Source organism: Elaeis guineensis, chromosome 9, assembly GCF_000442705.2.
Source record: "Elaeis guineensis isolate ETL-2024a chromosome 9, EG11, whole genome shotgun sequence".
NCBI classification, from domain to species: Eukaryota; Viridiplantae; Streptophyta; class Magnoliopsida; order Arecales; family Arecaceae; genus Elaeis; species Elaeis guineensis.
The window spans coordinates 42,876,309-42,948,397 of NC_026001.2; the positions used below are offsets into that span (position 1 = coordinate 42,876,309).

Consider the following 72,089-nt stretch of genomic DNA (forward strand, 5'->3'; position numbering starts at 1 on the left):
CTCTCGAAGACGATATCGCCATAGAATGAGATGGAGGCTCAGAAGATAGAGAGAATGCCATATGCCTTTGGAGTGGAAAGCCTTATGTATGCCATGGTGTTTGTAGGTTGGATATCGCCCATACAGTAAGCCAGGTCAGCAGGTTCATGGCGCAGCCTGGCAGGGAGCACTGGCGAGCACTGAAGGGATCTTCAAGTACTTGATGGGTATTGTTGGAGTCGGCATTTGTTATGAATAGCGAGAAGGTACTGAGGGACTCTTTAATACATCCAAGGAGGCTCGGGGCAGATAGGAGGGTTCGTGAATGTAGATTTCAGTAGAGATGTGGACACCCAATGGACGATGACAGATTTTATATTTACCCAGTTTGGAGATCCCGTTTCATAGAGATCGTGCTTGCAACCCATCACAGCCTTATCCACAATTGAGGTGGAGTAAATTGATGTTACAGAGGTAGCAAAAGAGGCCCTATGGTTGAAGGGCTTGGTGTTGGAGATGGGCCTCGCATAGGAGGTCGTCAAGGTGCACTGTGACAATCAGAGTGCACTATTACTTGCATAGAACTCTGTCTACCATGTGAGGATGAAGCACATCGATATCAGGTATCATCAAATCAGAGAGCTTGTGGAAAAAGGCAAAGTGGATTTGATGAAGGTTCACACCAAGGAGAATCTAGTAATACACTGACGAAGGTACTTCCATGGGACAGCTTTCGAAAATATATAATACTGATGTACTTGATAGATATGACAGAGTTGGTTGAGGCCTTGAGACACCAAGGTGGAGATTGTTGGGCCTCATGTGGTGCTCCCAAGGCTTAGGAGATCAAGGCTAAGGTCAAGATTCAAAGTCCATGAGATGGTCATGGGATTTTTAGGGCTAGTTTGGGTCCTAGGACGAAAGGCTGTCAGCCTTTCGGATCTTGAGGTCTAGAAATTTTGGACTTTGAGGGGCTAACTTATATTTAGACTAGGATTGAGTCCAAGATTATGAGATTGGATCAAGTCATGGGTGTACATGATCTTGGATGAGCGTAATTTTGTGTTAAGTTAGTTAGAGGAGTTTTTGGGTTGGATCACATTGACTCTGTATATAAATATACACTGTATTTGGACTCGATGAATAGAAGGAATACAAAATTATTTTCTTTCTAACCTTTCTCTCTCTTCCTTCCTCTCTCTCTTTGGTTTTCTCTATGTTCTAGCAGCAAGAAATCGTAGGATTTCTTGGCCGCCAACCCAAAAAGGAAAGAAAAGAGGTGCTAGAAACCAACGCCCCCTCTTTTGCATGCCTCCCTATTTGTGCGCCCCCTCTTGGCTGTCCAAGAGGAGTTTTAGATCTCATCTTTTGTTTTTTGGAGGCTTCATCAAGAGTACTTCTAGGTCTCAAAAGGTGGATTTCAGATCTGATGGAGAAGGGGTTCAAATCGTAGAAAAAAATTCTATCGACAGAATTTACAAGACTGCTGAAATTCTGAAGACTGTTTTTGTTTTGCTTGGTTGCTGGCCATCAAAGACCTCCACAATCTGATCCTTGCTGTTTTCTAATGTCCACAACCTGGGAAAGTTGCTCCAACAGAGTCAGACCTCTTGTTATGCTTAATCATCTTCGGGGCCTAGCTTAGGTTGATGACTTAGTTATCTTATTGTTGCCACCGATCTTTGAATCCTAGAAGTAAGCTACTTTTATCAATCTACAAGATAATAAAGAGGTCAGAGAACTTATCGGAGCTTTACTCCAACTAGGTCTCTAATGCTTAAGTTAGGGAGAATGTTTTAATGTGGGAACAAAGGAAGAATTAGAGAGATAGTGTTGTTCAGCTCTAATTTTTTTAACCATCTTTCATGGAGGGTCTATGAGTCTATTTATAGTAAAGAAATATGAAATTTCTGAAGATCGTATTCTAACAACCTAGGATTGTATTATAACCACCATAAATTCTATTGTTAATTATGTTATAATACCCAAGGATCATGCCATAACTATAGAGGAATATGTTGTAACCATCCGAACAAGTGGGGTGCTAGTTGTAACCTGCATCTCTAGCCGTTGTCTAACATGAGAGAGTCCTGATTTGCTTGGTGTTGAGCTGGATGGCTGTTTGGAAAACTCAACCTCGGAGGTCAATTATTTTTGCTCTTTTTGGCCTAATCGTCAAGTGGGGGAGTTGATTCAATTTGATCATGTCGATGAGCAGTTGGAATTGCCATGTCGGTCACGAGTTAGATAAATATAGTTACACCATATCGCCATGCTCATTTAATGCCAAATCACGTATGTTCAGTAGAATGATGGCATATCACCAATATTCATTCTGCGATCTTATTGGCAATTTTTTATGTACCATGATATATGGTCTAATTTTTTATATGAATTTATGGAAAAATTTTAGTTAAAGACATTTATCAATTACTTAGTTAAAACATAATGTTGATCAGAGCATTAATACGTAATATATCTATGTTTCTCCCAAATTTATAGTTCGTAATGACTGCCTTGTTCTTTTGGATTATTTAATTTTCTCAAGTCTAGACTTCAATCTCGAGCTACCAAGACCCATTGAAAGGTTCCCAAACCAGTATAACCTAGACATGCTCGGCTCGATTCACCGGAACAGGGCATTATATTAGAGTCCGTCATGTCAAGGCATGCTGGATGAAGCGCACACCATTTAGGTTGGGTGCTCGGATGGAGTCGCTCGTGTGGGACACACGGAGTTCGAGTCTCCTATTCCGCTGTCGAACGGTAGAATGTACCGCCATCGCCGCGATTAGTCCTCAAATTCCCATCCTCTCTCCATCACCCACCTACCAACCCTCCCCAAATCATAACCTCGAGCACGCCTGTCTTCTCTTCACCTCCCCTGCATTGATTTCTTCCTTTCTTTATTTTCAACATCATGACGACAAGGCCCACTTTTTTCTCTCCCCCACCTCCCTCCTCTCATGAACTCTTCCTCTTCAAGAAAAGTAAACAAGACCAAGTCTTACAAAATGACCCAAGACTTCTCCCATGCTCATTTCTATACCTTCTCGTCTTTCCCCTCCCTTTCTTGCCCCTCCCAAGCTAGGAGACAAAGGACGGGATGACAAGTTTTTTCTGCTTCAACTCCATCGTTTTCCTCCTCTTCTACGGCCTCGTCGCCACAAGACTTGCCTCTGCCGATCCCCCTGGTAAGTCGCACCTAGCCCATCATCTATTTCATGTTTGTTTATTGGACTCATCCAGCCGAAAGGACATGCTGCTACAATTCGTAAAACTAGCATCGAGAGTAGAATTGCAATTTAGAAACGAGGCGGCAGTTGTGAAGAGAACTCCCTGTTAGAGAATGTAGCTCACCCTGCTTGCTAACCAGGTTTTCTGAGCCTCTCCTGCGGTGGATCGACGAGTTACACCGACTCTTCCAATATTTCATGGATTCCGGATAGCTCCTATGTTACTACTGGCAATGCGACTGCTGCTGACTTCGTCGAAGGGAGTTCGGTGTCTCGGCTCCCCTTGCGTTTCTTCCCGGATTCTGGACAGGGTCGCCATTGTTATAGGTTGCCAACCAGAAATTTGTCTCTGATTCTAGTAAGGTCTCGCTTCGTTTACAAGAACTATGATGGAAAGGGCCGACCTCCGGCGTTCTCAGTGTCTATAGGGACGGCGACTGTGGCTTTGGTGAATCTCAGCCGACTCGACCCATGGGTGGAGGAGTTTGTGTGGAAGGTTAAGAAGGAAATCCTGTCATTCTGCTTGCTCTCGACCAATGGTGGTGGCTTCCCTGTTATCTCTTCTCTAGAAGTTCGCCCTCTTCCAGATGGAGCTTATGGGAGTAGTTTGGATGAATTTGCGAATAAGTTACTAAAGAAGCGTTTCAGGATAAATTGTGGTTATTCTGGCAATGGTTCACTGAGGTAATGATATCGCACTTCATGTTAATCTCTTGCACTGTTTTCGATCTACTACATTGTACTTGTTATGTTTGACCGCTTGATGTGCAAGGCAGGTATCCGTTTGATTATTATGATCGTGTGTGGACGTGGATCAGAATTTTTCACCATCACACTTGACAGCAGGGTTCCAAATCCCAATTCCTCTGAGTTCTTCAGGGATCAGGGAGAGCCCTCCTGTTTCCATTCTTCAGACAGCAAGGGTTCTGGCAAGAAGAAATGTGTTGTCTTACAACTTCCCACTTGATAAGCTTGGAGACTATTATGTGCTCCTGTATTTTGCCGGCATTATGCCTGTGTCTTCCTCATTTGATGTTCTGATTAATGACAATGTTGTCAGTTCGGATTATGGTGTGAAGCATGCAGAGGCTAGTTCAATTTTCTTTTCTGCAGAGAATGTTGATTACTTGAATATCACATTCCGGAATGTCAGCTTCTACCCACAAGTGAACGCCATTGAAATATATGAAATTCTTGATATACCCCTGGAATGCACAGGAACCACAGGTTTCAATAAGTGCTTTAGTAATTAATTTATGCTTTTTCTAAGTCTGTGTGACTGCATTGATTCTTAGCCATTCTATGCTTTTCCATGATGCAGTTTCCGCACTTCAGGTTATTCAGCAATCAACTGGCTTTAACTTTGGATGGGAAGATGATCCATGCTCTCCAACACAATGGAAGCATGTTGGTTGTGATGGAAGCCTTGTTACATCACTGTGAGCTTTGAAATTTCTTTAGATTCAAATATTAGACTTCTTGATAATTTTGGTAGTCCAACAATAATCCTGTTGCTAATATCCTTAGGGAGCTTTCTGATGTGGACTTGGGAGCAATAACTCCTACATTTGGAGATCTGCTAGACCTTAAAAAATTGTATGTTATTTGTTATATAATTCTGCATTTGGTTTTCGATATTCCCGTTCAATCTTCACAGTTTTGTATGATAGTGTGGAATATGTTTCAGAGATTTGCATAACACATCCCTTGCCGGAGAAATAACGAATTTGGCCAGTCTTCAGGAACTGGAAACCTTGTAAAGTTTACTCTTTCAGTTTCAGATATGTCTTTTATGTTTAGTGTTTTTTGTATGTCTTTAAACTTCTTCATTACACTTATGAATGCATATGATGTGGGACACATACTGCAGGAACCTGAGTTTCAATAAGCTTACATCATTTGGGTCCGATTTTGATACTATGATCAATCTTCAGATTCTGTAAGTTTGAGTTACCAAATGCAATTGGAGAAGTTGACTATAGAAATGGGTTGATTCTATCATTTTCAAATGCGGATCCCTGTTTTGCACCGAATTAAAACAAAATTCATGTCCTGAGTCCTGACAATACTTGGTTTTTGATGCTGTAGAATAATACATAACCTGAAGAGTTTTAATCAATAGTTTTTCTTGTAGATGTACTTTAACTAGTAATTAATGTTCATATGTTTGATTCATTATCAAGAAATTTTATTTTCCTTTCCTTTTTATAGTTTGTGCTAGAAATTTAAGGGTGCAATGAGTCAATGTGAGCTAATTATCACCCTGCTTGGGCTTGCCTCATCATGTTCCGAGTTTGGCTCAAGATTGAGCCTAGCTTGATTTAGGTTGATCAGTCTTGTCTCGTATAAGCTCTGAGACAAGCTCTTATTGAGAAATGATGGAGCTTTGATGTGATTTCACAGCCAGATCTTTACCCTGGAAATATACCACTAGATCACATCAAACACAAGGTGCCTTAAGAGGCCACTTGTAGAAACCTACTTGTCTTGCTAAACTGCTGTGATTTTTTTTTTTAAATTTCTAAATATTTTTTCAACTGTTTGTGATGATGATGGCCCCTATGGACTGGCTTCTATGCACACATTTGGTGATCATATCTGTTCATTTTTTGAGTTATCATCTTTTTCTGTTTAAAGATTTTATTGTATTGTCAATATGTTTAATTACATGATAATTAAGCAATTTTGTGTATTATTTTGTTAAAGGGGAACATTCTTTATTTTATAAAGCTAATTTAATAAGGTAGGTAATCCTATGCATTTTTTTTTAAGCATGATTTTACAAATATAAATTGTTACATAACTAGACATTGGTGTTATATCTCTTTGCGTCCTTTCCAAAGCAAGCTTTAATTCAGTTTTTATAATTGAAAATTGGCACACAAGTGCTAATAAGTTTGTTTGGTAATTACTATTGTGTATCTATCTACCTGTCACTTTGGTGGCTGTGTCATGTGTTGGTAGCTCAACCATGGTCTAACCGTCTCTACACTTCTGTTAGCAAGTTGATTCCAAAGACTAGGTTTGCCTTACCAAGAAAAGAGGAGCAAGCGAAGGAGAAAACAGCTCCTTTCCTGCTCATATTTGTCAGGGGCATGCATGGTTTGCCAGATCATACCATCCTGTACTAGGCTTGCCCTACTATATGGGTAGCGAACCAGTAATTGGTATGGGGATGTACCAAGTGTTGGTAGCATGAACCAACCTATACCGACACAGTACCAGCATGGCACTGGTACAGGTTCCAAAACGTATCCTGCAAATCATGCTGGCATGTAAGAAGAAACAAAAGAATTAAAGAAAAAGCATAGCAGCTGTAGTTATGATGGCATCTGTGATGCTTGGCTATTAAATCTAGATGAAGATGATGCTCTTCTCCTTTCCTCCACCTTAGATTTGGCTTGGTAATGAAGAAGAAAAACTACCTCATCAGGTATGTTCAAGGGACATAAGTGATTGGCCCTAAGCTCAGTCTGATCAGCAATCACTCGAAGTTGGCTCTCAGCTCAGATCTATCTGGCATTGGTGGGTTGAGTGATGAGGGAATGGTGAAACATCTCTATTTTGATATGATGTTTTAGGTTGTAGAAGACTCATTGGTTGTACAATTTCTCCTACTAGCTAATTGTTGATTTTGATTAGAAAATGGGATTCAAGAGGTGGATCCACCCTCTATTTTAAGGACATTAATGGTTATGCCATTTTCATCTTCATAAGTGTTAGAGAGGTTTGGGTTAAGAGAAAGAGGGACAGGTCTTCTGACCTTTCAAAATTAGATGCTTTCCCTTTTGGTGAGAAGGAAGATGTGTCCATAGAGGAAACTTTCCTCATAGTGTGATGCAACTTTCTAGATTAAGAGGTGAATAAAGAGAGGATTCAAAAGCTTTCATTCAGTCATTTCTTTGATAAGAGTTCAATATGATCTTTGTTTTCTATTGTTGAAAAAAGTCCAAGGATCCTTCACTTTCTAAAGCAAGTTGAAGGCTTTTAATACATATCCAAACTCCTTCCTTTTCAAGAAGAATTTTCTCTAGTTGACAAGGCAGAAATCAACTTCAATGTCAGCCATAACTTTTAGAAAGATGTGGTGCATTAGTGCATGTTTTGCAGATATGGTGAACAAACCATTATGCCAAGTTCAATACCAATGTTCAAGTACTAAGGGAGCAAGGAGGAATGGAGTTCTTGAAGATCAAATATCCTCCCATAGATGGGGATATTTTTGTAGGTTGTTGTCTATCTTTTTGTTGTTGGGAACATCCACTTTGATATCCTAAGAAGACCTTAGATTAGGATAGCTAGATTTAGATAGATAGTAAGTAACGAATCAAGTTTAGTTTAAAAGGCATTCTCCAAAGCAAGCTAACTGACTGTCTCCAAGGTGGATAAGTGGATCTTTGCTAAGGTTTTACATCTCTGCGGGACAAGGGGCGTCCTGGCTATCCCGTCTCATTCTGTGAGAAAACGGGATCGGGACGGGGTCGGAACTCTGAAATCCATCCATACAGGGAGAGAGAAAGAAAGAGAAAAGAAAGAAAGGAAGATGAAAAAAAGGAAAAAAGTGAAAGGAAAGAAGAAAAAGAAAAATGAATAAGAAAAATAAAGGAAAGAAGGAAGAAAGGAAAGAGAAAGAATAAGAAAAAGAAAAAAAAAGAGAAAGGGATAAGAAAATGAAACAAAAAGAAAAAAATAAAGGAAGATAGAAGAAAAAGAAAGAAAAGAAGGAAGAAAAAAAAAAAGAAAGAAATGAAAGAAGAAGGAAAGAAAATGAAGATATCTACCGGGATGCATGATCGGGACAGCTGTCGGGATGGGATGGGATAGCGGGGCATTTCGTTTCATGGAAATATTGAGACACTTTTGTCCCACAGGATTTAAAACCTTGGTCTTTGCTTTGATTTTTAATCCTGAAGCCAACTTGAAATGTGGAGACACAATTTGCTAGAAACCAATTAGTCTTCCTTGGGTTTTAAAAAAGGGAAAGTATCATCCATGAATTGAAGAAGAATGATTCCATTGGTTGCCAGAATTGGACCAAATTGAACAATAAGACCAACTCTACCCTTCTAAGACTAGCCAATGCATTAGCCACAAAGATGAAGAGGAAGGGAGAGTGTATTACCTTGTTTGAGTCATCTAGGAATGGTGAAAGACTTACGCAGAGATCCAGTTAAGAGAACAACTGATTTGCTAATAATGAGGCAGGGTTTTGGCCCAAGATCTTCATTTCTTCCCAACTATCTATAACTCAAAAGATCGTGAAAATGCAGTTCACTGAAAAGCTTTTTAAAATTCAAGTTTGAGTATGATGCCTTCTCTCTGTGATGCTTTATAATGGAGTGAACTTGTGTAGGGCTATATCCTAAAATAAGGTTGGCTGAGATGATTAATGAGCTTGGGCAAGAAATGCTTTGTTTTGATAGCCAAGACTTTGGTAATGATCTTGAAGACCCCATTAATGAGGCTAATAGGTTGGAAGTCTTTCATGTATGAAAAGCCCCTTCTGTTTTTGGATTACATTGACAAAGGAGTATTTTAATCCATCAAGGTTAACACTGTTTTGTTACATTTTGTTGAAGAGCTTCGTGATGTTCTCCTCCATCTTTCTTGAAGAAAAGCATTAGAAACTCACTAAGGGAACAGCTTTTTCACTGCCAAGATAAAGAATATCCTCTCTGACTTCTTCCTCCATGAAAATGTGGTCTAAAGGATAGAGATCCAACTGGTTTGAAGGATAAAGAACAGAACCTTCAATGGGATATGTGCATTTGAAGGGGTATTACGAGATCCATAAAAATGTTCTAAATTCCACTATCATACCATATAAGGTTCACTAAAGACAGTCCCATAAAAGTGAGTTGTCTGGAGATAGATTAGTTTTCTGTCTAAAGTTGGAACTTGGCAACCTTGGGGAAGTAGCTTGTGTTATTGTCCCTTTACACAAATTTATTTGGATTGTTGATATGAGAGAATTTCTCCCTTCCTAATGGTCTTCAAGCTGTAACTTCAGGGATTCAAGCTGTAACTTCAGGGATGTAACCTTAGCAAGCTTAGCAAGAGAAGGTTCCTCAATCACATTGAGAGAGTGGAACCTTTTTTCCTAGGAGGTATTCATCTTTTCAATGAGGTTGGCTGCAAGATTAGGAAAAATGCACTATAAGAATATAGGATTTTATTGTCGAGTTTTATAGCTCCAAAATAATGTTTATATAGTGGCAAAAATAATTGCCTTTAAAAATTATGTATATCTATAGCGTCACCATAAATTTTCTCTTAAAAAATTTCGATTTATAGTGGCACTATTTTCCGCTATAATCTTTTGTGTCAAAGCATTAAAACATTCATGCTGAAGTTTTAGCAACAGTGGCTAAGGCAATTCTCCTTTTTTGCCACTAATCCATCGCTATAAGTATTAAAGTGGCAATTTTATGACTTTTAGAGGCTATTACTAAAAGTCTATATTGTTGTATTTGAGGGGCATTTTGGACCACCATTTTTTGAATGTTATTCTAGATATCATTATACTCTAGCCAAAGTTTTCTAAAATCATTGTACTTCTTATCCCATTTATTAAAATTTACCCTTATATTTGATGCACCTAACTTACCTCTGGCTTCTTCTACTTCAACTTGGATACTTCCTTCTTACCATTTTTTAGCACATCCTGTGATACAAGTTTTTGTGAGTTTCATAATCAACCTTTCTTTTTATGTCCACTCAACTTTATTTATCATTTTCTAAAAGGATGTTTAGTAATATATTTTCTTAAAGGATGCTTACTAAAGCACTTTTGTATCTAGCTTTGTATTAGAAATAAAGGCTCAAATTTCCCTGAAAATTTACCATGTTTAAATTCCACCACCTTATTGTCGACAGCCTCTACATTCATCCATTTAATTTATACTCTTAGTTTGACATAGAAGAGGACTAAACTGGTCAGTCAGGTTTCTTCTTGCATAAGCTTACAAATATGCATTCAGATCAGTTATTCCTTGGCTGATGAACGATATGCTTCTGACACATTTGATCCAGTATTGAAAATAATTGAATACTTCTGGCACAATTGATCCACTACTGAAATAGTTGAATACTCATATTTTGCTGTGAAAATCATATTATCCACTACTTTTACCCTCATTTTCACTTAACTTGCCACCCATAGATATCATATCTTCCTCCAGGATTGGATTTTCCTAGCTGCATCATAATTAAAAAAACTTGAAACTCCTATCAATATGACACCAAATCGAAAGCTGTAATTATATGATCTATGTCCGCTTCCATATCTTTGAGAAATGTTAAAACTAAGAGGTGGACGCTGACATTATTTTTGACAATGGTTTGCACGTGTTCTTATTCAGCCATATTATTGGTTATGGCTGGTAAATAGCTTAACGAAAGTGTGGTGGAATTGCAACCAATGGTCAACTTAAAAATGTGAAATTGGAATGCTGGCAGTTGTCACAATAGCACATAATTTGGGTTCTAGTTTGCTTTGGCAAGCTTCTGAGTTATTATATGCCTGAATATGAAAGAGATGGATATTTCTAGTCTTCTTTGTCATGTATGATTCCAAAATCTGTATATGTGATATACTTTAATGCCCTTATGGAATAAAAGAGCCAATTTTTTCAGTTGCTCTTTGCTGCTACAGAGTTGAAGACATAAAAGGAGGGCCATATTCTGTATGGAATCATATTTTTTCTTGTAATCAGATCACATACAGAACCTTCGTAGAATCCTGGATTTTCCTTTTCTAATGTGGACACAATTGTTTAGAAACCTTTAATAATCCAGAATGTCTGGAGCATTTGCAGTTTTGAGTTAGAAGCTCAGAAAAAAATGATGTTTCGTCTAACTTGAGGTGAGATTACTCAAATCTGTTTCCCTAAAATGTGTTTATCGTCTTTCAAAATTAAAGGCTTAAAATTCAATCTAGAGAGGAAAAGGTGCTCAAGAATAGAATAGTTTTGTTTAATGTTTTGACAATGTCAAAAACTCCTTTTGGTGTGGATCTGAGTTTAATTGGTGCTTGACTTGAATCAAACTCTTTAAAATCTAACTAATTGTGGCGAGTTGAAATTTCACTTGCTAAAATCACTGTTTTTGGAAGGAATCTGCAAGAAATCTGAGAGTTGGTCACTGTTTTTGATTTTGTCAAATTTAAGATTATCTTTCCTTTTTAGATCCATCCAAATCCAGCCCATTTCGTTGTCTTAATGCTTCTCTTCTGAAATTAATTTTTCTATACATCATTAAACTGGTTGTGCTGACTTGTCTTTCATGTCGATACTATGATCAATAAATTAAGAAAATGGGTTAGATGTTCGGACCCAACTTTGTCCAGGGCATCTTAATTCTCAGGGAAGTCCTTTATTATATTGCCTTCTGGTACATCACTGTCATTTTCCATTTCTATTTATCAACTCACTTACAAACATCTGTAGAATGATTTTTCTCTCTCATTTGGATGAAGGTTATGCTAATTTTATTTTTTACTTTCATCAACAACTTGCATGCTCACAATACTTTCTTTTTCTTCCCTGTAATCTTTTATTCTATCTGTCAATTAATGATTATGGAAGAGTACTCTCAAAGAATAAAAATTGCTGGATCATATTTTTATCATTTTGTCACAATCAAGTTTCAGCAATAATTTCTATATAATTTGTCTCCATTCCGTGTGCAAATATTTTTCATTATTTTTGCATGGACCTATATTTCATAAATTTTCTGTCATTTCCATCCCTAGTCGTTATGCAAATCTTTTTGGCTTGTCTTTGTGAAGTAGTTTATTCAATCTTAGCTATTGTGTTTTGCAATCCATGAAGGGACTTGCAAAACAATAGTTTAGAGGGAACAGTTCCAGACAGTTTGGGAAGTTTGAAGGATCTCCGCTTACTGTAAGTGTCTTTTCTTTTGAACTGAAACGGTATCATTCTTTTCATTGCCTTACAATTTGTTTTTGTTGCCTAAGGATGATAAAGGTTTGATATTATGCAGAAATTTGGAAAACAATAAACTTCAAGGTGTGTTGCCTGAATCCTTGAAAAAGCAAAATATAGAAGTCAGGTTTGATTATTCATATTTCACACTTTGCTGTTTTGGTTCGAGATGATAGCCATCTTTATACAATCTTTCTTCCCTTCAGAACATCAGGGAATTTGTGCCTTTCTTTCTCGCCTTCTACATGCAATGGCCTTTCAGACCACCCTTCAATTCCGACTCCACAATTCACAGTCGTCAACATGAAGAAAACTTCTGGTCGCAGCCACAAATCAATAATAATAGGTGCTGTTGGAGGCATTTGTTGTGCACTTTTACTTATTGCAGTTGCTATGGTCATTTACAGGAGGCGAAAACGACGAAATGATGTGACATTGCAAACATGTATGCATAATCCTAATTGCAGTAGATATATCTGCATGAAATTAAAAATGCATCTGATTTAATTTTGCCAATCTTGATTGTAATGCGCAGCAAGAGAGATACAAAAATGGAATGCAGCCAGGGTATTCACATATAAAGAGATTAAGGTTGCAACAAACAATTTTAAAGATGTTATAGGCAGTGGGGGCTTTGGGTCCATATACCTTGGAAAGCTTCTTGATGGCAAGTTAGTAGCTGTTAAAGTACGCTCTGACAAAACACAACTTGGTGCTGATTCATTTATCAATGAGGTTTGTACTTATAAAAGTGAAAATATAACATGCATATCCTATTATTACTGATCATGTTTTTGTTCTTGTCATTTTATTCTCATTTTAATCATCTCCAATGAGAAAAAACCATTTAACATTTTGTGTTGTGCAAGATCATGATATCTTGTCCATAAGCCTGACTGGGCTTTTTCAACTTGTTCTATTTACAGTTAAGGCACAACAAGATATTTATTCATGTTCCTATGGAGCCATTACATGGTTATAAGGAAAAGCTGTGCTATGGCAGATTAGGTTGCAATAGACTTCACAGTCCACAGTTTTTCAAATAATGTTTGACAAGAAACAGAATACCAACAAACTCTCAGGAAAATTTAAGGGAAAATGAAAAGCTTTTTGATAGAATGAGGGTTGAAAGATGTAAGACACATTTTGGATAGTGGGTGATGGGCTCAGGACAAACATGTGACATATGATTTCATCTTTTGTTTTATTTAAAGGTCTGTTTTGGTTTTAGTAATTGAAGGTTCTGAATAATTGAAGTTTCATTCAAACAGAAGTACAATTATACATAGAAAGCTTATCTAAGAGTTGCTGTCCTCTTTATGCTCTGTGTAATTAATCAGATGCTTCCTTCTATTTTGAATATTTTGCTCTTTAGCATTTTTTTGAAAATTGTTTTTCTCCATTATTCCCAAACTATTTGCTTTTGTTTGCTTAGTACAGGTGGGCTGAGAAATCAAGATAAGTTATATTCTTGAACTATCAAGTGCATTTCTTTTAGGCCACTCTAGATTTTTAAAAGGCAATTGTTGCCTACAATTTAAAACTTAAGAGATATAAATATTTCATATTTTTAGAAAGGTAGATAGCTAGCTGATAACCAGCCAACTGAATTCATATCTGACACTTCCTGGAACTTCAATCTTATCTTCCATTACTCCTATAAATGTCTCTTGACCTGGGTGAACTCACCATTGTTTGTATCTGATAAACATTGATGCATGCCTTATCCGAATCTCATCTAGCAGAACCAATCATCTGAGTTTGTGTGTGTGTGTGTGTGTCTCTCTCTCTCTCTATATATATATATACAGCACACACAGAATAACATATGATGTTTCTAAAATGCGGTTTATAGTTTATACTGACGCATACGCATTTGCATATGCATATCCGGTCCCTTGACTACACCATATTTCCTATATGCAGTACTATATGTGGTTATACCACATACAGACTAGAAAGATGGTCCAATTAGAATTGAGTGCTGCATATGTGACATGCTTAGTATCATACAGCTGCATATCTGAGCCCACCTAGCATTCTAGAGTTACATATACAGCCCACTCTTATGTGGGCCATGTAGGTGAAGTGGGTTCCAGCTGATGGTAAGTTTGATGTGGGTTTCAAGTAGGCCTAATATGGCCATATGGGTATTGGTAGTCCTAAAATGTTAATTATGTTATGGTTATTGCTACTAGATATTAGATACTAAATAATAAGCACTAAGTCTCAGTTGTTATTTGTTATTACTAATACTATTGTTTTTATCTGTCCAAAGTAAATTCCATCTCTATTATTTTTTTTACTGTACTTAATATATTATATGTACTTTAAGTGGTTAAAAGAAGTAATTGCATATGCAGCCTGCATACAGTAGTTGCTTTTAAAACATTGTATATGTATGTGCATATATGCATACATACATATATACATACAGTTGTATACATGCATACATACATATATATGTACAATTGTATATGTTGGGTATAAAATACCTCTCAGCCGAAGTTCGTGACGGGAGTGACCCTCCGGGGATCCAACTGACTCTCCACCTCTGGCAACGTCTCTTCAAACCTCCCAGGCGGCCGAGCCTCCGCCACACTCCCAAGTTTTGCCGACGGGCAGAACCCCGCCAGCGTCGACCGGATTCTTCGCGGCGTTCGGACTCCTACGGGAGCCGGACCTCGCCCACGACTTCACTTGCAGACTCCGCCCGGGCTCCTACGGGAGCCGGACTCCGCCCACGACTCCAGCTGCAGGTAAACTTCGTCCGGACTCCTACGGGAGCTGGACTTCGCCTCTGACTTTAATTGCAGGCAGACTTTGTCCGGACTCTGCCCACGACTCCAGCTGCAGGTAAACTTCGTCCGGACTCCTACGGGAGCCGGACTTCGCCTCTGACTTTAATTGCAGGTAGACTTTGTCCGGACTCCTATGGGAGCCGGACCTCGCCCACGACTTCACCTGCAGACTCCGTCCGGGCTCCTACGAGAGCTGGACTCCGCCCACGACTCTAGCTGCAGGTAAACTTCGTTCGGACTCCTACGGGTGCCAGACTTCGCCTCTGACTTTAATTGCAGGCAGACTTTGTCCGGACTCCTACGGGAGCCGGACCTCGCCCACGACTTCACCTGCAGACTCCGCCCGGGCTCCTACGGGAGCCGGACCCCGCCCACGACTCCAGCTGCAGGTAAACTTCGTCCGGACTCCTACGGGAGCCGGACTTCGCCTCTGACTTCAATTACAGGCAGACTTTGTCCGGACTCCTACGAGAGCCGGATCTCGCCCACGACTTCACCTGCAGACTCCGCCCGGGCTCCTACGGGAGCCGGACTCCGCCCACGACTCCGCTGCAGATAAACTTCGTCCGGACTCTTACGGGAGCCGGACTTCGCCTCTGACTTCAATTGCAGGCAGACTTTGTCCGGACTCCTACGGAAGCCGGACCTCGCCCACGACTTCACCTGCAGACTCCGCCCGGGCTCCTACGGGAGCCGGACTCCGCCCACGACTCCAGCTGCAGGTAAACTTCGTCGGACTCCTACAGGAGCCGGACTTTGCCTTGACTTTAATTGCAGGCAGACTTTGTCCGGACTCCTACGGGAGCCGGACTCCGCCCACGACTTCCCGTGCAGACTTCGTCCAGACTCCTACGGGAGCCGGACCCCGCCCACGATTCCAGCTGCAGGTAAACTTCGTCCGAACTCCTACGGGAGCCGGACTTCGTCCCCGACTCTAATTGTAGGTAAACTTCGTCCGGACTCCTACGGGAGCCGGACTTCACTCCCAACTCCAACTGCAGGCAGACTTTGCCCGGACTCCTACGGGACCCTGGTCTCGTCCCCAACTCCGACTGAAAGAAGACTTTGTCCGGACTCCTACGAGAGCCAGACTCCAAGCTCCTCTCAGAGGGTGGTTAGCCACCTCTTTCCGCCAGACACTCCAGCCGAACTCCGGCCGACAGGCTGGACCCCTGGCAGGCCGCGGTAATGGCCACAGCACTGCTCCACTTCCTGCGATGGATCCCACGCGGCTCCATCGCTCTCTGGCAGGCCACAATAATGGCCACGATTCTGCTCCACCTCCTGCAACAGATTTCGTGCGGCTCCATCACCCCCTGGCAGGCCGCGGTAACGGCCACAGCACTGCTCCACTTCCTGCGACGGATCCCACGTGGCTCCATCGCTCCCTGGCAGGCCACAATAGTGGCCATGATTCTGCTCCACTTCCTGCGGCGGATCCTGTGCGGTTCCACCACTCCCTGGCGAGTCACGACAACGGACACCACTCCACTCCCCGCAACTGATTCACGTGGTGAGCCATGGTGGCAGCCACGACTCCACCCCACTACTCTTCATGATAAACTCCCTGACTCTGGGTGGCCCACCGTCAGACGGTTGCAGACATCGCTATCAGTTTGTTGCCCTCTCCGCCTATAAAAGGGGGACCCCAGATACGTTATTCTCTAAGCTCTACTTTTCTATCCCAAAATTCTGCTAAAATTTTCGTTCGAGCACTCCATTCTTGTTGAGGCAGAGAATTGACTTGAGCATCGGAGGGTCTTGTCGGAGCAACCCCATCTTCGGTTTAGACTTCTTTTGCAGGTCCGGCGGCGACCGCGGCTCCCTCGACTCTAGCTTCTCCGGCGCAGGCGGATTTTTACACCAACAGAATTGGCGCTAGAGGAAGGGGGGCTGTGTCTTCGCAGTACCTTTGTTCTTAAAGGAGCGCTCAACGGGATTGCCCTCGGACATCTTTTTCGACGCCCTCTCCTCCTTCCTCCACTTGGTCTTTGCCCGATGCCTCCCCGCAAGGCGTCCACACGGCGATCCACGGCCTCCGCAGCCAGATCTCAGGCTCCGGTCTCACCTCCAGTTTTCCAGCCTCCTCCTACGGCAACGGCGGTCGGTGCGGAGCAATGTGATCTACTGGCACAGTAGGTCAGAGGCCTCACTGAAGCTGTGCAGGCCATGCAGCAGCAGCAGCAGCCGCAGGCATCAGTGCGCCTGGAAAGAGTGTCACCGGAACACCAGAATCCAGCGGTAGGGCGGGCCACTTGGGCCAGCCGCCCCGTCTTTCCTAGAAAGACGAACCCGAGGGTGGAGAGCCCTCAATCGGATCACGACTCTACCTCTGGAAGATCTCTACCCCCATTCTGCCAGAGGACCCTCGAGACCCATAGTCGAGAGGATTTCTGGACCGGAGACTCCAGGAGATGAACCGGCGGATCGAAGAACTCCACCACGCTCCCCCGCTTATGGTGAGGACATTTGCACTGACCCTCCCTTTTCTCAAATGATCATGCAGAACCGATCCCGTCAAACTTCAAACTCCCCCAGTTCGAAAGCTACGACGGAACTTCGGACCCGGTTGATCATCTGGAGGCCTTTCGAACGATGATGCTGCTTCATGGCACACCCGACGCCATTCTATGCCGAGTCTTCCCATCCACCTTGAAGGGAGCGCGAGAAACTGGTACTCGGCGCTGAAGTCGGGTACCATCTTTTCCTTCGATCAGATGAGCCATCAATTTGTGGCCCATTTTGTCGGCAGCCGGCGCCCCCGGAAGGGTTTGGAGTCCCTCATCAATATCAAGCAGAGGGAGGGGGAGTCCATTCGGGCCTACATCAACCGTTTCAATGTTGCAGTGCTGGAGGTCCGGAATTTGGACCAATCGGTAGCAATGGCCGCTCTGAAGGGCGGCCTTCAGAAGAATGACCTTTTGTTCTCCCTGGAGAAGTACTCCAGGGATTTTGCTGATTTGTTGGCTCGGGCTGAAGGGTACGCCGAGCGGAAGAAGCCTTCAAAATGAAGGATGAGGAGACTGCGAGAGAGCGGCAGGCGGGAGACTCGAGTAAGCCCGCAATCGAAAAAGGGCCGAGAGAAGCTCGGCCACGTTCTCGAACCCCTCCTGGGCACAAGCGTGTCCATACTCCTCTCCGGGTACGTAGGCAGAGAAGTCCGGATCGTGGGGTTCGGCGGGGTTCTCCACCGGAAAGATTCCGCAACTACGCCCCCCTCAATGCCACGAAGACCCAGGTACTGATGGAGGTCAGGGAGCAGCTCCCTAGGCCAGAGAGGATGCGCACACCCCGGGAAGCGCAACCCCAACAAGTTCTGTCTCTACCATCGCGACCACGGCCACGACACGGAGGAATGCATCCAGCTCCGAGACGAGATCGAGGAGCTCATCCGACGAGGTCGACTCGATAGGTTCATTCGACGTCGGCCTGAGGGTAGAGAAGATCGGCCAAGGGCCCTGCCGCAACCTGAACCGCCAAGGAGGGAGGAGCAGCCCGGAGATCGGCCTCCTATCGGAACCATCGACTCCATCACCGGAGGGCCTCAAGGAGGAGCAGACCTTCCACGACCATGGAACTCGAGAAACCTGTAGATGTACTGCTCACGATTTGCTTTGAATCAAAATTCCTTTCGACTTTGCATGTCTTTCCTTTTTGGCATGGATTTGTTACGATTGGGGATAACCCTTCAAACAATTAAAACAAGGTCATGTTAGGAACAGGAGGAGAACCTCGTCCTAATATGAGCAAAATGAAAGTCCGATTATTTTAAGATCGGATCGGGGGAGAGGCCATATAACGGCCCTTGAGTGCCCCCATGGTCATGTTAGGAACAGGAGGAGAACCTTGTCCTAACATGAGCAAAATGGAAGTCTGATTATTTTAAGATCGGATCGGAGGAGAGGCCATATAACGGCCCTTGAGTGCCCCCATGGTCATGTTAGGAACAGGAGGAGAACCTCGTCCTATCATGAGCAAAATGAAAGTCCGGTTATTTTAAGATCGGATCGGGGAGAGGCCCATATAACGGCCTTGAGTGCCCCCACAGCCATGTCAGGGACAGGAGGAGAACCTCGCCCTAACATGAGCAAAGTCAAAGCCCGGTTCTTTTAGACCGGATGGGGGAGAGGCCCTACAACGCCCTTACGCACCCCCAAAGCCATGTCAGGGACAGGAGGAGAACCTCGCCCTAACATGAGCAAAGTCAAAGGCCTGGTTCTTTTAGACCGGATGGGGGGAGAGGCCCTACAACGCCCTTATGCGCCCCACGGCCACATTAGGGACAGGAGGAGGACCTCGCCCTAACGTGAGCAAAGTCGAAGGCCCGATTCCTCTTAGACCGGATGGGGGGAGAGGCCAAACAGTGCCACATGTGCCCCCACAGCCTTGTTAGGGACAGGAGGGGAACCTCGCCCTAACATGAGCAAAGTCGAAGGCCCGGTTCTTTTAGACCGGATGGGGGAGAGGCTCTTGCAACGATCCTTATGTGCTCCCACTGCCCCGCTGAGAACAGAGGGAGAATCTCGTCCTAACGATGACAAGGACCCGGCTGCACAACAAAATTGAATAAGGGGAAAAGTCCCCTCAATGGCACCTCTACACTTCTACGCAACCCCTCAAAAAGCAAGGGAAAGACCCTCACTCAAAAAGAGGAGGAAAATTAAAAAGGAAAGCGACGAATTATGCCGGCAACAGGCGAAAAACAAACCACACCAAAGACCTAAGGAACCTCATCTCAACAAAGACGGGAAGTTCCTACCAAACATCTCCGGCCTCTAAGAAGGCTCTCGACACAGGTCAAGAAAACAACGACACCTTCGAGGTAATGCGGAGTTCGGACCACCAAGCTCGAGCCTATGGCCATGGACGACAAGAAAAGCAAATCAGCGTGGCGACGATTGGGCACCTCCAAACGACATCGACGTCGGGCAAGTCTTAAAGACAAAAGAAGTTCGGCGGACGACAATTTAATACAACACGTGGACGAGGTAACACAAAATCTCCTTTTCATTTCATTCACAAAATATACACTACAAAGCCCAGCAGGCTAAAGAGAAAAAAGCAAAACGACAAGAACAAGACGAAACAACAGAAGAAAAAATATATACATGGGAAGACGGAAAGACAAAAAGAGCCCTAAGGGGGCCCGGCTTCCTCCGACCTCGGACTTTCGGCTCCGACCCTCGCCAGGGAATCCCTTAAACGTCCGACTTCTGCTTCCAATTCTCTCTCTCATTAATATCTCCATGTATGTTCGATGATATCGCTGGCTTTCGCTCTCCGCCTCTCGACGTCTTTTTCTCAGGACTTCGGATTCTGCCTTCGCGTCCTTGACGGCCTGCTGCTCACATGCCAGCTAGATCTTCAATTGCTGCAGCTCAGCCGTCCTCCCCCCAAGGGCGACAGAAAGCTCTTCTACAGTTCTTCTCAGGGATTGGAGTTCGCTGGAATCCCGAGAGGAAGCGAGCTAGCCCTGCCAGCCAGCTGCCTTTGAAGACGGACAACTTCGTCAGTCGCCACCCTGAGTCTTCCTTTGTATTCATCCACCTACCTGCGCCAGCCGGCCCGATGCGCGTCGTAGCCCGCCTCGGCATCCTGAAGCTGCTGCTGAAGGTCGGAGATCTTCTTCGACCACTCCCGGTCGCCGTCGGCCCGAGCCAAGAGCCGGGATGAACTTTCCTCTAGCTGGCCAATCCTCTCCTGCGCAGCTGACAGTTCCACCCTGAGAGAACTGATCTTGGCAACTTGTGCCCAAATTCGATCGTTGGCGCGCTTCTTGTGTTCCTCAAGCTCCTTTGTGAAGTTCGCCTTCCTCCGGCTGTACTCCATGATCCCTTCACGTGGAGATTCCGAAAGCGGGTGGCCTCCGCGGTGGCTTCAGAATGACCTTCCCTCAACCTGCGAAGCTCGCCTTCCATCTTCTTCGACCTTTTTGTCAAATGAAGAACTTCTTCAGTCGCTGGATCGTGGACTTCAGCGGAATTCCTTGGGGCAGGGGAAGTGCTTCGGCAGGACGCTGCCATCGGGAGACCAAAGCGTCAAGGTGCGTCTCATTGCAGAAACAAAAACAAAAAGGAGAAAGGAAGAAAGAAGAAGCCATCCACAACGAGAAATTCAACTTTATTGATTGAATGTTTCTTAAAGACAAATGGAAAAGGAAAATGGCAGTAAAGAAAAAATACAAGGTCGGAGGTCTCAGACCTCGGCGGTAGGAGTTGGGGAGCTCGGTGTCCCTGGAAGGGGGGCTGCGGCAGCAGCAGCAACAGGAGAGGGGCCGGCCTCATCTTCCGACTCCTCGCCCAAGAAGCTGAGATCGAGCTCGGGAAATTTCCTGGTCACCTTCTCCTGACAGAGCTCGAATCCCTTGATGAATGCTTTTTGACCAAATCGGACGTTCAGGTCCCTCATCTCCACGGAGGCCTTGAACTCCTCCACCGCAAGACCCCGGCCTCCGAGACCAGGATTGGAATCTGCTCCGCCAAATTGGCGACCTCGGCCTCCGCCTTTCTCACCGTCTCCTCCGAGGTCTGCTTCTCTTCCTCCCGGGCCTGCTTTTCTTTCTCCAGGGCCTCTTGGAGGGTAACTACTTCAGCGGCTTTTTCTTTGAGGCGAGCGACTTTGGCTCGGCGACGCTCCTCCTCCTGGATGGCGTCCCTCCTCGCCCGGTTCGTCGCCTCGATGTTGGCAAGGAGCTGGTGCCCAATCTGCAAGGGCGGTTAGGGGATCAGAAAAGGGTCGGAAAGCCAATTAAATGGAGACTTGTTTACCTCGAGAAAGGATCTAGGGAGTCCCAAACCCGCTGCTCAGGATCGGCGCGGTCAATCCTCTCGACGACTTTAGGCAGAATGCAGCCGTCGATCAACCGCTTGATCAAGTCCCTGTCATTGAAGGGATTCTCCGGCTCTTCCTCGGAATCAAGGGACTCTTCAACGACGACTACTCGCCCTGCGGGCCACCGACTTCCTTCTCCTCCCCCTCTCGACTCCGGGCGCCTCCGTGGAACGGACCCCTAAAACGGGAGCCCCAGTCGGCGGACTCCTTGAAGAGGCCCGGGGGGCCGGTGGCTCGGAGTCCGAAGGAACGTCGACCGTGGGAGCCGCCTGGACAGGCGCGGCCGAACTCGTCCCCTCCACTCTGGCCTTCTTTGCTGATTTGGAGGCCGCAGCACCTTTTCTTTTGTGGGCCTTGAGGCCCCTGGCGAGCATCCATGCCGCTTCGGCGTCCATTCCTGAAAAAAAAAAATCGAAAATCAGTAATGGGGTAAAGAAGGAAGAAGTGACACGCAAAAAAAAAAAAAAAAAGAGAGAAGAAAAGAAGAGAGAAAGAAGAAGGACGGAAGAAAAGAAGAGGAAAGAAAAGATGGAATACTCGCAGGATCCTGGGGGCTCAGGCCGATGTTGAACAAAAATTGCTCCTCAGAAGGTTGGGAAGGGAAGGAGCAGAATAGTCAAGAAGCTTCCGGGCGGCCTGAAGGTCGTCCTCCCCCAGACTGGGAGCCCGGCGGACAGAGTCCCTCAGAGAGCCCCAAAGGGGCAGGCCCAACCTCAAAGTTGGGCAGTGGACGAAGAGATATTTTTCCTTCCAGTTGTGGATTGAAGAGGGAGCACCTTTCAGCAACCCTTCTTGCCAAACTGAGGGAGAAATACCACCAGTCCTTCGCCGAAGGATGACGCTTGAAAGTATAGAAATGCCTAAACAGAGAGAGGGATGGCTGAACCTCGACTACGTGGCAAAGGGAGAGGAACCCTATCAAAAACCTAAAAGAATTCGGGGCAACTGAAGCTAAAGAGATATCTAAGAAGCGGAAAAGGGCGACGACAAAGGCGGAAGCGGAAGCCGGAGTCCGGCACGGAAGGCCTCTTATACAGACAGAAACGATCGGGTGGGGGAGTGCTAGTCCGGTCGGAGCGGCCAGGAAGCTCCAGGTCGTACTCCGGAGGAACTCCATACTGAACCCTTATCAGTAGTTCATCCGGAGTCAGGGAGCAGGGAATGACACCCGGCGCAAAAATCGGGCGAAGCCCAGTCCCAGAAGTGGGTTTGTCTACAGAGTGGGGCTCCTGGGGGGCTGAGGCGGAAGAACTCCCGAAACCGCTAGAGGCGGAGGTGTCGGAAGATATTTCGAATGACTTCAAACGAAGACCCTAAAGATCCCGGAGAAATCAGACAGGACAAAGGACGAGGGGTTGCGGGAGACCAAATCAGAGGAATACGACAGAAGAAAATGGAGGAGAAAAGGCCCTAAACGGCAAGAAGAAAATCGAAGGTTCCGGGACTAACCTAGATCGCTCTGAAGGACGCAGAGGGGCGAGGACAGGGATGACTCGAAAGACGCCTAGGGCCAAAGAAGACGCCAAGGAGGGTCAGGGCTCTCGAAGAGAAGGCGGATACCGATAGAACTTTCAGGAGGAAAGGCGGGTTTAAATAGACCCTGGGATCCGGCGTCATAATGATCGCGAATCCCCCCAGGCCGACCCGCGCTCGACACGTGTCCCACTCGCCACGGCAGGCGGCTAAAAGCAGCTGACAGCTGACGGAGCCATTACTGCGCTGTACCTGGGCCAACGTACCAGCGAAAATTCCGAAGGGTCCCTTCGAATCGTCCCGATTCGAAAAGACTCCGGCACGCGCGCATTTAATGCCAAAATATCTGGGGGCGATCGTGCACAGGATTCAAGGGGATAACTTCGGCTACGAAAATTTCTCTGTACTTTCTTCATTCGAAATTCGAACTCGGAAGTAGGGGGACTGGTGTTGGGTATAAAATACCCCCCAGCTGAAGTTCGTTACGGGAGTGACCCTCCGGGGATCCAACTGACTTTCGACCTCTGGCAACGTCTCCTCAAACCTCCCAGGCGGCCGAGCCTCCGCCACACTCTCAAGTTTTGCCGACGGGCAGGACCCCACCAGCGTTGACCGGACTCTTCGCGACGTCCGGACTCCTACGGGAGCCGGACCTTGCCCCCGACTCCAGTAGCAGGCAGATTCCGCCCGGGCTCCTACGGGAGCCGGACCTCGCCCACGACTTCACCTGCAGGCTCCGCCCGGGCTCCTACGGGGGCCGGACTCCCCTCGGGCTCCTACGGGGGCTGGACTCCGCCCACGACTCCAGCTGTAGGTAAACTTTGTCCGGACTCCTACGGGAGCCGGACCTCGCCCACGACTTCACCTACAGACTCCGCCTGGGCTCCTACGGGGGCCGGACTTCGTCCCTGACTCTAATTGCAGGTAAACTTCGTTTGGACTCCTACGGAGCCGAACTTCGTCTCTGACTTTAATTGCAGGCAGACTTTGTCCGGACTCCTACGGGAGCCGGACCTCGCCCACGACTTCACCTGCAGGCTCCGCCCGGGCTCCTACGGGAGCCGGACCTCGCCCACGACTTCACCTGTAGACTCCGCCCGGGCTCCTACGAGGGCCGGACTCCGCCCACGACTCCAGCTGCAGGTAAACTTTGTCCGGACTCCTACGGGAGCCGGACTTCGTCCCTGACTCTAATTGCAGGTAAACTTCGTCCGGACTCCTACGGGAGCCGGACTTCGCCTCTAACTTTAATTGCAGGCAGACTTTGTCCGGACTCCTACGGGAGCCGGACCTCGCCCACGACTTCACCTGCAGGCTCCGCCCGGGCTCCTAAGGGAGCCGGACCTCGCCCACGACTTCACCTGCAGACTCCGCCCGGGCTCCTACGGGGGTCGGACTCCGCCCATGACTCCAGCTGCAGGTAAACTTTGTCCGGACTCCTACGGGAGCCGGACTTCGTCCCTGACTCTAATTGCAGGTAAACTTCGTCCGGACTCCTACGGGAGCCGGACTTCACCTCTGACTTTAATTGCAGGCAGACTTTGTCCGGACTCTTACGGGAGCCGGACCTCGCCCACGACTTCACCTGCAGGCTCCGCCCGGGCTCCTACGGGAGCCGGACCTCGCCCACGACTTCACCTGCAGACTCCGTCCGGGCTCCTATGGGGCCGGACTCCGCCCACGACTCCGCTGTAGGTAAACTTTGTCTGGACTCCTACGGGAGCCGGACTTCGCCTCTGACTCTAAGTGCAGGCAGACTTTGTCCGGACTCCTACGGGAGCCGGACCTCGCCCACGACTTCACCTGCAGACTCCGCCGGGCTCCTACGGGGGTCGGACTCCGCCCACGACTCCAGCTGCAGGTAAACTTTGTCCGGACTCCTACGGGAGCCGGACTTCGCCTCTGACTTTAATTGCAGGAAGACTTTGTCCGGACTCCTACGAGAGCCAGACTCCGAGCTCCTCTCAGACGGGTGGCTAGCCACCTCTCTCCGCCAGACACTCCAGCCGAACTCCGGCCGACTGGCCTGGACCCCCTGGCAGGCCGCAGCAACAGCCACGATTTTGCTCCACCTCCTGCAACAGATTTCGCGCGGCTCCATCACCCCCTGGCAGGCCGTGGTAACGGCCACAACACTGCTCCACTTCCTGCGACGGATCCCACGCGGCTCCATCGCTCCCTGACAGGCCACAATAATGGCCTCGATTCTGCTCCACTCTCTGCGGCGGATCCTGTGCGGTTCCACCATTCCCTGGCGAGTCACGACAACGGACGCCGCTCCACTCCCCGCACCTGATTCCATGTGGTGAGCCATGGTGGCAGCCACGACTCCACCCCACTACTCTTCATGATAAACTCCTGACTCTGGGCGGCCCACCGTCAGACGGTTACAGACATCGCTATCAGTTTGTTGCCTCCTCCACTTATAAAAGGGGGGACCCTACATACGTTATTCTCTAAGCTCTCATTTTTACCTAGAAACTCTGCTAAAATTTTCGTTCGAGCACTCCATTCTTGTTGAGGCAGAGAACTGACTTGAGCGTCGGAGGATCTTGCCGGAGCAACCCCACCTCCGGTTTAGACTTCTTTTGCAGGTTCCGGCGGCGATCGCGACCCCCACAACTCCAGCTTCTCCGGCGCAGACGGATTTTTGCACCAACAATGGTCATTCTGTTAAAGAGAATAAAACTAAATAATTCACCTCTGCAGAAACTAGAACTTGCTGCTCTATATTTTGATTCCGGAGGGTCTCAGCATTGACCTATTTGTTCCCAGATTGACATAGTCATATACGACCTCCACAGAATGATAGGCAAAAACATGAAAACTAGCATCTTAAAGCTGTTTTAGCTTTATATTTGTTGGTATGATGTTAATCATTTTCTGTTTGAAACTAAAACCTTAATAAGTAATAGCTCTCCACCAATGATCAATATTGTCTTTTGTTTGCTCAAATAGATGCCATGATGTAATAAGAGAAAGGGGATGTAGTGGCCTAGCATCAGGCCTTGCATTGCTGTTGTATCTTGATATTCTATCTTCTTCCTTCACTTGGCTTACAATTTGTTTGTTCTCTATTGTTTTAATTATTTCCAACATATCTCATTTATTATAGGCTTCTAGTCACAATAAGATAATCGTAAGACTTGATGACCTTATGCTGATGCATAATTCAAGACTTAAGGCTTACTTAGAATGTTAACATTGCTTAATAGATTGTTTTCTAAATCAAATGTTAACAGCTCTATTATACCAAAGATACTATATACTTACAGAATATAAATTTGTGCATGTTCTTATAGATGGAGAGAGAGAGAGTGTGTTTTGATGCAAAACTGACCTCTAACTAGGAAATTAGTCAATGCTTTTTGTCTGATTGATTTGAATCAAGACTTTAATTTAGAAATTGATTATCAATTTGGTAGACTAAAATGAGATTGCAAAAACATCAGGTTATTGTTTGCATCAAAGGCTGAGGATTTGATCAGTCTTAGCTGTACCTTTGGTCCCCGGTTGGATGCATCTGAGTCCTTGGATACATACAGGAGTAACAGGACCCTCCATCTTCTTAGAAGGAGGTTGTTGCGGTTTGTACTGGTAGTTAATAGCTAGCATGAAGAAGGATACAACACCGAATATGAAGCCTGATGCTGTCAAAAGGCTGTTTTTGTGTTGCTGGCATTTGTTTGGGGAGGGGAGGAAAGAGGAATGAAGAAAGAAAGGCAGCATCTTTCCTAAAATTGAAACACTGATAAACCAAAAACATATAGGAAAAAACTAATAAAAAAGTGCCAATACCAACACTAAAAACCCAATTATGGACTCTAAAACCTCACTTAACCCTATATGTAGGATCTAAGCAAACTCTAAACGTGCCTAAACAACCCTAAAAATCTATAAAACAAAAGAAAAGCAAAAAGAAAGGAGAAAAGACAAAGGTCCTGTGTTACTGAGATGTCATAGCATATCATATGTTAATATGCAACCGACTAGTTCCTCAACTGAAAACAGCATCAGGACTGTATCTTTAAACCTTTGTTTCCATTTAACATGATGCTGCATTAATGGGGGTCATTTGTGGAGAAATGACAAGCATATTTTTTCAATATTTTGCCGACCTTGTTCATTTTCTTCGACAGATGTGTTAATTTAATTTGTTCAAATCTTAGCACATTTTTATTTAAAAAATAAACTAGTCATTTTGTTTCCTTTTCATCTGGCTGTCAGGACTAGAAGAGTTTCCTTAATTAACAAGGCATTGCTATGGTGGCTTTAGGTCCATACTCCAAAGAGATGGACATAGATGTTTTATTTATATGTACTTTTTGGTGTATGGCCCAGCAAGAGGAGGATATAGGTTGCAGAAGCCTGAAGGAAACTGAAAATATTTTGATAGAACTCTAAACAATGTAGTTTTCTTGTACAACAATATCATAATAAAGTACTAATGTACTTCCTAGTTTTGGTACTTCAGTGATGTCTTGTTTATCATACTTAAGCTTGTGAAAAATACATAAAACTTCATAAGTGAAATCTTAATCTAGGTCATTTTCAAATTGGATACTTAAATTGTCAATAAGGCAATAAAAATTTCAGGTTTCATGTCTCTTTTTCCATTTTGTTATTTAACATGTGAACCATAAATTATTAAGCTACACTATAAAAAGCCAATAGAACTATTAACTAACCAATTGACCCAAAAGCTTAAGCTAATAGAGAAAGAGTCAACATGTTATTATAGGTTTAACACCCCTACCCCATATGGCCGGTACCATGGACATCGAGGACCACAATGACTTAAAATGAGTCAAGATAACAATCACAATGATTGGAATGAGTCAAGATGATAGCTAGGTTAAATAAATAAATAATCAGCATGGAGGGGATGTCAACAACTCATGACCTCCAACAAACCTATGCTCTAATTCCATGTTCACCGACCAATTGACTCCAAAAGCTTAAACTAATAAGAAAATGGTCAAAATATATATCAGACTTAACAAGAACTACTTGATCAAAGTGCAGTGTTTAATGGGCATCCATGAAGTAATTGATACAACTATCATTGATGGTTGTCATTTTGCCAATGATAAAGGATCTTAAGTATCCTAACAATATTAGATATCTTACTGGTATAATCGTATTTTCTGATGAGTGAGAAATCCAGAAGTTTTATTAAAATTCTGTCAATATCTGGGAAGAATAAAGTCCAAATCTTCATTTACAGATTCCATTCTATTCCAGTCCTTTGGTAAAGTTAATATTCTTCCACAATGAAAAATAATATTATTTCTTAAAATTACTCAATTTGGGTTTCTATGTGACTGCACATACATAGATAGTACACAAAAACTACATTAAATATCAATTGTAATGACACTGAAACTTTCTTAAGAAATCTTGGATAGTCAATCTACTTTAAAAATAAATCTCCAAATTAAAATTCTCAAAAGAACCAATCTAAAAGTTGCATCAAGTAGGAACTAGACAAAACAAATTCTAATGCTTCTCAATGACCACCGCCTATACCATGTATTTCATTAAAAAAAAAACTCCTATGTGGAGGCCCTCCCAATAGGAATGTTGACCATATTGTCAAGGATCTCCAAATTCTCTCAAGGTGGTCAAACATACATTGTATTTTCAATTGCAATGAAAGTGATACTTGTCTTCTCCCTAGCCCCCTCTCCTCCCATACTGCTCTTCTTGCCTTTTTTCCTTTGGAAATTCATGACACTGTGTTCACAAGTCCTGCTTTGTCATGTCAACCCTTTCTCAGATAATTCCTGAGAAAAAATGCATGTTGAATTTGGGATGTGCTTAACCCAGATATTTTGTGTGGATTTGCATGTTCAGGTACATTTTATAGGAAACCATGTTCTGTTTCTGTCCTAAAACTTCTGGAAAAGCATCTTCTTATGTGCTTTCTGTAATCAGTTCTAAACTCATGATTTCCTTTATGCTTGGAATGAACAACATGAAATACCAGTCTTTCATATAATATTTTTAGTGCATCTCACTTAATTAACTTAGGGTTGCTATCAGTGATCATTCATAAGCTGGTTCCACAGGTGCATCTTTTATCCCAAGTTCGGCATCAGAATCTCGTCTCTTTGGAGGGATTCTGCCATGAATCAAAGCAGCAAATCCTAGTGTATGAATACTTACCTGGTGGATCCTTGGCTGATAATTTATATGGTATGCAGTAATTGTCAAATTTTTTAAGTTTCACATATGATATCAGTGATGTGTTCCCTTGTAACTTCATTTGATTTAGATAAAGTATTATATTTTAGGTTCAAAGAGTAAAAGGGCAACACTAAATTGGGCTCGCAGGCTGAAGATTGCAGTTGATGCTGCAAAAGGTACACATCCTCATCTATGTCTTCATTCAAAGATTATAAAGAGATTAATTAACCACCTCCAAATTTATGACGTTGTTACTTCCCTCACACAGCATCCTTTAGCTGTCATGTTCAAAATGAGTGGCTGATGATATTTTTTTACACAATAACATGACACTTATTTTGGTCTAGGCTCCTTAAAGGATGAAGTACATACATTAGACTATATAGTATATACCGTATTGCAAACAATCAGACTTTGTTCCAGCTATCTTGGATTGGACTTGTGAGCCTAACATTCCTGTCAAGGCCAAGAAACCATACTGATGCAATTTAATTTAAAACTAGTAGCTGTGATCTCCAACACAAATATATATTCCCATTTTATATGTATGGGGCAGAATTCTAACCATATGGTATACTAACCTTGCCTCGTTAACCCTACATAGAAGAGCAAAATGATGCAAAATGAACATCATCGTTTGCATACCATATGCCTACAAAGCGATATTACAGAATATTGTAATGCAAAAAAATGGTTCGTAATGATTTAACCTTGTACCAACAGAAATTGGATATGGAAAGGAAAGATTTTTCTGAAAAAGAACTTTTGAAGATCATTTGGATTAACCACAGGTTGATTGTGGTGTTTATAATTAGATCTATGGTACTTGGGATTGGATTTGAATGGATTTAAATTCTTAGCTTGACGAGGATGTTAGGGATTAAATGGAGGGAGTATGTGACGACCCATGCAAGCACTCTCACATTGGCTTGGCAACGAGTAGATCTTGGGTACTTATATAGAGCCAATGAACCTTGATAATATGTTCTAGCTAGCCTTTTTAGATGAGGACTTGGTTATTACAAGTGTAGCATAGTTTGAAGCAAGATTCATGGTATCAAAACCAATACTTATGTCGGTAGATCAATGGTACAGTACAATATGGTACTGTGTCATGCCATTCCAACATGTTCCAATAAAGAAAAACCAATAAGGGATGGGGAGAGGGAGGAGAGAGAGAGTAGAAGAGAGAGAGAGGGAGAGAGAGAGAGAGGGAGGGGGCGGTGAAGAGAGAGGTGACCGGAGGGAGAGAGGGGGTTTTTGAAGCCTCTCTCCTCTGAGGTGCCAGAAGTTGCCGACTTCACCTAAAAAATTTCAAGAAAAAAAGGGGCCTGAAGCCCCTATTTTGTTTCGAAATAGAGGCTCCATTCCTATTTTAACATATGAAGGAGAGAGGCACCCTCTCCCTCCCTCTGCCTCTCTCTCTTCTCCCTCTCTCTCCCTCCCTTCCTTTTCTCTCTTTTCCTCTTGTCTTTCTCTTCCCTCCCTCACTAGTTTCTCAAATGAGGGGCGAAACCATACCGGTTTGCCCCCAGAACAGCTCAGTATGCCCCGAAGCAAGGGGTTAGAGATGGTACCGCCGACCTTGGTTTGTACCATAGTAGTATGTACCAGTTGTACGGAGAAGAAATGATACTGATATTTTTCTTGGTGTTGTGCTGTAGTCATGCACAGTGATGGCACCAACAACCAAATTGTATGTTGGTATGGTATGATATTGCATTGCTTTGTATTGCACCCATTTGTATGTAAAGGTGAGGTATTAGTGTGGGTGCTGGTACCTAGACTTCAAACCTTGTGATTATACTCTTATGCTTCCTTTTATGCATTGAATTTGGTGACATCAAGGGTGAATGCATTTATATGATGCCAACTTCATGCTTTATCCTATATTGCCAACTTTATAGTTGCAAACGAAGAACCTGCTGTGGGCTTCAAATGACACTCAAGTCACCCTTGAGGATCATAGGTGCGGACTTGGATCAAGAATTTTTAGTTCTAAGGGCAAAAGTGTAGGGTGTTTACTTTGGTAGGGTCTTTTGGTAATCTTACATATGGTTTACTCTTACATGAGAGTTTTTAAGCCATTTGAGTTGGTTGTTTTTACTACATTGTTGAAAATCTATAATATCATATGCTCACAGACTAGTTTTCTTTTGTTATTCTACTAGCACTATACTGAAATCCATGTTTATGCATCATGGCTTTGCACCATCATTACCTTCACTTAGGTTGAAAGGGTTGATTATGAAGAATTCTCAAGAGACAGACAATGCACATTTGACCTTTTAATATAGAAAACTTAGTGAACAAAATTATACTTCCATGCAATGAACCCTGTTATTTCACTCTTGACAACCTTATCTTTCAAAGTTTCAACCGATTTCTTAATGCAAGAAATAGCAAATTAAATCCACTTTGCAATTGCATAAACTTTTGGAATAAATTCAACACAAAAATTGGACATCTAACTCGGGCTAGTACCAAAATGTAAATCATTAAATAATTTGCATAATATTTTGCAGTATAACAAGAGAATTGATAAGTGAAGTCAACTAGAATGAAAATCTAAGTAAAGTTCTTAAAATTTGTTCTCAATATGAGTTCATGTTTAAAGAGAGTAAAACTACTAGGACAACATTTGAAGTTTTAGAAGGATTTTCCTTACCAATAACGGCCCAAAATCACTTCCATAACAATTTGACTCTAGAAAGGACTTCAAACTAAATCAAGATTTTGACAGTTATTAACTTTTCTATATAAAAAAATAACCTACAATTTCTTGCATTGGCTATTGAACAACTAATTTGAGAACTTTTACATCTTTTTGATGCAAGGTTTGCCATACTAGTCGGTATTGTAACATACTGGATGTACCATACCATATGGATACTGAACTGATATGTTGTCTCTTGCCATATGGACATTCAGTACACTGTCTCATACCATAATGAACCATGTATCGACATTGTAATAGGATGATATCTATGGGATTCGATTCCAAGACAATGAACCTTGTCTTGATGCGTGTCACAAGAATCTAAAATATAATAGAAGGTTGAGAAAGATGTTTGTTAGACTAATAAAGTTCGGAAGGTTTGGACCATATCATGACAAAGCTCTAGGATTTTGACCGAAAAGTTCGAAGAATGAAGACTTAAGCGACCAAGCCAAGCAGTATCTTGAAGAAACAGGGTCTTCAGTCGACTCTGGCATAGGCACATAGTTTTGAAATACAGACGAGTCGACTAATTTCTGAGACAAGCCGACTCTATTTGCAGGACAGAAAGCAATTTTTGTAGGTCTGAGAACGAACCGATTTGAAATGAAATCGAGCCGGCTCATGAGAAAAATGAGTCGACTCGTGATACAGGATAAGTATAATGGCTAATTTTTCTGCATTTCTCCTGCGGTTACTTTTTATTCCTAACGGCTATTTCAGCTCTTCCAATGGCCAAAACTCCTTTCCAGCTACTTCCAAGCCTATTAAAAGCTAGAGAATCATTTGAAAAGTAAGAAAAGTGGATTAAAAATAGAAAATCATCAAAACAAGTGAGGGTTATTGAATATCATTGAAAAGAGAGGAAAGAGAGGGAGTTATGCACTGATTTATAGAGCTTTCAAAGAGTAATCTTCACCAACATCTTCCATATTATTTTAAGTATCAAAGAAGAGAAGTCAAGTATCAAAAGGGCAACTCTTCATCGACTTTCTTCGAGCTAAAATGAGTTTTTATTTTCTATTTTATTTGTGCTGAAATTTTTGTATCTTATATTTTTGGGTTTTCTTTACAAGCTTCTTTGGAAGAAAGAAACTTGGGGTTAAGACCCGTCCAAGGCCGGAATTGGATATTGTAGGTTTTGATTGATGAGTCTGCAAAACCAACTGGATTTAATTGTGATCCTGAAAAACAATTGTGTAAGATTTTGGTTGGTGATCTCGAAAAATCAACTAGATTTGTTTATGAGCCAGGGTAAAACAAACATGCTCTAATCGGGCTAATTATAGTGGAATTCCAAGAGATTCTTGGAGAGTGGATATAGGTGCGTGGTTGCACCGAACCACTATAAATTATTTTGTGTTTGTGTTGTGCTTTTTCTCTCTTGCCTTGCGTGCTTTTAATCTTTACTTAACTTGATTTAATCCTTGCATAGCCTTAATTATATCTTGATTCCATTGTTGCTTGCATTATACATATCTCAAACATACAACTTAGCCTAAATTGAAGTATATACTTGCTTAAAGTTTAATTTAGCTAAAAAGTTTTGAGAACTCAATTCACCCCCCCACCTCTTGGGTTGCTACCTTTTTAAGCAACAGTATGGAGGTGAGACTCCTTGACCACTGGCCTAATGGTAGTAGGTTGCAAGTGAGGTGAAGGAATTATGATAAGACAATTATTGCATAAGAGACCTAACCTCATGAGGGCACATTAGAAGTTTACAAAACACCTCAAGATCTGTAAATAATTTGTAGAAGACTAAGGGAATTGAGCATGTAATTGATGCTAAGTTTTCCAATCATCAAATAATCTTAGATGGACTGGGAACCTTAGCAAACAGACTAAAGGTTTCATAATAACTATTCTTATGAGTCTGCTTTATGATGCTTAGAGGCTAAATAGGTCTTCCTATATATATTGCTTGTCCCTAGAATATAGGGATGAGAGGTGCTCCATAGAAGTTGACAGGAGAATTCATTGCTTAGCTCATTGCTGCTTAACGCAAAGAAGAGGCATTGATGGACTTGGAGGTTTATGAAGGTCAATATAACAAAAGTCATCTAGATAGTTAGATTAGTTCTTATAAAACAAGGATGTAAGATGACAAACCATATTAGTCCATTACTAGGATGATATAGAGGACATTCATCTATGGGACATATACAGCCACATCTGATATCAAGGTGACCATGAGACTAATTGGCCACAAGAACAGCAGGAAGATGGTCACAAAATTTGATTGTATATATAATTGTGAAGTCCTACTGAAGATTAAAGTGTAGATTTCTATGAATAAATAATGATTGGAAACTCCCAATCACCCCCTGCACACACAAAATTGTTAAAAAAAGGGATAACGGGAAAAAGCTCAAAATGTGGACCAGAGGAAGTAAATAAGATGAGTCCAAAATAGTAGAAACATATAACAAGATTGAAGCATAGAGAAATGTTGAAGACTTGAACTAGGGTGTAAACCAACTATACAATAAGTTAAATGCCCCATAAAGTAAGTGAAGAGGTCTTATGAGCTCAGGAAGATATTAATAGGTTCAATCATGCTCTATGTGCATGTGTGAGAGAGAGAACCCAACACATTGAGGACAATTAATGCCTAACAGTGGAAATCAAGATTCACTATCTGGGTACCAGACCCCGTACCGGTACCATCCTATTACAGTGTTGGCATATCTGGTATGGTACCAATTCGACATGTTGAGTGTCAGTTTGCCCTTTGTACTATGTATTGGTTTGGTACTGATATGGTACCATACAATTAGTAGTGAATCGGTATTGATCGGTATGGCAAATCTTGGTGGAAATAAAAATGATGACTTTTACAGACCACCAAAATGAAAATTAACGCTCATTGATAAAAAAGGGAATAGGCCAGCACAATTGAATAGCCATAGTCAGGATGATATTAATGTCCAAAATCTTCAATTTCAAAACTTAGCCATTGCTATTTTCATCATGATAGAAAGCTCCTGAGTCCTGTCTTTTACTATTTGGTGGGTCTTCAACCATGGGAATGGAGTGAAAGTTAGGATCCAGCTAATCTATATGCCAACTTATTATGACATTATTAGATGGTTGGTGAAGAAGCAAGATCAGAAGGAAAGTTATGCACTTTCATAGCCTTCTAGTAAATGTGAAATTTGTTCATAACATGATAACAATCACGTGAACCAAGAGAAGAGACTTTTTTTATCATGCCCCTACCCCAAGATTACGAGCCGAAGGTTGTAGCAACTGTCGCATACTCATAGAGAACTCTCCCTATTAGCATGCAAGGCATCTTATCATATGATCAAAAACAAATAACATAATAAATAATTAATAAATTAAATCTAAAATTTAACTAACTAAAATCTAAGCTTAATGTAATCCAACATTTCAAAAAAATTAACTAACATAATTCTAATCTAAAATGAAGAACCAAAACTCTTCTTTTAATAACCCTCTCCCGAAATATATCCCCATGCCATCTTAGTTCTCAAGATCTATAAAAACATAGTATAATATAAAATAATAAGCTAGAAAATCTTGTAAAAATTGAATACTTAGCTAGATAAATCAAGCAATAATAATATACTAAAAAAAGCATGCAAAGTACATTAATTTAAAACCAAAACTAAATATACAGCACTATCAAAACATGCTTGCGAATCCATTCTTTTCAAAATTTAAATTTCATTCATAAATAATTTTCTTTCAAAGCATCCAGTTTATCTCAATAGCCATAAACTATGACCATATTTATACCATATGGGTGGGCTTGAATATGAGCTCAGTAATAATCAAAGTGCCAACATATAATCTTTACTAGTAGGATATCGATGTGCTAGCGAATACCCTCTACTAGTGGTTATTGATATACCAACGCATAACTCCCACTAGTAGGGTACTGATGTACCAGGGCATGACCCTCTACTGGCAGAAAATCAATATACTAGCTTATAACCTCCACTGATATGACATCAATATACCAACATGTAACTCCCACTGACAGGATATCAAAATGGCAACATACAACCCTTGTTGGCAAGATACTGAAATATAAAGTGGCTATGAGTCTAAATCTATCTCAAAACAAAACTCTTATTCTCTAAAACATATTTTATATTCTAAATCGAAAGATCATAAACCATGCGACATTAAAATCAATCGAGCATGGTCCATATCAAAATCAACATGTTCGATCATGAATCATTTAATATTCCAAAAAAATATATATTTAACAATAAAAATATTATGTATCTAATTCATAAATCATGAATAGTTTAATATAGAATATATTTTATAATTTATTGATAAATATAAAAAAGGAGTTACATGCGAGTGAAACCAAATAACAGATTCAATTAATTATGAAAATTCTTCTTAGAGCCTAATAATCAAAAATTTTATATTCATAAAAATTTTGCCATGATTATTTCAACAATAAAAATCATTAGTTCGGACCTCCTCATAGGAGTAGCCAAGTAGGAATGCCCAACATCTCGATCGGTCTGATCAAGATGATCTCATCTGATCGTGGTTGAACTAGAATATAGATGGTTCAATGACAATTGGAGATGGTCAAATCTATAGTCTAGTAAGGACCAAGTTAGAGGTCGACAGACTGCTTGGCAGCCATTAGTCAGGACCTCCTTCATCAGGATCGATCAAAATCATGGAAAGAAATCCTTACTAGAGATGAAAGTGGATTGGATAATATCCATCTGGATCCATTTTGTATCCGGATATGGATGAAAATTTGAGCATCTGAGTAATATCCATATCCATATCTGCTAAAAAAAATGGTTATGGATATGGATAAACAACTATCTGATCCGTATCCGAATTTTCGATTCCATTTGTAATCCTATTTAATTTTATATAACATATGAATTTTTAAAGAAAATAAATGACCACATTAATATAGTATTAACTTTATTTATCATTCACTTGTAATATTTTTTTCTGGTTTTAAAGTTTGATCATCCGACTTATATCTATATTTATATACATACGGCATCCGATTTGTATCCGAATCTAATTATAACAAATATGGATATGAATTTTTGCATTTGATTAACATCTATATCCGTATCCGTATCATTAAATAAAATAAATATGGATATGGATATACTAGTGTCCGATCTATTTTCAACCCTAGCTCTTATTGGATCTAACAACCCTTGTAGAGAGAGAAAGTAGAGAGAAAGTGGGTAAAGGGAGAGGAAGGAAAGAAGAAGAGGAGAGAGAAACTTTTCTTTTTTCCTTTTCTTCTTTTTTCTTTCTCCCTTTTTTGTCTTTTTCTTTTCTTTTCTTCTCTTTTTCTTTGCTTGGTTTCTTAGCGGAATAGGAGAGATGATGCTTGCCCTTCTTCTGAAGTAAGGGAGCTCCCTAGTTGGTGGCTATGGGTGGCCGGTAGCTATGGGCATGATAGCAGAAGCCTGCAATCGGTGATTGGCGGTGATGATCGATGTTGAAGAAAAAAGTCAAAAAAAATTAGCTAAAAAATAGAAGAAAATTAAACTAAGTAGAGCTCTTCCTCCAAACTAAAAATCCGGCGATAGCCAGCCAGAATCAAAGTTACAAAGGGCTGAGGAAGAGGGAGAGGAGGGTCAATCATAGGATGCAGGACTTTGACCTCATTTCCAGTGATCTAAAGTTGCCGTGGTGGCGGATAGCATTTGGTGAAGACCAGTTAAGATGCTGGCAAATCTTCAACCAGGGCTTTATGTTGGAGTCCCTCTTCACTTCAATGTTCACTAGGAATTGCGGAAAAGATGACTCCCAATGGGTGTCCAATTCCATCTGGCCAAGCATGTGCTTTGCACGTGATTACCATTTTTTTTAGGGGCCAATTTTAATGTCTAGGCCAGGCCCAGCTTCCTATCAGCCCAATTGGGCTGGTTATTACACTTTTATAACATGATAAATGAACCAAGAACTCAACAACTTCAAGCACATGTGGGAGCATTAATTACAATCTGTAAAGTCTGAACAATGTAGGTGATGGGCTTGTGATAGTAGCCATTGGAGTATTCCTGCTTAGGGGGAAATGCAACTATTATAGTCGACAAGGACAAAAGATAAGCTGTGACCAGACCATCAAGATTGGCATTTGAAGTTAAATATGAGGGTGTGGTTTCTCCAATGCATAGATATTTGATGAGTATTTGTTAAATGGTTGCAAAGTTTCTGCTGAATTCTCTAATGTGGGGGCAACAACAAAATGTTTGTAACAAAGTTCACCAAACCACTCCAAATTGCCTAGGTTGGGAAGTACCAAACTGAACCAAAGTTGAACAGGGATGGTTCTTGGTTTTGATTTAGGATGGGTATGGAATTGGTCAGAAAGAAGCAGAACCTCTCAGTTTCGCTAACTCCAGGGTATCTTTGGGCAATTCTACCTAGTTGACCTACACAACCCCTGACCCACCCTCCCTTCTCTCCCAATCTAATCTTCTAATGTCTCTTCCTTTCCACCTTTCTCCCTGACCCTCCCTTCTCTCCTCGCCTCTCTCTCTTCCATGAGTGACCAACTAGCTAACAATGAGCATGTTGTCATTGTCGATAATCTGGATTCTCATCAAGACCTCACAATCTCTATCTAACTCATAATGATGGTGATGATGGACCAAAGAGGGTTTAGGGTCTGGGATTTTTCTTTTCTTCTCTCTTTTCTCTGTCTCTGTTTGATCTCCCTCGACGGCTCGATGTCAATGTTTCCTGCCGATCAACCTTCTTGGCTCCACCGTATCTATCACTACCACGGGTACACTGCACTTCCTTCCCTCACCCCCTCATCTCTATATAAATTTGGAAATGCCACCTTATTGGCATATTGCCGTGTTGGTACAATTATGATATTATATTGACCCAATTCCTAATTGATATGGCACATGGTACCAATTTTGTAGACCTTGGTTTGTACACTTGCAATGTTTGTTATTCTCATGTACCAAGCAAAATCTTATGCAAATATGAAAATGGACACAACCTACAAAGCACTACACCAATAAATTCTGATATTTATTCAACATTTAAATTTTTCTTAGATATAATGAATCGCACCATGAACAATTGCTGATAAGTTTGCCTACATGATGGTTGAATTTCAAGCTACTCTACCTGATCTGACTCATTCAACTTGCTGTGTGGTGGTTTGGTTCATCTCTAATCATGTGGCCTTTATGAAAGTTTTCCATATACAAGTTTCCTAATGTCTTAACTCCTAAGCAAGGTTCATCGATCGAATTGGTACCGGGGGTCACACTGATTGGCTGCTAGATCAGTACTATCGATAATACCATACCGAATTGAAGCATATTAGAATGAGGGGGAGGGAGAGGAAGAGGGAGAGGGAGGGATGACTTGGCGAACCATAGTTCTAGACTTTTAGTCAATGCTACTGGCGTAATATTGATATATGTTAAGAAATTTGATTTTCTCTGCCTGTTGTGTCTTAGGATTGCCGTTGCTCATCGAGGTTATTGATTGTCTCTATAACACTAACTTGCTTTGCGAGTACATTGAATCTCACACCATTGATAACTCTGTGGTGCTTCTTTTGAAGCCTGACCCACTGACTATAAATTGATTTTAGTTTAGCTTGGTAGATGTTCTTGCCTAAGCATCCCCAAGTGCAACATTATGCATTCTTCGAGAGCAGCTTGACAAGTTTTCTAGCTTCAATCACTGAAGATGTCCTATGTATTCTTCATATCTTTAGGAACCACTACTCACTCACCACCCTTTATTTTTTTGTTTTATCATAGAGCTCAAAAATCATCCTGCATTCACCAGGTTGGTGAACCTATTGAAAGATGATTAACAACTAGGTCAGTCCTTCATTTTCCTTATAGTTCACATGTTGGCACTAATATTTTGCTCCACCAATGTGATTGTTTTTTTTCTGCAATTGCTCAAATTACTAAAAGTTCATATTACTTTGGCACCTTCATTCAGATGTAGATTTCACTTTCACCACTTATACTCTTCTTTAAAAGTGATAATTTAATTGCTACTTAGATTCTGACTTCATGAGCTGACTGATCATATTGAGCTTGATTGCTACTTAATTTGGCAATTATCACTTACACTAGAAGAAAGAAAATAGATCTCTGCAGTTGGATGTGTATTGTTTGTTTTTCAAGTTCTAGGCACATCCTAGAACAATTCATTACTACCCAAATCTGGATTCTATACACCAAAACATGTAAACCCGGTGCTTACAAAAGAAAAAATTCATCCAAAAGTAAATATGTTAAACATGTACTAGTGAAAGGTGATGATTTGAGAATATGTTAAACATATACTAGTGAAAGGTGATGATTTGAGACTTTGTCCACGCAAAATGTAAAGTAGCAAGCTTGCTTAGCCAGCCTTCTTTGCATGCACACATTCTGTAAGTTTTTCTTTTAAATTTTCAAGTTCTTTACCCTTACATATGCACCATTTACTCGAGATGGTGGAAGTTGTTCGGACACTAAGGAATATAAACAAGAACTTTTCTTTCCCAAGTTTAAGCAAAAAAAAAAAAAAGAATCACATCAAACAAACTTTTGCCATAATCTTTTGAAGCCAAAAACTAATTTGACTAAAACAACCAATGTTGGACATATTTAGGATACTAAACCTCTTGAAAATTGCAATATTCAAGTACAATTATGTATAAGCAATCTCATGTTTATGTGTGGGATTTACTCTTTCAGCCAAACAAGGTCGGTAGTATAATCCTGAACCACCCAGTTCAGGGCGTATCGAGCTGTACCAGAGGCGGACATGGATGGTTTTGGCTTTCACATCGAGAAATCAGCAAGGAGGGAAGGGTGAGGGAGAAGGAAATAGAGGAAATGAGAGAGGGAGGGAGAGTGAGGTGGAGGGAGAGAGGGAGACAACAGCAAAGAGCGAGGGAGGGCTGAAGATAGGGCCTGTGAAAAGTCCTCTTTCCTCCACAGTGCTGGAAATAGGGGTAGAGTCTCTGTTTCATTTCGACATAGGGGATTCTTTGTCGTTTCTCCCTCTCTCTCTCTCTCTTCCTCCCTTTCCTTTTCTCACCCTTCCTCCCACTCTCTCCCTCTCCACAGCCCTCTCCCACTCTCTCCCTCCCTTCTTCCTTCTCCCTTCTCCCTCTCCCTCCCTCTCTCTCTCTCTATCTCTCTCTTTTCCTCTCTTCTCCCTCTCCCCTTCCTTTGCTAGTTTCCTTTTGTTGGTTCACGCCGGAATGGCATGATACAAAATTGTACTATATTGTACCATCAGCCTACCATCATGAGTGCTGATTCTAGTACTGTAGATCTTGCAGCCAAACATTGCTGTTAGGCTTGTTTTGTAAGGATAGATTGGCTGGTAAGCCAGAAATAAGGGAAAAAAAAATGAAAGTTCATAGGACAATCCATAGTTCAAACCTTGAAAATTTGTATCATATCAATGACTGGGTAATACGGCATTATCCTCGATAGGGGGTGGTACATCTCGCTATGCCTGGATACAATGAGCGAAAATGAAAACGAAAGAGGTACACTGAGTGATAGTGATCAAGACACCTCTAGTTAGGTCGTGATATGCCTTATTATGGCTGATATGACAAGATAAGGGTCCAGTTCCAGTGATGTCTGTCCATAACAGCCCTTATCATACTGCTAGTATGAGGCTGGTGAGCATGAGATTTCAACCCTTGCTCTTAATGCTGCTATATCTGCATTACTGTTTATGCATTTTAATACAGCTTAATGGTTTCTGTAAGGTTGTTTTTGGGGCATATGAAAGAACTTAAAATGCATATGATACTGTCAGTACTGAATTTCATTTTTCTTGTAAAGGACTGGATTATCTACACAATGGGAACAATCCACGTATTATCCACCGTGATGTTAAGTGCAGCAACATCCTTTTAGACTCAGAGATGAATGCAAAAGTTGGTGATTTTGGCCTCTCCAAACAGGTGCTTCGAGCAGATGCAACCCATGTGACTACTGCAGTCAAGGGCACCGCTGGTTACCTTGACCCTGAGTATGTCTTACTTTTTCCTATTATTTTTTTGATCTCTTTCTAATTTAAATTTTTAAAATCCTCCCTGTAACTTCTTCTTTACAGATATTATGCCACCCAACAATTGACGGAGAAAAGTGATGTCTACAGCTTTGGTGTTGTTTTATTGGAGTTGATCTGTGGCCGCGAACCTTTGAGTCATGCTGGCTCTCCAGATTCTTACAATCTAGTGTTATGGGTACTCTCTGCACATTGACATTCCTGTCAAGTCCCATTACACTTTATGTGAATCAACCTATCTTCAATCTCCTTTTTCACATATTAAGATGTACACTCAATCTCACAAACTAAAAATAACCTTATTAAATTTTATTCTTTTCATAAGGGAAAATATTTTAGAAACAAAATATTAATTGGATAGGAAAAACATATTTAGGATTAGTTTCACAGTTAAATCCATATTTTTATACATTTAGATACCATACACCATCAACTATCTCTTTTTTTTTTTTTTTTAAAATCCTGACAAAAGAATTAAACTCTGTAGGCTATAAAATATTCGATTTTCTCGATTCTTGTCTCAGACTTTTATTTCCAGTGAGCAAACAGATTATTTTCTTTGCATTTACTTTCTTTGGAAATGGAAGCAATTGATTCAAGAGAGATTTTTCTTTCCCCTATAACTCTTGTACTTTTCCAACTTTCGGTGCTAATGCTATAATGCAAATACAAGGCAATTTCTAACCCTGTTGTATTGTCAACTTATCCCTGGGGATGAAATCTGATAACTTACTATGCCATTGTTGCTACATTATCTCTGATCGTAATTAGTAAACCACAGGCAAAGCCGTACCTGCAAGCTGGTTCCTTTGAGATTGTGGATGAAAGCTTGAAGGAATGTTTTGATGCAGAAAGCATGAGAAAGGCATCTTCTATAGCTGTAAGATGTGTGGAGAGAGATGCATCAGAGAGACCAACAATGGCGGAAGTACTGGCTGAGTTAAAGGAAGCCTACAGTATTCAGCTTACTTCCCTTTCATCTGGAGGACATTTGTATTGAACTATTATTGCACTTTATCAACACGCATTGGATATATATTTGATCGCATGTCTACCTATATTACAATATTCAATATTAAGCTTTGTGAAAATGCAGTAGAGCATGTATCAAGGAAACTCGTAATTTTATATTTAGTTAACGAAATTTTTATATAAAGTATTAACCATATTGTTTCCTTGTTGATGCCTGGAGAATTGATGCCTAATCAATATCCCCGCTTTATGGGAACATGGTGTCCGAAAATGGACATCTAGCTCTCCGTTCTTACAGATCGGCAAATTTTATGTTGTGGGTTTATTAAAAGCCATGGTGCTTCTACTGATGTCAGTCGGTTGCAGTGGCTATGGATTAGTGAAATATTAGTATCCAAGTTACTCTTTGGCATACAGTTAAACATAATAGTATGGTTCTCCAGATAATAAGATTCTCCTTACATGATTTTTTTTTTTTTTAATCAAAATACTGCACATGTTGAGTCTTTGTTTTTTTCTTATCCGCCTTCTAACCAACGTTAAATCAGGGTTTATTATGAGGCTACGGCCTAGTCCACTGACTGGACGGCCTAGCCTTGAGGCCCAGAGCAATGCTTGAAGGCCCACTCTGAAACATGGTGCAGAGCCTCTATTCTCCTCGAAGGAGGTGCTGGCTACAAAATCCCCACCCTCCGCTATGATGCATTGCATCGCATACTCTCTCCTCTTCTTCTTCATAATCATCTTCTTCTTCTTCTATTTGTCAAGTTTTTCCATCATTGGCCCATGTTATTGTGCCTATAATAACGATCTCTCTCTCACCTACTCTATCATCTGACCTACCCCTAGTGTCTGGTGAACTTTTCGGGTGTATGGAACTAGATTGGTCCATTATTGGTATGATACATCCTATTGATTCCATTCATATGCCCTATCTCCACTATGGCTTTAGCGCTCCCCTATCAACACATTGAAGCCTTGCAAAGCCTCCTTTGAATTCTCTCTCTAATTATGTCCTCTCTCTATATTGAGGTTCGCTTGAACATGAAATTTGGAGCTTGAGCCCCCTCCCTCCATCTTGCATCCATTGGCCTATCTCCCTGGAAGCCCTCTTCCTTTGGATCCGAACAAGTTCAACGGCATCCCATCCATATCCAACAATTATGAGAATGTCCAATCAAGTGAGTCCCCTTTCTCTCTCCCCTTCCTCCCTCTCTTTCTTCCTCTTCAACCCCTCCCTCCCTCCCTCTCTCTCTCTCTCTTTCTCCCTCTTCTCCTCCCTCCTAGTTTTGATATGCCCTGACATGGTACAATATGGGCCTACATTATGCCGAACTAGTCACCTGCTAGTATGAGCCTCAGTATTGATCTGGCAGATCTTGCCTACCTCCTTTAGTATGATATCTTTTCCAGTCAGATTTTATCAAGGAATTATGGGATAGGGTTATTCTGATTTTCTCATAAAATAAGATACGTTACCGTTCCAACACTTGAGATAAAGAAATATTTCAAAATATCTCGATTGGGATACTGCGATGCTAGCAGAATAGTCCTATCTCTGATATACAGGATGATATTCTATCTTGATTTTTCATGAGATGTTCTGCTAGGATCTAAATCTTTGTTCTCAGCTTTTTTTTCCTCCATACTTTTGTGACCTGAATGCCCCAAAGAACACCAAGTGTTCCACTGCTTGAATGGTCTTGTCACCAAACATGGAGCCTCATCATCGATGAGTTGAGGCTTGAACTGACAAAAAGCAACTCCTGGACTGTTGTTTTCAAGCCAAGCCTCTATCTTTCTCTTTCTTTTCCTTCTTGTTGCTGTGGCTATGCCATCGCTCACCATCGCGTTGGTCACTGGTGCTCTAGCCTTATCACCAATGCTCACCGAAGTTAAGGACAGCTCCTCACCAATGATCAGGATCCACCTCACCTTTAGTGCCATTATCCCTTGCTTTTCTTTCTCTCTCTCGTGTATTGTGCTGTGCTGACCCCAACAAAGAGTTCCTCCTTGTGTCCTTTTGTCGACCCCAAGTAAGGGGTCCTGAATTGGCTTCCTAGACTTCTTGCTAATCGGCCTACAAATTGCAATCATTTGTTCGTATGTGGTGTAAACATACACACTCTTCGATCATGCAATTTGTTCTAGTCCTAGCACTGGCAGCATATCTATTTAATCACATGATATATTTGTTAGAATTTGGATTGGACATGATCTTTTATTTGTATACTTATGTTCTCTCATTATTGGTAAGACTTTATGTCTGAATAATTCTAAATGAGTGATGGACAATTGAAGACAATACTGGAACCATTGGGATAGACAAGTTCATTCCATCTTATCAGGTTGCAAGTTTTGGGAGTAACCATTGTAAGGCTCGTATGTGCAAGTTTGTCCATTACCGGACATTAAAGGCTATAGCCTCATTCTTTGAGCTAGAGGCAAAATCACCAGGAAGCCTTAGGGCATGTTTGGTTGACCAACAGAATTAGAATAAAAAATTTTTTTAATGAAATTAAAATGATCATATTCCTTAACTGTTTGATTCGTGACCATAATTAGAATCAGAATCGAAATAGGATTTTGAAAAATGGGAGAGTGTAGGAATTAGTCTTTAGGGATTGGGATATTTCGATCTTCTCAGGAATCATAAAGGGAATGAGATTCTCCCTAACTGACTAGAATGGGAGTCATTCATTCCCATTTCGAAGTCTAAATCTTCCCAATCAAACATGTCCTAAATATATATCATTCCAAAGAAAGAAGAAAAATTAATAACTAAGTGGATTTTTTAATGCAAAAAAAATACAACAAACTTGAAGGGTACCTAAATCATGGTATTAACAATTCGTACCCTTATAAAACATCAATCGCTATTTTAGATGGCTCATATTGTTTTTTATTCCCTAATATTTTAACCAGAGAATTCATATAATTTTGCAGTATAACTCCATTGTACAAACACACAAAGCCTAGAAACTTTCTTTTTCACACCAGTGTTCCAAGACAAAGTGATCTACCGTCGTCCATGCTACTTCCAATTGTACTTAGATGAGATATTCAAGATTTTGCTTCAATTTCAGCATGATAGAGTATTCACTGAGTGTTTCAACGGTGGTCAATGATTTCCGAGCAATTATATTTGTTTCCTAATGATCAGGAGAGAAATTATTAGTTGGACCAAGCTTGCCGGTTCAACACTTCAACATCATTTATCATTGTTTTACATCCACAAATCTGCTGATATGTCATACATCTCCATGCGATTGCCTTAGATAAGGATTTTTTTTGCGTGCTTTTGGGCTAAGAAACTAAAAAATTAGGTTAAATTTTAAATCTTTAAACAAAATTTTGGTGCTGCCTCCCTGCACCGTCGCACAGCCACCTACTCCCCTTGCATAGACATTATGAAAATAATCATAATCATCTAGCCTTTAGCTTTATGGATCCTCATTCTTACCTTCTTTACGATTGTTAACCTTTATAAGACTTTTATATGTGTAATTCAGCCCTAATCATTTGATTGATATGTATGTTATACAAATCAAAAATCAATTTATCATCACATTTTCAGAAACCATAACTTCACTAAAATTTGTTAGTAAGCAAGAGAAATATCTCCATTTTTTGAACATATACTGCATAAATAAGTGAAAGTGCACAAAAAGAGAGGGAGATAAAATAAACATTAAATAAATTGTTGATATGATATGGATAGGAAAATCTTATCTCGGTTGAAGTCGACGTATTGGGTGCCTCGAGTAGACCGACCTTTGGTTCTGACCAACCCAAGGTATCTTCAAAACTGATCCAAAGCGATATTTCCGGAAAGTTTTATACTTAATATTGTTGCCCAATTTACGTCAGCTAGAGAAATCCGAGAGTCCACATGATAACTTACAATGAGTAGACAAGAAAGAAGATAACGATGTATCTCTCCAAATAAAGTAGGAAACAATAAGTGTATCTCGCCCAATAAGACAAAATTAACAACCTAATTCTCCATCTTTCTTATGAAACTTTCACTCTCATCTATAAATAGAGGGCCAAAGGGGACTCTCGAGGTATATAGTTATTTCTCTCCTAATACTCATTCTTTCTTTTTATTCCTCGTTTTCTAACTTGAGCATTGGAGGATCTCCATCGGAGCCAACTCGAGACGGGGACTTGTTTTGTAGATTAAGCTGTTGCCATGCAGCGCCAGCCACATCCTTCTCCGACTAATCTGGCATTTGTTAGAAGATTAGCAGTAACAGATTGATACTAGAGAAAGGACCCAGGCCCATTACAGAAAGAAGCAAACATCCTATTACTATAGCACCATGTAAGGGAACTTCGTTCTATCACTCCAATACCACCACCTCAAGGCCGAACAAAGTTCCTGCTAATGCTCCGGCACTGTCGTAGCAGACGGAGGTGCTGCCTCCACCCTACCAACTGGCCATCAGGGTAGAGCCCAATCAAATCAACCTACTCATGCAGTAGTTGCAGACCCTTGTTATTGTGGTACAAAAAATGCAACAAACCAATGAAGCACCAAGGGAAGGGCCTCGCTCATCACCACCCTAGCCTCCTCATTGTAGCCCTACATATGAAAGGTAGAGTTGGCTTAGCCAACTTAGAAGCCCTATTCAGGAGAGAAGATGGTCTCCTACTCTGTAGTTCAGGAAAGACTCCACCCTAGGCCGATCTCCACGCCAATCTCCACCTCAGCATTTAGAAGCTTACACTGCCCAAGATGCCAACTGTTAGATTTTTAGGTGATTAGGGCATGTTGAATTTTTTTTAGATTACTTTAACCTAGCGGAAGCATGTATGAAACCACTTTTCATATAAAGCATGCAGATCAAAAACATATATCACTTACGGATCTTATAACATGCTGAAGTAAATTTAAAAATTAGATTTAAAATCAAAAAATTCAGAGAAGAAAAATCAAACTTATCCAAAGTGCTTTCCTTCTTCTCCCTCGGATTGGATCTGACAGATGCCTAGGGTTTTTGTCGGAGCCACGCCATGTTCGGCCTCTGTTGGTATCCACATAGAGCATATTGCTGATCGAAACACCAAGGCCTCTGGAGTGCTAGCTTCCTTATAGGTCTTGTTTCTTGACTTGGATCGAGATCTTCTTCTAGAACTCAAAGAAGAAAGATTGCTGCTCGAACTCTTCATGCAGATTTTGAAAGAACCTTTCTAGGATGCCAAGAAGAGAAGGAAGAACTTTTCTTCTTCTCTTCCTCTCTCTCTAAACTCTCTCTCTTTGATCTGATCTAAGGAGGAGGTGGGGTGTGGAGATGAAAGAAAAAAGGGGGATGGAGAAAGAAGCTTGCAATGGAAGAAATAAGGAAGAAAAATAATTCTTAGCCTATGCCCTATCTTGCCACCTCTTAGATTTTTGTTGACACCAACAAATTCCCAATGCCCAGTCTGATAAGAATTAAACCTAATTAATTCCAATTCAAATTTGAATTGGTTAGGATTGTTGCTGTTGGGTTCTGATAATGCAGTGGAATATAAACTTTAAAAATTTTTATATGTATTCAATTATTAAAATAAAATTTAGCATTTAAACTATACTATTGGAACACAAAATCCTAGGAACACCTTGATGATTACAATCAAACCATATAAACATATATAAAAGAAGAGATCAGAAGCCATATACTAATATGAAGATGACGATCTGATAATTTTGAAATCTTTACGAGACTCCAAAGTAGAAGCCCTCCAATGGTGATCCACACGAAACAGATCAGGGCTCTTCTCAATTCGACGTAGTGCTGCAACCTTCTTCGTAAGTTCGCTGTCGATCGTCCTTCGCAAAAATAGATTGCACCATCACTTGTATGCCTTTAAGACCTCCACTAGAACCACTCTAAGAATCATTTTCTAAATGATCTCACCACATAAAAATTAGATCAGATGTTCAACACTTGAACAATCTGATTTTAGGACAAGCATCATATGCATTCCTTTTTATCTCATCCCTTCCTTTCTATTTTTCTTCCTTCCTTTCCTTATCTTTTTTTTTTTCAAACTTTTTTTCTCTTTTTCTTCTCATTCCCATGCCTAAACTCAACCAAAAATAGGATATCAAAGCTGATGTAGCGCCCCCTCCTTTAAATAAGAAAGAAGGGGCGCTAACCATCTCCAAGGGATGCCAACTTTTGGCATCTCAAATTCCTCATGCGGTGGTCAATAAATCACCACATAAAAACAACATGTGGGGAAGTTTAGGAGCAGAAGGACTCTTCCTTCTCTGGTCCCATAAATTATGATGTGTAAGAATTAGGAGTTTCGGGAGAAGAAATAATGTTTGGGGCAAAACATCTCATGCAATATCCCTAGTCTTCCACAAAGAATAAATGCTTCTATATAAAAAAAAATTGGGTGCGGAAGAGCCTTCAAGTAGAAGGACTCTTCCACTTCTGTGCCAACAAATCCCTAAGAGCCATCAAATGGTGCGTGGAGTAAAGGGAACGCGTGAAATAAAGGAAGGAATTAAGAGTCCAATATGAAATGGACTCTTCCATTTCATTGCACAAAACATGAGGCGTCCAAAATTAAATTTTAGCATGGAGTTCCTCCTCAGAGAAGGACTCCTCTTCCACGCCCACATATCCCAAGGCACCATCTAATGGCACACAAAATAATGGGATGTGTGGAACATGGTAAGAAAATTAAGAGTATGAAAGGACTCCTCTCCTTCAATGCCTAAAATAAATTGGGCGACACAAAATTTTATGCATGTGATATTGGTGTGGAGGAGGTTGATTTCTTATGAAACTCTTTCATAAAAATCAGATCAGCCACCTAATAATTAGATGGTTCAAATCCAATCACATTAGGTCAAGGCAACAAGTCAAGGGTTAGCACAAACACCTTTGCATTAAACCCAATTGAAAACTTGGGTTAATTCATATGTTAGCAATTCAATTAACCATTAAATTTATAATAAATCCAAATAGATTGGATCAAGATCAAATTTCTATTGTGTGTGATCCATTGAATTTCAAATCTAGCCAGCAGTGGATCTAGACTCTTGATGTAACCCTAATCTGATTAGATTAGACCAGCTTAAGAGTTCCAATCAACTAGGACTCTTTCTAATTGATTCTTGAATTAAGCCTTTTTAATTCTAATGAGTCCATAAGTCAAGATTGACATCTACTAATGTGTCATGACTATCCAAAAGATTTAAAATTTTATAAAAATATTAAAATTACCCTTCCGTGGTAAGTTATCGTACAATTCAATCTTTCGTTCACACAACATCCCAGACAGATCATGGACATGAAAATATGTCAAGCCCAAATACCTATCTATATGTATCTCGATCTGATGATGATGACTTGATTGATGAACTAGTAGAAATTTTTTTTTCTGTTCATCCCTACTTTGGTCAGAGATTCTCAGAGTCATCATCCTATGAGATCACATAGGATATTCTCTCCTCATATAAGGAGTGATCGATTCCTTATTGACTACTTACAACCTCCATGCATACTTCACCATACCCAGAATATCCCACACACATCTCAAAATGGTGTGCTAAAGAATAAACCAAAGTAAAGATTCATATACACAAGGTACCATGATGATCTCAGGTCAAAAGATCACATGCATCACTCCCACTGGAGAATCATATATCGACATGCAGTTCATGATTGATCTAAAATTTTAATTTAGATTTAATAATTAGATTATAAATTAGATCAACTCTAAGAAATAATCTTAGCATGTATAAATAATCATGTAATGAAGAACCTGGCTCTGATACCAATTGAAGAAAACCAGATCTAGGATTTCAGAATTAGATCTTAAAACTTTTTCAAGATCATGCAGCGGAAGATTAAAATAAATCAAAATTTATTTTCTAAAATTAGAAAATTTCTAGATCTAAGATCCTATTACATGATTATTACATAGCATTAAATCAGAAATTAAAATATATAGAGCATGAACTACATGTTGATCATATCAACATGTTTCTATACTACATCTAATGTATGTATTAAACAATAGATCAGATCTATTACCTTGCAAGTTAGACATTCTAACCTCGCTGATCTGGGCTTGAAGATGATGTTGCAAGCCACACATACGTCCGACCTCTAGGAGTCATCCACACGAGCCCATGAATCTCGACCAGAAGTCTTGCTTCAGAAAATTAGCACAGTATGCTAGTACTGCGTTGATCCTTCTTTGATAGTTGATCAGGTACCTCTTTCTTCTTAATTTAGGCTCTTCCAAAGATGAGAAGTAGGAGGAAAGTTTTAGATCTGAGACACTCTCAGAAAACTCAAGGTGGAGGAAGGAAAGAGATGAAAACAAACAATCTAGAAGAAGACCCTCTTCTTCTTCTCATTTCTCTCTCTAAACACCCTATCTTGTGTCTATTATATCTCCACGACCCAAAAGTCTTTCTCTCTGATTTTTGGATGGCCCAAAGGTATCTCAAATCTCTATCTCCTTCAAAAATTTCATAAAGAAAATCATTATATAGAGAGAGATATGATAGAGTACTTATCTAGGTCAAATACCTAGTCAAGGCTTATCCAAACATGGCAAGATAAGGGGCGCCCAACTCTTGAGCACCTCCTCCTTATTTTCATGCATGGACCATCAAAAAAGGATGCACAATATGTATCCTAAAAGCCACAAAAATTTCAAAAATAATTTAGATAAATTTGGTGCAAAATTGAAAGAGCTTTGAATTTTTAAAACTCTATCTCATAGAATTCGAAATCCAAACTTATTCCTCTTTGATTTGATCCAAACCACCTTCCATGTAAGAAAAAGAGAGAAAACCTTTTGTGGACGTGGGAGAGACCTGGGAGAGGGCTTTTGTCACACAAAATAAGAGGGGATTGGCATGGAATAAGAGAGAGGATGTGGGGGGGCTTATGTGGTGCAAGGTGGAATCCTAGTCTTACTAGGATTCTATCTTATGACTTGTTTTAATTTGATTTCTCAAACAAATCAAACCAAAATTAGATCAACCTAATTAAAATAGGTCTTAATCCAATTAAAAACTTAATTTAATCAGATTAAATTAGATTTAAATCTGATTTAATTTTCTAATCAAATTAGAAATTAGGTTGACCCAATCCTAATTGAACTAGGACTAGTTTTTCCTTGCAATTGGCTTATCCAATAAACTAATTGGACTTGATCCAATCAAGCCCAAACCAAATTTAATTAAATTATATTTAATTAGACTTAATTTCAATCCATTGGCTTAATCAAATTAAGTCAATTAGCAATCAAATTGCTAATCGATCCTCCTGCAACACTTGCACTGGGTTAAATGTCAATCGTATTGATCATTTAACCCTAGAACGATTCTTAATCGTTGATCAACCATCCGATCGGATCGCAAACTCTAATGTATGTGACCTCATAGGTCCAAACCTAAGCCGGTAGTATAGAAATAAATTTATGTACCAATCGAAGTGACCATCTAGCAATGATATCCGACGACCGGATAGGTCGAATATGTAGAACAACATCCTTAGAGCCGATACAGATATAGTTTCCATATAATTCATCCCCTTGACCAAAATGATCATAGGATATCTCAGAGTTCAACTGTCAACTCTGATCAGGTTGTCCACATTGTATTTCAAAATATCAAATCCATCTGATGGATTACCCTGGCTAAGGTTTTGCTAAATTGAAATACAGCGACTCATTCTTCTCCAACTCTTGGAGTGGTCAATCCCATCTCGATCACACTCTGACTTCGCAAGTACTTGACTGTGCCAGAAGCCTTCCGTTGCTGAATTAAAAATTCAGTTAGTCCAGTATCAAAGTACAGTGAGTTGCTTGCAAGTCACTGAGGCGATCTCAGGTCTAAGGGATACTTATACCTATATCCCATCAGAGACATTCTCGACAGTAGAATGCTCTGGAGTTGGTCACGTTCAATGATGATGTACTTTTATATCTCACCTGTATGCCATACCAGTATCTCCACACTCCTTGATTAAGAGGATAACCAACCCATATGGTCTACAGCGACCTATGCTTGATAGAAGCTGTCGTCCTTATTAACAGCTTATCATTTGATCGTGAACAGTTTTAAGGACTAATCGATAAATCTTCTCTTTATCAATTTAAATAGTCCTAAGGATTCATCATAACAACGAAGTTTATTAGAAGATGAAAGCTTATGATGAAGATGCTAAATATATTTTATTTATTAACAAATCAATTACAATACTTGGTTGCTCAACCGTCAACAGCTTGATGATTGGCTTTTGGGATACATTTTCCAACAAGATATTCTTCCTTCAGATCAATTCAGTAAACTCATTCTTTAATGAGCACCTATATTCTTGTATTAGTATCACCACACAAGTGATTGTGAGATCAACCATCCTCTCCATCGAGCATACATAGGATGTACCAATCTTACAGGCATCATTGATCTCTGACTCGATGATCCAACGACTGAAAATATTTTAGATTAGAGCTATCAAGATTTTAGATCTCACTGGCATGATCTCATCATGGTCCTAAAATTATTATCCTAATCTATGGGGTTTATCATTATCATAAAAAATATGATGTAGCAAATGATAAAATACAATACCTCATAAATAAAAATAAATAATATCATGTTAATAAGTAGGTAGATATCACAGAAAATTCTCTTCGCATCATCCATACGATTGATTTGTAGGGTACTATTTTTTCAATTTCCCACTTGCACTAAAGTCTATCGCTCTTGTACTTGATGCTCGTGCAATCAAGGTGGCGAACACACTACTGCTGTGTAAAAGCTTAGTGAACTAGTCCATTATGTTATTTTTAATATCAACTCATTTTATAATCAAATTACAAAAAAGGTGAAAGTGCCATAGGATGTGTGTGGGTTCCTAATGAGACCAACCCAACTTAGTGATGAACTCTTTCATCTGATGATTTTTCTTAGCAATCTTTATTGACAGCAATTAACTGAGTCAAATAGTTTGCTGTTTGAAATTTTTTCAATTCACTACTTCTCTAGAACTTCTCAAATACTTTGAGAATGCTTTTCACAGTTTTCAAAAGATCCTATCATGGATCTATCTGAAATCAATGACTATGAACAAGGCATAAATCATATCAGGTTTGGTACATTGAGTATATGGATAAGTAAACACTTTTATACCCATTCATGTTGAACCCCTTCAATATAAAATTTATGTACCTAGACTGGGATAAACCTAACATCCACTTACATCTATCCTTATAGATGCCAAGTATATTAGATACTACACCTATATCTTTTTCATGAAAACTTTTGTGATAAACTTATCATTGATCGAGCGCAAATATCGGGACTACCTTCTCAATATTCTGTGTCTTCCACATACATAACTAAGAAGTTAGTAAGACTCCCACTTATCTTTTTGCACACACACAGTTCATCCATATTTGATATAGTCAAATATTTTGACTATCTTATCAAAAATAGAAGTACCTACTCCTTAATACCTGTTTTAATTCATAAATACATTTGCCTCCCACTAGAGACAAACTCTCTAGATGGTGTGTGGCAATAGTAAGTAATAATCTGGATTAACATTCCTGTTAACAATCTATTGGGTCATACCCATAGGTACTTCAACCATAGTCAATACTTGGTTGATGTACAGAGAGTTTATTTTGGATATCATGCATCTGTAAGAGTCTCTACTCATGACTATCTCCGAATAGTTCAAGAAAACATCATTCTAAATGATGTTTGGTGTATTGTCTGTTGCCCAGATATGGAGCCCAAGAGGGTGGTGAATTGGATCTTTTTGAAATTTTAAAGATTATACTACTTAACTAATGTGCCAAGGTGAAGAGTGAAGTGTATCGATTTTTAATAGAAATAAATTCAAACTCAAACAAAATGTAAACAAGTAATGAGCATAATAAAAAAATGAAGAGAGGCAAGCATAGCAAACACAAAGAATTTATAGTGGTTCGGTGCCAACTTTGCACTTACATTCACTCTCCAAGTCCCTACTTGAGAATGCAATCCACTAAATAAATAACGATGGATTACACCATATCGGATACTTCTGACCCTTGCCTTTCAGATAAGAACACTTATTTTTTAGGTACAAGTCAATCCTCAACACTCTGATTCAGGTTTGGATCAACCCAAACAAGTTTTGGAACCCTCCAAAACTCAAACACCAAAAACTATTTGAGAAAAATAGAGTATATAAATTTTAGTACACAAAACCCTTAAATACACACAATAAAAGCAATAGAAATATAATACTTAAGGGGTGGAAGCCTTTGCTGTTCACTCTCAATAAATTCCACACTTGATTGCTGCTGGAGAGTGGTTGGTGAAATGCTTAAATGATTCAAACTCTTTCTTAGGGCTGAAAGTAGCTTTTTTCAGATTTAATCTTTGAGCTTACAAAAATCTTGTGATTTTTACTTGAATAGAGCATTTATAGTTGTCATTTACCCTTGAGAATATCTTAAAGTTGGTTTAGAGTTGTTGGAGTATATTTAATGCATATTAAATGCATAAAAAATAGGTTGAAAACTAGCCGTTACGCAGCTCACCCAGAATGGGGCATCCCATGGGGCATCCCACTGGCATTGGGGCATCCCATGGGCCGTCCCAAATGGCCAGACAGAAAATTTTGCTTTTTATTTTGGTCTCAGAGTCTCAGGGGGGCATCCCAATTATATGAGGTGTCTCAGGTGGGTCGTCCCACAGCATGCCATGACCCAAAACACTATGTGCCGGCTGCCAACAGAAGGGGATGACCCAGGTGAGTCATCCCATCATGTTTTACCCAATTTTTCATGTATTTAAGGTTCAAAACTTATCAGAACTCATCCAAACACTCTCAAATAAATTCAAATCAGTTTGGACACTCTCAAAAGCCTTCAAAACTTCACCAACTTTCTGAAACTTTAATTTTTGGCATATTTGATGCTTTCAAACCCAATCTCTTAGACTACCTGAAACATCATAACAGTAATCTTCAAACATAAAAAACTCATTAGTAGTCTCCTCAAATAGTTTGTGATCATCAAAATTAATTCTTGGAGCAATAATCTCTTTTTTTTGATGATGACAAAATATTTGAGTGTTCATAAAAAATATCTTTAAAGCTCAAGTAATTTGGATTTGTGAAGTACTAGAAGAACTATGTCAAGAGAGAAGTTTAATCATAGAGGGTCATGATATACCAACTTTAATGAATTAACTCATTTAGCTCAAAATTTTATGAATGAATTAGAGAATATCTAAAGATTGACTTTATTCAATCAAAATCTCTTCTTTCTTGTATAGATTAGATTATTTTGATTATTTAAAAATAAATCTTCTCCTTTCTTATATAAAGAGTGTATATATAATAAAAAATTCTTTGATTCTAATATCAGAGCGATAGATATGAGAAGGTATATCTCTTTTCTTTTTCTTGTCTTGATGTTAAAGTAAAAGTGAGATAATTAGAGCAAGAATAAAAAATGAATGTATCGAGTCAATTTAGTATCAGTGCAAAAGTAAGATTAGTAGAGCATTTAAGATAAATAGGTTGATTAGAGTAATTTTTCAAATAGTATCAAAATGAATGTAAAAATAGATGTATCAGAGTTTTTAAAAAAATAATGAATCAATATCAGAGCTATTTTTTTTAAAAAAATGAGTGAAAAAGTATTAGAGCTTTTATCATTTAGTATAGAATACTGTATCAAGTAAAAATTGTTAAAAAGCTTAAAAAGAGCAAAAGATTTTTAAAAGATTTTAAGAACTACACCATTTTCACACTTTATCATTATTTCTCCCTCAAAAGCATGATTTTCTCTATTTACCTTTATTTCTCCTCCTTTATCATTATTATATTTTTTTATGTTCCATTATTTCTTTCCCTTTTTGACATCATCAGAAAGAATAAACTAGAGGAGTAGGATGTTCATGGTGTTAAGTCAAGTATCAAGAAAATAGAGCATGATATCACATTCATCCATCCAACAAGAAATGATACTAAGCATTCATTCATCCAAAGAGACATAATAAACATTCATCCAAAGAGACATGAGTAGTAAGGAAACAACCTCATTTATATACACCAAAATAGAGATTACAAGAGTCATAAAGAGCATAAAGCTCTCATACATCCAATCTATAAAATATAACTAAGTAATCTAATACAAAATAAAGTCAGAGAGATTGGGCATCGAGCATGAGATCAAAAAAGGTAAGACATGATCAGCCTCATCCACGATCGGAGGATCTGGATCGAGAGAAGATGTCGGAGGGCGAAAAGCAATAGGCTGAACAAAGACTGGCTCACTAGATGCAGAGGGCCTAGACTGAAGCTGAGTCTTGATGGCATCAAGCTGGGATAAGATTCTCTTCACATTAATTTGGAGCCCATCAAGATCAATAGATAAGAAGTCTCTGGAGTCTCTAATGTCTGTCCAAAGCAACTCAAGAGAGGAACGAAACTGACTATAAAGTCTCTCTATCTCTTGATCCAGGTCATCCATCTGTGGTGCAGAAAAAGTCGATGTGCCCACACCAGTAGAGAGAGAACTACTATCTGTCTGATCTCTCTCTCCAAATCAAAGATCCTGCCACTGAATCTCAGAATGGAGCTCTCCACACCCTGCAATTTGATACTCAAGTCCGATAACAGCTCTATTAACAAAGAAATGTGTGGGACAATAGATGAACCAATGATGGAGCAGAGAAGGCAGTCGAAGAGGCAGGGTGAAACTGCTGTGGCTGTTGCTGTGCTGCTACTGTACCTATTATATAATCCATTTCTGGTACAGTTGAAACTGATGAAGCTGCTGTAGAATCTGATTTTGAAACTGCTCCTGCTGGAATTGATGAGACTGAAGAAGTTGATCCTAAAATCACTACAGTTGAATTGATAAAATCTCTACCACTCTCTCAGCTAGCTGTCCCTTATCAACATCCTCCAAACTGAAAGTAGGCATGGTATGACTAGATGGGGGGACTCTAACCGAGGGTCCTGCCTCAAACTTTGAAATATAATGAACAACTAAACTTGGTCTGGGCATAGGAGAAGATGGACCCTCCCCCTCAGTATGCTCCTCATCCTCATCACTATCCTCCTCTGCAGCACGACTCTTGGCCCACCGGCCATCCACTCTTACAAATTCCATCCTCTTAAGAGAGTGGTTGTTATAGGTGTCAGTGTATGATAGCCTACAAACAGCCTCTCCATCAAAACTGACTCTATCCTCTCTAAAGATAACTGTGAGGGCCATACCATAGGGCAAGGGAGCCTTGGACCTATTCAAGACTTCCCTCATAGCATCAAATATAAAAAATGGAAGGTTCAGAGGAGACTCTGAAACAACATGGTGCATGAGACATATGTCTCTCTCCGTCATCAGATCATGTCTTCCCCCTCTAGGAAAGAAAATTTTAGAAACCATATGGTGGAGCAGTCTAATCTCCACACTCAGATCTTTAGCTTCAATTTTTAGAAAATCTTTCACATCATCTCTCCCAAGTATGGTCCTAAGTCCAACTTCTTTCTTAAGCAGTTCATCCAAACAACTACCTACACAGGGCATTTGAAGCAATCTACCTAGTCTTGGAGCATTTAAAATGATCTGAACACCCTTAACAGTAGACTTTAAGACTCCCTCAGAGAAAAATAGATTGGAATAAAATTTCTTCACCAAATCTATGTAGACTAGTTTGGACAAGCTCAAAAAGAATTTCCAATCTTGCCGAATTATCTTCTCCCCAATAAAAAATTCATCTTGCCTTAAAAACTTGAAATCAACAGTCTTACCCAATGCAACTATTTTAGCAGACAAGGAGATCTTACTTGGTGTCACAGGATATGAAGCATGGGTTGGCTCTTGTGCAATTTTCTTCCTTCTTTCCTCTACCTTTAGGGATGTCACAGACTTCCTCCTTTGTGGCATCCTCATCTTGGGGGCCATGATGCAAGAGAAAGATGAAAAATGATCTTGAGAGTGGAGAATGGTTGGATTGAACTGAAATCAAGGAGGGGAAGTCAGTTTTTGAGAGGTTTCCCATGGATTTAATGGCTAGGGTTTGAAAATTTAGAAAAAACCAAAAATGAGCCATGAGAACCAAGGATTTGAGAAGAATGATTTTTGATTTAGACAGATTTTAAGATTTTTTGGGAGAGTAAGGATGTGAATTCTTGATTGGGACAAGAGGGAGAGGAGAAGGCTTGAGATTTGAGGCATCCCAACTCCCTGTTCTATTGAAAAATGATCGGGTGGGCTCACTTATAAGTGACCTACCCGCATGAATGGGACGTCCCATGGGACGCCTCATTCAAGGCTCTTTCAGGCAATGGAGAAAATGATTTAAATAGAGAAAAAAAATTAAGAAAAAAAATTAAAAAATGATCACATCGAGTTGAGAAGATTATGGAGAGTCTATGTAAATTTTGATATGATTTTTGACAGAAAATTTCAACGGATAAAAATCCAAGAAGGTATCTGAATAGTATTGAAGAATTTTTAAATGACTTGAAAAATCCTCAAAAAATGATAGATGACCCCCAAAATTAGGATAACAAAATTAAAAATTTTTAGAAGAATTTTGAGAGCAAAATTATGATAGAAATTCAAATAGAAGGATCTAAGATGCTCAATTCTTTCCTAATTTCATAAAATTTATTTTTATTAAGGACTTTAGTGAAAATATCAGCTAATTAATTTTTGATATTTATGTATTTAAGTATTATATCATTATTTTGAATATATTCTCTTACAAAATGATGTCTAATTTTAATATATTTTGACCTAGAGTGTTGAATTAAATTTTTGGTTAAACCGATGGCATTAGTGTTATCACATTTTTTGGGAATATTTTTAAGTTCAATGACAAAATCCATGAGCTGTTGCTTAATCCATAAGATTTTAACACAGCAACTTCTAGCTGCACTGTATTCGGCCTCGATCATAGACAAAGCCACTAAATTTTGCTTCTTGCTAAACCAGGAGATTAAGTTTACTCCTAGAAATTGACAAGTTTCACTAGTATTTTTCTATCAAATTTACATCCAGCAAAGTCAGCATCTGAAAAACCTATTAAGTCCATAGATGATTGTTTTGAAAATCAAAGATCTAGATTTTGTATTCCTTTTAAGTATTTAAAATTTTTTTAACAGTATTTAAGTGTGATTTTTTAAGATTTGATTGATATCTAGCACACATACATACACTGAACATTATATCAGGTCTACTTACAGTCAGATATAATAAAGATCCTATTATGTCTCTATAAAATTTTGTATCAACACTTTTACCATGCTCATCCTTTTCTAATTTACAGAAAGGGGTCATAGGGGTACTTATAATTTTTGAGCTCTCCATTCTAAATTTCTTTAAAAGTTCTCTTGTGTACTTACTTTAGGTGATGGAGATCCCTTCCTTTATTTGTTTGATTTGGAGTTCGAGGAAGAATGTGAGTTCTTCCATCATGCTCATTTTGAACTCCCACTGCATAAGCTTGACAAATTCTTGACATAAATTTTTATTAGTAGATCCAAATATAATGTCATCAACATATATTTGTATGACTATAATTTTTTTATCTTTTCTTTTTATAAAAAGAGTAGTATCAATTTTTTCTCTTAAAAAATTATTTTTTAATAAAAGCTTACTTAATCTTTCATACCAAGCTCTAGAAGCTTATTTTAATCCATATAATATTTTATTTAATTTAAATACATGATCTAAAAATTTATAATTTTCAAAATCAGGGGGTTGTTCATCATAAACCTCTTCAGTATTATAACCATTTAGAAAAGCACTCTTAACATCCATTTGAAACAAATTAAAATTTATAAAGTAAGTAAAAGCAAGTAGCATTCTTATAGCTTCTAGTCTAGCAACAGGAGCAAATATTTCATCAAAATTAATTCCTTCTTGTTGATTATATCCTTTAGCAACTAATCTTATTTTATTTCTTATAACATTTTCTTCTTTATCTATTTTGTTTCTATATACCCATTTGGTTTCTATTATTGGGTGATTTTTAGGTCTTGAAACTAGTGTCCATACATTATTTTTTTCAAATTGATTTAATTCTTCTTGCATGGCAATTATCTAGTTATTATCTTTTTTAGTTTCATCTATTGTTTTAGGTTCTAAGTGAGAAATAAAAGCTATATAATTACAAACATCTCTAAGTGAAGATCTAGTTCTTACACCTCGAGTCGGATCATCAATTATTAATTCTTTAGGATGATTGTGGATATACCTCTATTCTCTTGAAAGATTACCTGTGTCTTGAGGTTGCTCTTGAATGTTCTGATCGTTGATGTTTTCATCCTCATATTTTTCATCCATCTGATCCTTATTTTGTTGATCCGAGTCATTTAGGGTGAGCTCCTTCATTTCATCTTTTATGATACCTACATCATCAGCACCCTCTTTCTTCCTTGATGGAAGGTCATTAGTTTCATCGAAAATAATATGAATTGACTCTTCCACTACTAGTGATCTTTTATTAAATACTCTAAAAGCTTTACTAGAAGTAGAGTAGTCAAGAAAGATAGCTTCATCAGATTTAGCATCAAATTTACCTAAGCTATCTTTGTCATTATTCAAAACAAAACACCAACAATCAAAAACATGAAAATAGCCTATATTAAGCTTTCTACCCTTCCATAGTTCATAAGGTATTTTCTTTAAAATTGATCTTATTAAGGCACGGTTTAGAATGTAACATGCTGTGTTAATTGCTTCTGCCTAAAAGTATTTTGGGAGCTTGCTTTCACATAGTATGGTACATGCCATTTTTTTAGTATTTTATTTTTTCTTTCAACTACTCTATTTTGTTGTGGTGTTCTAGGTGCTGAAAAATTATGATCTATACCTTTTTCATCATAAATTTTTTCAAAGTCTTTATTTTTAAATTCAGTTCTATGATCACTTTGAATAGAACTAATTAGTAAATCTTTTTCATTTAAAATTTTTTAGCAAAACTTAGAGAATGCTGAAAATACTTTATCCTTAGAAGCAAAAACAAAATCTAAGTAAAACATAAAAAATCATCAATGATTACAAAATTATATCTTTTTCCTCCTAGACTAGTTGTCCTTGTAGGATCAAATAAATCCATATGCAAGAGTTCTAGAGGTTTAGAAGTTGAAACAATATTTTTAGATTTAAAAAAAAAATTATTTGTTTGCCTAATTGACATGCATCATATATTTTATCTATATCAAAACTAATTTTTGACAAATCAAAAATTAAATTTTTTTTAATGATTTTAGAAAGTGTGTAGATACTAATATGTGCAAGCCTTTAGTACAAAACCAACTAGTTTCATTAATTTTAGCATTCATGGCCATAAGACATTGCATGCTTTGTAAAGAGAGATTATCTAAATCAATCATGTAAACATTGTCATGTCTATGTCCAATGAATCTGGTGCTAGCATCAGTGAGACTAGTTACAATGCATGTAGATAATTCAAAAACTACTTTATAATTTTATCACATAATTGACTAATACTTAACAGGTTATATTTAAGACCATCTACAAGTAAAATATTTTTAATGCAAGTAGAGGGAGTGATACTAATGTTGCCAATACCGATGATTTTTTTTTTTTTGCCATTGTCTCCAAAGGTGATCATCCCTCCATTCTTGGCTTCCAATATGATGAATTGTGATTCATTACCTGTCATGTTTTTGAGCATCTACTATCAAGATACCACTTCTTTTTTATTGCTTAGGATGCAAGACACACCTGCACACATGAGATCAAATTTTAACCTTAGGTATCCAAGCTAACTTGAGTCCTTTGGGGTTAGTCACAATGGTTCCTTTTAGAATTTATATTTTCTTAGCCTTTCTACCATTAAATTTGTTTGATGAACGTGTATATGCTTTATGCCCTACCATACCACATCTAAAATAAGTAATATTTGGCAAATTTCTTATGGATTCATTGATAAAAATATTTTTGAAGGACTTTTGTTTTCTTAGAGTATTGTAGCCAAGTCTTGCTTTATCATATATAGCCTTTTGACTGTCAATAATTATCTGAAGTTTGTTTGAACTTAAAGTAAATTTATCAACTATAGATTTTAACTTTGATATCTCTTCCTTTAGTTTTTTTATTTTATTTTATAATAATTTTAATTTAACTAGAGAGTTCATCTTTTTCTTTTATTAGAGATTGATTCTTTAGATCTATTCTTCATTTTTCTTATCAATTTCTTCTTTTTCCTTAGTTAATTCATGGTTTCTTAATCTTAAATTTTTATTTTAGCTCCTAATTCTTTTAGGTCATTTAACAGTTCATGAAATGCTTCTAATAATTTATCATAAGTAAATTCAGGTTGAGTTTCAAGTGATACCTCATTTTTGTGTGCCATAAGGCACAGGTTGGCTTCTTTCTGGATTTCTTCATCAGTGGTGGAGTTATCACTATCACTCCATGTAGCCATCATGGCTTTCTTTTCTTGAACTTCTTTTGGCCTTTCTTGAACTGAGGGCATTCTGATTTGAAGTGGCCAGGCTTTTGCACTCATAGCAAATTATGGGCTACTCTTTTTCTTTCTCTTTACTTGGCTCTCTCTTAGCTGGCAGCCTTCTCTTGGTCCCTTATCTTTTTCTTCTCATAAATCGTCTAAATTTTCTAGTGATCAGGGCCAAGTCCTCATCTTCTTCACTGTTGTCTAATTTTTTCGAGTCATCCTCTTCTTGAGCTATTGACTTGAGGGCTATGATCTTCTTTCTTCTGGTTTTCTCCTTAGTGTGCTGCTTCATAGTCAGTTCATGGGTCATGAGGGATCCAAGTAGTTTCTCCAATGATAGAACATTCAAGTCCTTGGCCTCTTGGATTGCAGTGACTTTCGCTTCTCATGATCTTGATAATGATCTGAGCACTTTTCTCATAAGATCACTGTTAGAGTAATATTTGCCAAGATTTTTTCAGCCATTTATGATGTCAGTGAACCGAGTGAATATTTGAGTTATTGATTTTTTAGGTTTCATTTTAAACAGTTCATAGTTGTGCACAAGTATATTAATTTTAGATTTTTTTACTTGGTTTGTACCTTTGTGTGTGACTTCTAGCCTATCTCAAATTTTTTTTGCAAACATGCATGTGGAAATACGATTAAATTCATTAGCATCCCAAGCACAATATAAAACATTCATGGCTTTAGTATTGAGCTGAGCTATTTTCTTATCAAAATCATCCCATTCACCTTTCGACTTAGGGATAAACATGCCATCAATCAATTTGATGAATGTGTGTGGTCCATTTACTATGACACCCCACATATCATAGTCAAGTGCTTGAATGAAAATTCTCATTCGAGCTTTTCAATAGGTGTAGTTTGACCCATTAAAAAGTGGAGGTCGGTTTGTGGATTGCCCCTCGGATAGGGATGTGCCAAATTGGCTGTCATGGATCTTTAGCTCTTGATGGTTAAATCAAGCAAGAACTAGAGCACCGGGCTCTGATACCACTTGTTGCCCAGATATGGAGCCCAAGAAGGAGGGTAAATTGGGTCTTTTTAAAATTTTTAAGATTATACTACTTAACTAATATGCTAAGGTGAAGAGTGAAGTGTATCGATTTTCAATAAAAATAAATTCAAACTCAAATGAGATGTAAATAAGTAATGAGCACAATAAATAAATGAAGAGAGACAAGCACAGCAAATACAAAAGATTTATAGTGGTTTGGTGCCAGCCTTGTACCTACATCTACTCCCCAAGTCCCTACTTGAAAATTAATCCACTAAATGGATAATGATGGATTATACCACATCGGACACTTTCGATCCTTGCCTTCCAAGCAAGAACACTTATTTTTTGGGTACAAGCCAATCTTTAACACTCCGACTCAGGGTTCGGATCAATCCAAATGAGTTTTGAAACCCTCTAAAACTCAAACACCCAAAAACTATTTGAAAAAAATAGAGTATACAAATTTCAGTACACAAACCCCTTAAATACACACAATAAAAGCAATAGAAATACAATACTTAAGAGGTGAAAGCTTTTGTTATTCACTCTCATTGAATTCCATACTCGATTGCTGCTGGAGAGTGGTTGGTGAAGTGCTTAAATACTTCAAACTCTTTCTTAGGGCTGAAAGGAGCTTTTTTCGAATTTAATTTTTGAACTTGCAAAAATCTTATGATTTTTCACTTGAATAGAGCATTTATAGTTGCCATTTACCCTTGAAAATATCTTAGAGTTAGTTTAGAGATGTTGGAGTGTGTTTAATGCATATTAAATGCATCAAAAATGGGTTAAAAACTAGCCATTATGCAGCTCATCCAGAATGAAGCATCCCATGGGGCGTCCCATTGGCATTAGGGTGTCCCATGGGGTGTCCCAAATGGTCAGACAGAAAGTTCTACTTTCTGTTTTGATCTCAGGGTCTTAGGGGGCATCCCAATTATATGAGATGTCCTAGGTGGGTCGTCCCACAGCGTGCCATGACCCAAAACACTGTGTGCCGACTGCCAACAGAAGGGGATGACCCTGGTGGATCATCCCATCATGTTTTAACCCAATATTTCATGCATTTAAGGTTCAAAATTTATCAGAACTCATTTAAATACTCTCAAATGAATTCAAATCAGTTTGGACACTCTCAAAAGCCTTCAAAACTTTACCAACTTGCTGAAACTTCAACTTTTGATATATTTGATGAAGCTTTTCAAATCTAATCTCTTGGACTATCTGAAAGATTATAAAAGTAATCTCTAAATATAGAAAACTCATTAATAGTCTCCTCAAATGGTTTGTGATCATCAAAATTAATTCTTGGAGCAACATTGTCATTTTTAATGACAAACCCATATCTTGAGTGGTATATTACATACTCTTATTGACCATCGGTGAGGAGGTGTATGTCATGGTTGTGCCTCATCAATGGGCACATCTGGTTGAGGATCAACTTGTGGACACTCCACAAGTTATGATGGGATAGTTCATAGGTCTTGAACTTCTCAAGTTCAATTATCCTCCTACTGATCCTTTCTTAGAAAATTTTTTTTCCTAAGAGGTGGCATACCTACTGACAAAATATCTTTTGTCCAGTAGGGTGGTTGAAGTAGTATCATATACTACTCTTCTAAAAAAACTTATTAACTTATATAAATCTGATCTAGCATAAAATTTATGTACATCAACTCTTTTCACATAAGTTGGCAACCTACCTCTTTGCCCTTTTCATATCTCATATGGAGTGCTAGTAATAGATTCTGATGGTATCTAATTCAGTACATATGCAACAATTTCTAGAGCATGTCCCCAGAATGAGACAACAAGCTTTGTGAAGCATATTAAGGAACACACCATATCTTATATGAAGTGTCCATATCTGGGTCGAGATATTATTAGTCTTCAAACATCCATATGTACAAAGCTTAATAATTCGCTCGTGCCTGAGATATGTGACCATCATATATTTATTTCTTATTCTCATCAACAGAAGAACAACATCATTGAGTGACAGAAATATGAGACCATTATCATAAATCCATAGCCGTAACATTTACCATAAGGAGAGTAATTTTTACTCTTAACATTAATTTCAAATCCATGTTACAATAATATAGAAATTAAATAATATTTTTAATAAATTTAGACATATAACAATGATCTACTAGTTTCTAATAAGTAGGTTCCTACAGCTTTAGCATGAATGGACTATCCATCAGTACCAAAAGATAAGTAGTCACCTTACTTCAGCTTTATAGGTCCAGCAATGTTTTGCATAAGTGAGACCTATATGAGGTATCACAAACCCAAAGTGCTGAAGCTAAAACACTCAATGATAAATAAGTTTGTATCATATACAAATCATTAGCAGATACAACTTTTGTATCCTGCTATTGCTTCACTCTTACAATTTATTTCTAATGCTCATCATTGCCGTAATAATAATATATACCTATAGTGAAGATATTCTTCACCTTCTTTTTCTCAACCATTCCATGAAGTTCGACCAATTTTAACAAGTATCCCATGCAGTGATAGTGAAGATGCAGATGAATATATAAGAACATACAAGGACTACCCATAATGACATCCATAATTTAGACAAAATTTTTTATTTAATTATGTATCCTATTTTTTTAGTGAATTTCATAGCCCCCAAATATGAAAATGAAAAAACTTATCATTAAATTTTTTAATGGGGTTGAGATTTAATTTCTCATAAAAATCTTGTAGATAGCACAACAAGCTCCTATGAGTTCAAGGATTGGTAATTCTTTACCAATTATATCTCATGCAATTTTCAATATAACTTTTATCTCTAAAATACTTATAGCCTTATGGATAGCACAACAAACTATAGTATTTTAGTTAAGTCATCCTCTTCAATTCTCTATGGTCATATCTGAATAATACCATCCTTGTGAATAGCACAACAAGACAGCACTACCAATATATGCCATAAGCATCACTAAGTCAACATCATACAATCTCTATAGCAAGCCTTATGGATAGTACAATAAACTCACTACAGTTTTTAACATATTCTATTGACTTAGTATGAGCTAAGTACCATTAGCTTCATTATGCATCTAGACAGTATCAAATCAGTCCCCACAGCAAGTCTTGTGGATAGCACAACAAGCCTACTATAGTTTTTGACATTATAGTAGCTTTGCATGAAGGCATGGATAGTGTTCTTAACACTTCACCATTATGACTTAATATAATTTAAATGAGGGACTTAGGTCTCAAGCACATCCAAAACATATATACATCATTACATGCAATCTAAATTCAATTCTAACTACCAGCATGTAAGAGCTTAAAAAGAAAATCTAATGGTTATGGACTTCTAAAAAAAATTATTTGAGCTACAGGATGGTTTAAAGGTTAAACCCTAGGTGCATCCTAGATTGAACCATCTCATGGTCAATCTTAATGTGCCTTTGCTCTACAAATATCTGGCACTCTAGTCTTCATCTCCATGAAGACTTCCATGAATGCTTGATCTTTATCTGATACTAGAAAGAAATAATTTCTATCTATTTTTAAATAATTTTTTTTATAGTTTTATATCAATATGTAAAAATCTTAATCAACAGTTAGGAACATACTAAAGAAAGGTACAACTGATAATACAATGCATCAGGGGCACCAAGACCATATTGCAATTTTTGCAGATGTATTTATATAATCAGCTAAAAGAAAAAGTATTCATACATACATCTATCACATGGATATACACTAGTCCATAACCACTCAACATGCATTTTATAACAATTATAGAACATAACAACAAACAACTTATGTTATTTTAATTGTGATATCATTCAAAAATATGTCAATGGAGATGTTTAAATATTTGGGCATAAGATCCATCTAGGATTTTTGATTCAGATTCAATATTTGACCTAATTTTTAATTTTAAGTTAATCAGTTGTCATTCTTTTTGAGTTGGGCTGTTCAATTCTTAGGTTAACCTAAATCAATTAGGTTAGTATAGATTCGATCAACCATGACTTAAACTCTAATCAAATTAGGTAAATGACAATTTGATCAACCTAAATTAAACATAACTTCTAATCAAATTAGAACTATGAATTTGATTTAATCTATAATCATTAATTCTAATCACATTAGATCAATAAATTTAGTTAAACAAATCCATTAAAAAAATCTTAATCCATGTCTGATGTATCCTTTCAATAACCAAATTATTTTCAGCTCCACACATATATTTGGGCAACATCCAAGATGGAAGATCCACAATGGTGAGTGCCCAATAACATGATGGTCAGTCCTTGGATCTTAGGTAAATGCATCAAATGTAAGAACCCTATGTCTTAGCAATGTACATCCATATGTAGCATTCCAAGGCTCTGCACATCATACGCACTGGATTATAATTCCATCAAAAATTAGATCATGGGATCTAACCTTAAACTTATCTCACAAGTCCAAAGACCATAGAATTTTTATATCCAAGTATAATCATGGATTGATAACATTTATCATTAACAAAAGATACATCATAAACATCAATTAAACATCAATCAAAAAATTTAATTTTGATATAGTTTTAACTGGATCTAATCCATATCATAATAATAACATAAAATTTGCTTGAATCAATCAAGGGTGGCTCTGATACCACTGTTGGATTATAATAACGCAGTGGAATATAAATTTTAAAAATTTTTACATACATTCAACTATTAAACATAAAGTTTAACATTTAAACTAGACTATCGAAATACAAAATCTTAAGAACACCTTAATGATTACAATCAAACCATATAAACATATATAATAAGAAGAGATCAGAAGCCATATATCAACATGAAGATGATGATCTAGTAATTTTAAGATCTTCACAAGACTCCAAAGTAGAAGTCCTCCAATAGTGATCCACACGGGATAGTTCAGGGTCCTTTTCAATTTGACATAGTATTGTAGCCTTCTTCGTAAGTTTGCTACCGATCGTCCTTCGTAAGAATGGATTGCACCACCACTTATATGCCTTTAAGACCTCTACCTGAACCACTTTAAAATTATTTCTCAAATGATCTCATCACATAAAAATCAGATCAGATGTTCAATACTTGAACAATCTGATTTTAGGACAAGCATCACATGCTTTCCTTTTTACCTCATCCCTTCCTTTCTATTTTCCTTCCTCCCTTTTCCTTATCTTTTTTTTTCAGACTTTTCTTCTCTTTTTCTTCTCATTCTCATGCCTAAACTCAGCCCAAAATAGAATGTCAAAGCTGATATAGCACCCCCCCTTTAAATAGGAAAGAAGGGGCGCTAACCATTTCCAAGGGATGCCAACTTTTAGCATCCCAAATTCCTCATGCGGTGATCAATAAATCACCACATAAAAACTGCATGTGGGGAAGTTTAGGAGCAGAAGGACTCTTCCTTCTTTGGTCCCATAAATTATGGCGTGTAAGAATTAAGAGTTTTGGGAGAAGAAATAATGTTTGGCGCAAAACATCTCATGCAACGTCCCTAGTCTTCCACAAAGAATAAATGCTTCTATATGGAAAGAATTGGGTGTGGAAGAGCCTTCAAGTAGAAGGACTCTTCCACTTCTATGCAAACAAATCCCCAAGAGCCATCAGATGGCGCATGGAGTAAAGAGAATGTGTGAAATAAAGGAAGGAATTAAGAGTCCAATATGAAATGGACTTTTCCATTTCATCGCACAACATGAGGTGTTCCAAATTAAATTTTAGCATGGAGTTCCTCCTCAAAGAAGGACTTCTTCTCCTCTTCCATGCCCACATATCCCAGGGCACCATCTAATGGCGGACAAAATAATGGGATGTGTGGAACATGGTAAGAAATTAAGAGGAGTGTGAAAGAAGGACTCCTCTCTTTCAACATCTAAAATAAATTGGGCGACATATAATTTTGTAAATATGATATTGGCATGGAGGAGGTGGATTTCTTATGGAACTCTTTCAAAAAAATTAGATCAGCCATCTAATAATTAGATGGTTCAAACTCAAACACATTAGGTCAAGGCAACAAGTCAAGGGTTAGCACAATCACCTTTGCATTGAACCCAATTAGAAACTTGGCTTAATTCATATGCTAGTAATTCAATTAACCCATTAAATTTATAATAAATCTAAATAGATTGGATCAAGACTAAATTTTTATTGTGTGTGACTCATTGGATTCCAAATCTAACCAGCAGTGGATCCAGACTCTCGATGTAATCCTAATCAGATTAGATTAGGTCAGCTCAAGAGTCCCAATCAACTAGAACTTTTTCTAATTGATTTTTGAATTACATCTTTTTAATTCTGATGAGTTGATAAGTAAAGATTGACATCTAGCAACATATCATGATGACTCAAAAGATTTAGAATTTGATTAAAATATCAAAATTATCCTTCCATGGTGAGTTATTGTATAATTCAATCCTTTGATCACATAATATCCCAGACAAGCCATGGGTATGAAAATATGTCAGGCCCAAATATCTATCCATATATATCTCGATCTGATGATTATGACTTGGTTGATGAACCAGTAAAATTTTTTCTATTGTTCATCCCTGCTCTGGCTAGAGACTTAAAGTCATCATCCTATGAGATCACATAGGATGTTCTCTCTTCCTACAAATAGTGACTGATTTCTTATTGACCACTCACAACCTCCATGCATACTTCACTATACCCAAAATATCCCACACACATCTCGAAGTGGTGTGCTAGAAAATAAATCAAAGGGTCCATATACATAAGGTACCATAATGATCTCAGATCAAAGGATCATATGCACCATTCCTACTGGAGAACCATCTGTCGACATGCTGTAAGGCTCCATCAGATGTTCTTTCTTCGGGTCAGTTCAGTGAACTCATTCTCTAATAAGTACCTATATCCTTGTATTAGTGTCACCATACAAGTGATTGTGACATAAACCATCTTCTCCATCGAGCATACATAGGATGTACCAATCTTATCGACATCATCGATCTCTGACTCGATGATCCAATGATTGAAAATATTTTAGATTGGGACTACCAAGATTTTAAATTTTGCTGGCATGATCTCATCATGGTCCTAAAATTATTATCCTAATCTATGGAGTTTATTATAATCATAAAAAATATGATGTAGCAAATGATAAAACACAATACCTCATAAATAAAAATAACTAACATCATGCTAATGAGTAGGTAGATATCATAGAAAAATTCCTTTGCATCATCTATGTGATTGGCTTGTAGGGTACTGTTCTTTCAGTTGCCTAGCTAGACAACCCAAGAGGGAGTAGGGAGGGGGGGTGTTAAATTGGGTCATTAAAAATTTTTATGAATTTAAACAAATGTGTGCAGTGCTAATATATACATAAGTAGAAGGTGCAGCAAATTAAAGATCTAAAAGTAAATATAGAAGAAGACCAAGATCACACAC

The 72,089-nt window shown here is 39.2% G+C and overlaps 1 protein-coding gene across 1 annotated transcript; it reads left to right on the forward strand.

The window, feature by feature from the left end:
• Positions 1 to 2,726: 2,726 nt before the first annotated feature.
• On the forward strand, positions 2,727 to 43,383 carry LOC105035448 (probable LRR receptor-like serine/threonine-protein kinase At5g48740). Its single transcript, XM_010911005.4, is given in 17 exon segments — positions 2,727 to 3,173; positions 3,356 to 3,899; positions 3,992 to 4,023; positions 4,026 to 4,442; positions 4,537 to 4,654; positions 4,743 to 4,811; positions 4,903 to 4,971; positions 5,086 to 5,154; positions 12,047 to 12,118; positions 12,219 to 12,287; positions 12,367 to 12,605; positions 12,696 to 12,895; positions 29,337 to 29,463; positions 29,562 to 29,630; positions 41,992 to 42,181; positions 42,266 to 42,398; positions 43,002 to 43,383. Coding segments are annotated over 17 exon segments (2,724 nt in total). The 5' UTR covers positions 2,727 to 3,085; the 3' UTR covers positions 43,221 to 43,383.
• Positions 43,384 to 72,089: the final 28,706 nt, after the last annotated feature.